Source organism: Phlebotomus papatasi, chromosome 3 (genome assembly GCF_024763615.1).
Source record: "Phlebotomus papatasi isolate M1 chromosome 3, Ppap_2.1, whole genome shotgun sequence".
NCBI classification, from domain to species: Eukaryota; Metazoa; Arthropoda; class Insecta; order Diptera; family Psychodidae; genus Phlebotomus; species Phlebotomus papatasi.
This window is the reverse complement of record NC_077224.1, coordinates 72,403,185-72,464,132: the sequence shown is the minus strand read 5'-3', so window position 1 is coordinate 72,464,132 and position 60,948 is coordinate 72,403,185. Positions and strand designations below refer to the sequence as shown.

The window sequence follows — 60,948 nt, the reverse complement described above, 5'->3', positions numbered from 1 at the left end:
ACTTGGGCACCACCAAACACGGGGTAGCACCAAACACTGCGATTTTTTAATCAGATATTCGACTTCTGAGGACAAGGCCTATAAGAATTTTTAGGCACTATAGGGATGGTTGTCCATTGAAGAAATGGTCGAGATAGTCCAAGTAGTTTGGAAATAAAAAATTAGTGTTTGGTGCTACCCCGTGTTTGGTGGTTCCCGAGTTTCCCCTAGTTAATTTAAATATGGCACATATTAGTTTAGTAAATAAGTTTAAAAAAAATTAGAAGCCTGAAACTGCCCCACTCTGCTTTATTAAAAGTAAAGTGGCGCACTTTTAAGGTGCTTATAAGCTTCTACAGGAATTGCAACACTTAATTCTCTCATTATAAGGCTTTTAAAGGTGCAGTTAAAGACTTGTCAAAGTCTTGGTTCTACAAGGCCACTATTTTGATTTTTGAGTAGCCAACACATTAAGATCAAAAGCATTTTATTTAAGGTACTTCTCCCTGTTAAACAACATAGTACATTGCAGTGGTACAACATCCTTTATGCGTGATATTTCGTTCTCCCGCAATGTCCTCGACTCTCGCGAGAGTCTTGCAGGTAGTACAGCTGATTACTGCGCAAACTCCTGAGCTCTCTTGCTCCTTTTTCCAGGAAATTTTCAGGCAGCCCATCCTCACTGGATATTCCTAAGGACACTCTCGAAATTTGAGCTACTGCACAAAATCCTCACCCCTTTTTTTCTTCTCTGTGTTGGCAAAACTATAGAGGCAATTTACACTTGACTGAGCATTCTTCAGCCTCTTTTTCTGACCACTTCTCTTTTGTATCTCATCTTCTGTATGTTCCCGGATTTCGCAAAACAACCTCCAAGGCACACCAAAAGGGATTAATAAAATCCAATTCAATGGGCAAAAGAATGCTATTAGCGGTCAAGGTCAATTCAGAGGAGTGTCTGCTACAGCTGGAAGCTGGATGGCGTTTTAGAGTTTGGATTTGCAGTGTCTTCAGGGAGCGGGCGTTTGTTTTGGGCGGGAAAATTGGCGACCTTAAGGGGAATCGGGTTTCTGGATAAATAGCTCAAGGTTGTTACATCTTCCGGTGATTTCATTTTTTTTTTGTGTGCATTGAAGCCAAGAGAAAAGGGATCCACCCTGTTTCAGGAGCATTTCCCTCGGATTTCAGGAGCGCATGCGTTGCGGAAAAGCACGTTTTCCCTTCGGGTTGTTCTAGTTGTCTTCCTCTGAATTTACTTGACCATCTCTCTTCCACTGTCAGTCGGATTGTGACTTTTCCGTGGGAAATCCATCTTCATTGCGTTGCTTGACTTCTCGAGAGTGTCACTTGAGCACGTCCCTGCTGAGGACCCCATTTTCACCTCGTACTGGAGTTCAGGGGGGTTTTCTTATTGGGAAAATTGGGGCTTTTTGGGAAGTACTGCAATTCCGTGAAATATCTCGGTCACTCCCGTGGGAAACAGTGTCTGAGTTGGGCGTGTAAAAATAGACCAAGTGAGCCTCCCATGTGTCGGATTTTTCACAAATTCAACGCAGTTTTCCCTGAACAGTGAGCTCGTGAAAATTGTGCCATGATCAGTGCTGAGATTTAACATTAGCCAACAAGGAACTTTGCTGAGTTAGGAAGTAATCAAGAAGGAGGAGGCTTGGGATTGTCCTTCCGGATGTGCAATGTGAAGGATTGTAGGAAGTGCGGGAAAAAATGGGTGTGAAGTGTTTTCCACGGATTCATTGTGCGACTTTTCTGGCAATTTTGCCCCTTCTTAGTCTCATGCACAGCACAGGGATTCTAGCTACTCCAGAAGGTGATAAGTAAGTGTCAAAGATGTCCCAGATGTTCATCATCCTGGCCACGAAAATTGCTTTGTGACACGGAAAATCTCACTCCCAAAATGCCTAAAAATATCCCTAAAAAGCACCTTAAGGTGTGAGTAACATCGGTCATCTTCGTCTCCCACGAGATTTTTTCCAACATTTCCCAACCATTTGGTTTTCCACCATTAGACCGAGATAGTGAGCTAATTGGCATCAGCTAGTCTATCTTGTCGCATTCGTTGGCGTCCCGGTGTCCACCCGGCGTCCCCATAGCTCCTCACCAAAACCAGTACCAATGTCACTCACACACTTTTGCCACAATCATACAAAATATTTGCATTTGCGGAAAGAACAACATTTGGAAGCACACGGAATTTCACCTTTCTTCTGCGTCTCTCGTGCTCCATTCAAAAATAAACCAAGAATGGAGCAATTTCGCAGCACGTGGTTTTTTCTGCCGTTCTTTCATCTCTATTCTTTTTGTGGTGGACTATTGTAAACATTGCGAATATTATTGCGAGTAATTAAAAAATGCTGAAAATTCTGTTAACAGTTTCAATTGAATTGTGGTGAGAGACAATGTGTTAGATTTTTTTTAATGTATTTCATTGTGATGTAAAAAATTAATCCGGATTAACTTTCCGCTGTTAAGAATTCATCATTTCCATTGAAAAATCGTGGATTGGATCAGCAATAGGGCTATTTCCAATTAAGGGAAAGTGGGGCTACTTTGAGCTGTGGGACTAGATTGTTATGCGACTTTTTCGCATATTTCTAAATTAAGCTGGTCCTTACACTGAGTGAGAGGAATCCGAAAAAGTTAAAATAACATTCCGAAAATGCTAATTTTACCCTGCAATATTGATCCAAAATCGGTGTAAATATTACCCTTTTTAGGTGTATTAGGGGTTAAAGTTACCCTTTTCCATGTTAATTTTACCCTTAAAAAGGCGCAAAATTAACATTAAAAAATGTTGATATATTTTTACACCTAAAAAGTGTTAAAGTTTTGAGGAAAAAAAGTTAATCGCATCCTCTTTTTTTATCAGTGTACAATTATTTTATTTAGATTAATAATTGTTTTGTCTATCTAAATTACATCATGTTAAAACCCAATTTCCTTTAGAATTATGCGAAAAAATCGTATAACAATGTAGCCCCACGTCTCAAAGTAGCCCCACCTCCCCTGTGTAGGGCATACCTAAATAGAATCCGTCAGATTTATTTATTTTTGGTATTGGACGGAAAACTTGGACTCCTCATTAGACCCTGCATGATTTTCTCAATTTTCTTTTTCTACAACATTTCGAAACTTGTGGTTCTCTTCGTCAGGTATCCAAGTAGTAAGAAAAATCATTTAGGGGAAGGCTTTGAATCTTCGCACTCGCTGTAGCTTCGCACATATTTTCCCATATTCCGTTAATGACTGACCTATTTTTCAGGAAATGTGTGGCTAAAACATTTTGAAAAAACATTTCGCAATGTCTGGAAACATTTAATGAAAAAGATCTTTTCAAATCAATTTTCAAAAAGTTTTCTTAAGACAAAAAATCATACATTTTCTCTAAATTTATTTTCAAAGTAAAAAAAATTATTTAATTAAAGGGGTTATGTGGATTAAAATGGACAATAGACAGGATATTTTTCTCAAGATTTTAACTGCTCGGATACCAAGAGAGAGCAGTTTTTTTCCACACAATAAAAAATTATTGTATTCAAGTTTCTTGGTTTATAAAAGTACAATAGTCAAACTACCTATATTTTCTGAAATTTTCATTCGAAAATTTTAAAAATTCGGATTTGATTTTCGGAGATCTTTGTGAAAAGAAAATATATACTTTCCGGCCTTTCCGGTAAACAAAATTTCAGGAATAGGTTCATCTGCAATCCATAATCCAAATATTTCCTGTTGCTTATGAGTCAAACTAGTCCTGGAACTAAAAATTTTTGAAAAAAAAGTGAAATTTAAATTTTTGGGAGAATTTCAAGCAAAAAAAATGCCATTTTTGACGTATTTCACACCACGTTTCATGTTGTAAAATAAGTTGTGATCAAGTAAACACAAATTTTTTCGTGTAAGGACTGGTTTAACCCTTTAAGGACGATTGGGTCACCGGTGACCCAAAAATGAAATTCTTCCTATGGTCTTTTAAAGCTACGTTTTGCTCTAAAAAGTCAGAAAAACCGATTTTTTCTGACTTCCGATTTTAAACCTTCTCGTCCTTAAAGGGTTAACTCATAAGCCAACAGAAGATATTTGGTTTTTGGATTTCAGATAAACCAATTCCGAGAAATCTTGTCCACTGAATAGTACGTCTTTTTTTTTTTCAAGAAATACACCTAAAATGAGGGCAGCGTAATGGCTGAAATTTTAAAATTTATTTTATGAAAATTTTAGATAGTTTAAATGTTATACTTTTACAGGCTTAAGAGCTTGTATTAAATAATTTTTCATTATGCTGTAGAGAAAATTTAATATTTTTAGTTTTCTAGACCCGCGTAACCCCTTAACCCTTTAACGACGAGACACTTTTTCCGGACTGAAAATCAACAATAAAAATTAAACTGAGAAACATAATCAATGATAAGTCTTACATCTAATCTTGGAAAGTCCAACAAAGTCTGATTTGGTGTATTTTGTGCTTTTATGGACGATAGGGACAAAAATAGCCCAAAAATGAAAAGTATTTCGTTGCCAATAGGTTTTGCTTAAAAAAATTGGTAGTATAAAAAATAAATAACATCAATTATGAATTTGAGAATTTAAAAATTCGCCATTTTTGAGCTTAAATATTTACTACATAGAAAATAGCTAGAGACTTGCAAAAAATATTCTAGATTCATCCAACCTTCTACTTTGCAAAAACGTACAAACATAAAAAAAAATAACTTTGGGTAGTCAGGAAAAATTATTTTCTTTATGGGACAACGGTGTTCCAATCGTCCTTAAACGGTTAAGCTTTTAAACACATAAAAGTACAATATTTAAGCATTATTATCTGGAATTTCCTTTTTTGAGATTTAGAAAAATCGGTTATTGAAACCTAATTTTCTGAGACTTTTTGAAAAAATATTATATTGCGGTAATCAATATTACGGTATTACTCAGACTAAATTCATTATAAGTCAAAACAAAAAATATTTCTCGTTAGAAGCAGAGTTAAACTATAATACTTTACGTAGGAATTTTGAAAAATAAAGAAATTTGTTCTTTTGTCAGAATTTTATAGAAAAATTTTTAATTTTCGATATATTTTACACGACCGACGTTTTGACTTGTAAAATAAGTTGTGATAAAGGAAAAATATAATCCTTCATTTCAGAACTGCGAGAATTTTAACTTTTCTGATGAAAGGAAATATTTGTTATTTTTTTTTTTTATTTTAACCTAATTTACTCTGACTACGGTAAAGTATTTTTTTAAGAAGTTTCAGAAAATTAGATTTGAGCCCAACGATTTAATTTAAAAAAAAACTGAAAATTTCAGAAAATATAGTTTTATTGCACTATGCAACAAATTCACAACTTTTTTTGTTAACGGAGATCTCACATGGTACGTTTGATAGAGTCAAGTCCCCTGATTAAGAATCTGGTCTTGGTTTTGCTCCTATACGTAACAATTTTTTTTTATTAATACTTTTATATTTTTTCTGCTTTGCCTTATATTATTTGTTATATCTCAGGTTCTAGTGAACGGAACTTGAAAAGTGTGGGTGCGTTGGAAAGCTCATTAGTCGAGCTTCAATTTTGATAATTACAAAAAACCTTGTAAAACCACTCCTTCGGGGTGTAAAATTGAAGTTTCTCTAAAAATTACCAAAAAAATGGTCCTAAAGTGAGGTTTTAAAAATTTGTATAAAATAAACTAAACAAAATATTAAAAATCCAATGATACCAGGTGATAGGCCACACTTAGAACTACAATTTTGTTCATCTGAGACATCGCGCTCCGATCACTCTAAATGCCTCATTTGTTGGTTTTTGTCATTTTCCAAAAATATGAAGTACATATTTTAAAGCAAATTTCCTAAAGATTTCTGAGAAAACATCTTTTAAAACTTGTGTGAAACATACATAACTGTTGAGATCCTTCTTTAATTCGGTCGGGGGGACCATTAACATGATTTTCATTTACATTTCCAATCAACCCTCATTAAAAAGCTCTCAATTTTCCTTTAAGTATTAAATTTTTGTTTTTATTTATTTCCATCCATCCATCTAATACTATTTCTAGTAGAGGTTAATTTTAAATAAAAGTATGATCTAAAGTCATTGAAATGCATTTACGAAATATTTGCTGATGCGTTTTCTACCAATCATAAAAAAGCATTCCAAAAGGAGTTTAGGGGTTTCTTCACGTGGCTGAATGTTGATTGGGGATGTTAAAGAAAATCATGTTAATGGTCCCCCGATCGAATTAAAGAAGGATCTCAACAGTTATGTATGTTTCACACAAGTTTTAAAAGATGTTTTCTCAGAAATCTTTAGGAAATTTGCTTTAAAATATGTACTTCATATTTTTGGAAAATGACAAAAACCAACAAATGAGGCATTTAGAGTGATCGGAGCGCGATGTCTCAGATGAACAAAATTGTAGTTCTAAGTGTGGCCTATCACCTGGTACCATTGGATTTTTAATATTTTGTTTAGTTTATTTTATACAAATTTTTAAAACCTCACTTTAGGACCATTTTTTTGGTAATTTTTAGAGAAACTTCAATTTTACACCCCGAAGGAGTGGTTTTACAAGGTTTTTTGTAATTATCAAAATTGAAGCTCGACTAATGAGCTTTCCAACGCACCCACACTTTTCAAGTTCCGTTCACTAGAACCTGAGATATAACGAATAATATAAGGCAAAGCAGAAAAAATATAAAAGTATTAATAAAAAAAAATTGTTACGTATAGGAGCAAAACCAAGACCAGATTCTTAATCAGGGGACTTGACTCTATCAAACGTACCATGTGAGATCTCCGTTAAAAAAACCGTGTTGCATAGTGTTGTTGTACTTTTACATACTTAGGAATTTTAATTAAATATTTTATTTATAAAGTTGAAAAAAGTCAAATAAACAAGTCACCGAAGAAGATCGGTGCTGCGCCGAAAACTCTGACAAAAATCATTGTTGTTTGTTCTCCGAAAAGATTAAAATCCTTGACACACCTATGCGGCGGGGAAGAATGTTATTATCCCATTACACCATTAATATTTTCATTAAAAATATTTTAGTAAAAACGCTCAAAATTTCATCAGTATTGACTTTCAATATACCCTTCTCGAATCCCTCAACCTTTTGAAAATTAAAAGGTCATCGGTAATCCAAAAAAATAAGCTTGCTGCCACCTAATGTTTATATTTTCCTCTAAATCGCTTAGAAAAAATGATATTTAATCTAACCCTCAATTTTTGATTCCCTCGTTGTGAAAGGGTTAAAATTCTTTGCTTTGAAGAGGAAGTTCAGCCTATCTATTAAACTCATCAGTCTCTTTTATATTTGGACATATAAAAATTTTGAAAAATTTTCCTCAAAAGTTGAATTTTGACGAAGTTGGATACAGCTTACGTACACACCTATACGGATGTGCGGGACTCCGGTGTCCCAAAAACAAAAGCATTTTTGTTTTAACTATAGAAGGTTATTTTTTCCTCTATATAGTCCGAAAAAATAGTTTTTATTTTTGGGACACGCACCGGTGTCCTATTCGTCTTTAATGGCTGCAAACACTAGAAGCAATTTTCGTCAAAAAATTGCCTTTTCGTTTTTTAAAACTGATATTTCTGCCTATAAGGATAGGGGAAATTTGGGAAATTTTCTTTAAAAGAGCATTTAAAAAAATTTCTCATAATGTGTAGACGCCATAAAGGGTTAAAATTGCACAATATTAACAAAATTTCTTACAATCTGTAGATTTTATTAGAGAATACCGAATGTAAAATTTTCCCTTGCCTACCAAAAATAAAACTTTAAAAGTTTAGTCCTGGACTTGCCCTGTAACTTCGGAAAAGTAACATTTTCTGCTTCTCAGCCTTGATAAATCCATTCTAAATGGACAGTTTTCCTTGATAGGGAAAAAACCTTTACAAAAAGAAATTAAGTCACATATTGGCAAACATATGCAATATGTTCCTTTCCAAAAAACTTTATTATTTGCATAGTTTGAACGAGAAGTTTAAAAGTATCTTATAAATCTGGCAAAAGTTCGACTAGATTCTCTTAAAATATAATGTTGAGATATCAAACCTTGCAGTGAATATCTATACTTCTGCAATGGAAAATAACTAGATAGATGTGAAGAATATATTTTTATGTGTTATCCATATGTCCTCAAGGGATTGCTGTATACCTGAGATCCTGCCAAATCGAGAAATAATTCTTTTATTTCTTTTTCGTTATAGAATGAGTAATTCAGTGCAATTGCTGTCTACTTTAGAATCTTAGTACGACTAATTAAAATATTTTGTAAAACGTTCCTATGGCATTAGAAAGGTTTTATTTTGGAAAGCAATTGATTTTGTATTATTGAGATTTGTTTAAACTATATAAGAAACCTTATTCGATTAAATATATTTTATAGAATTATTAACTTAATTTAATGTTCATAACGTTCATAATAGTTAATACTTTGAAGTAATCTTGAGTATAAAAATTAATGCAAGTGGGATCTCAAAAGGGCGATGACTCTAAATTATAGCTATCATTTTATACAAAACTTTTAAAACTATCTCATCAGTTTCCTCCAAACAGCTTTGGATGTAATTTCGTTTAATTTTATTAAATTACATGAATTATTAGATTAGGGTAAGTGTGCCAAATTTCGGCCAGCTTGCAATTCCGGTCACTTTTTGTGTTCCTCGAATTTCCATGAATTTTTAATTTTTACAGAACAGACTATAGAGATTATACAATGTTAAAGAATAACAAAAAATGTATCTTCGACAAACGAGATGACGTGAAAAACATATTGGTAGATTTCCTGAAGGGCAAGGAACTATGAGAATGAAGGTGGCCGAAATAGGACACCAAAGCTATGTCTACATTTTTATTCATTTTTAAGAACGATTTTAGAGTAAATAAAGACGATAAACTGTCTACAAGCTTCCAAGAAACATACTCCTTAAGAAGAAGGAATAAAAAACGAATTTGTATTAACTATATTACATTTAAAATTTGAGACTTTGGCGCTTGCATGCACTTTGCTGAAATTTGGCACACATCCCTGTGCATTTTTTAATATAAGTTTTTTTGAACGTGAATATCCTTAACTTACTTATGCAGAAAATCAACGCATGAAAACCATTTCCTTATGGTTTACTCTTTAACCTTGAAACTTGCTTTCTTAGAATCATCTTCGGTAGAGCTTACCAAATTCTCATCATGAACAATGAAGTAAGTAGGGCAGAATTTGTTCCACTTCCTCAACATATAACACATAATCCTCTCATTGTTATTTCGATCTCTTGAACTCTTGAAAGCACGAACCACAGGAAAACTTTCGCCCAACCCTCAAAATTGCTTCAAAGCAGAAGCTAAAGAAAGAGCAAGTGTTTGAATTTGGCAAAAGATGTTTGGGTTTTCTATTGATAAATATAATGTGTTTACAACTTCTGTCTTTCAGTGTCGAACAATGGGCAAAGAAGTTTGGAGATGAATTATGGGAGCTTGGCCAGAAGATGACGAAATCGCCGGAAATTCAAGCGGTATTTGCTGCTATTATTTCATTGTTTTTTTTTTCAAATAATTCTTAATAAAATTTGTTGTTCTTTTTGTTTCAGAAATACAAAGCCTACAATGCACGAGTTGAGGAAAAGAACGGTTCAAGTCTCATTGACTCAATTGTGGAAAATGTAGGAAGGATGTTTATCCGGAAGATGGATGCTGTTAAGTGCATTCTGCACGTTGCTGAGGAAGTTTCTGAACAATTTGAATTCAATGAGACCTATCCAGGGAACTTTAGTTACTACTCAAGCAAGTACAGCGATATCCATGGACATGAGCGAACTGAAGAATTGCCAGAATCCATTCTGAATAACTTTTTTATGTATCGAGAAATGTTTCTGGATCAGGATACGCACTTCTACAACATTTCAGTAAATACAACTCATAGTTCGGTTCATGTGCCAACAAACGTATACGATCGATCTCCAAAAGTTATGGAAGCCCTACAGTGGTCAGAAGCTTTGGATGAGGTCTTCGTGCAGAACTATAATTCAGATCCTGCACTATCCTGGCAGTATTTTGGGTCCTATACTGGACTACTGAGGCACTATCCTGCCATGGAATGGGAAGGCGAGGATGTCGATGTCTACGACTGCCGAAGACGGTCCTGGTACATCGAAACAGCAACCTGTTCCAAGGATGTCGTTATCCTTCTGGACAATTCAGGATCCATGACAGGATTCAGGAACTACATCGCTCAACTTACGGTTAAGAGTGTCCTGGAGACATTCAGCAACAATGACTTCATCAATATCTACAACTATTCGAATGGAGTTCAAGAACTAGTACCTTGCTTTAATGATATGTTGGTTCAAGCTACTCCGGAAAATATAAAGGTAAGGACAAAAACCTTTGTGAAGAATAGTCAATGCTAAGATGCTCAATTCCAGGTCTTTAATGATGCAGTTCAAGGACTAGAACCAGAAGGATACGCCAATGTCTCCAAAGCCTTCATAAGAGCCTTTCAACTATTAGAGAAATACCGCGAAATCCGTCGATGCAATGAATCAACAACTGGATGCAATCAAGCTATCATGTTGATAACAGACGGAGTTCCAGGCAATCTAACAGAAGTGTTCAATGAATGGAATAGAGTAGAAGTTGCCAATGAGACTAAAACCCCTGTTAGGATATTCACATACCTTCTGGGCAAGGAAGTGACTAAAGTAAGAGAAATCCAATGGATGGCCTGCCTCAATCGTGGCTACTACTCCCACATTCAAACCTTGGATCAGGTTCAGGAAGAAGTCCTGAAGTATGTCACGGTTATAGCAACACCTCTGGTTCTACAAGGAGTCGAACATCCTCCTACTTGGACACATGCGTTCGCAGATAAAGCTGTATGATCTTTGAGAGTTTAGCTAGAATTTAGTTTAACTGCCTTCTTTCTTTTTCAGTACAAGCAAGAAGATGAGGATAGCCCTCCTAGGCTTATGATAGCCGTAGGAGTACCGGCCTTTGATCATGAGTTTGATCCCATACGGAACGTTACGAGAAGTATAAGTTTGCTTGGAGTAGCTGGGACTGATGTTCCTATAGAAGACATAGACAAGCTTACTTTGCCTTACAAGGTAAGCCTAGTTTTGCGTTAAAAAATCATTTCTAGAAATCTAATGATGACGTACTGATCTTTAATTCTTCAGCTTGGGGTAAATGGGTACTCCTTCATAATAAGCAACAACGGGTACGTTCTCCTACATCCAGACCTTAGGCCAACTTACAAGGGTATCCTGAAACGAAACTACAACAGCATAGACTTAACGGAAGTCGAACAATTTGACGATGGTCGGGAAGGTAGAGATCCTGGAGATGATCTACTAAAACTCAGGGAGAGTCTAGTTAACACAGAAAAGCATCAAATGCTGAAAATACCCGTGAGATTTCACTACGATAAAATGCGAAGGGTTTCTCAAGAATTTCAGGACTACTATTTCGCTCCTTTGGCTAATACGCCATTCTCGCTTGGTTTGGCTCTTCCTCACGACTACGGAAATACCTGGATTAAAGTGGGAAATGAGATCAAGCGAAACCAGATTACAGGAGTGAATATTTCGGATTTCTTCGTTGGGGAGAACTGGAAGGTTCATCCAGATTGGGTCTACTGCAAGTATCACTATCTGGAAGGGCATGAGTTTAAAACACCCGAAGATGAACTTAGGCACTTTCTGAAGAAACTCTATGATCCTCAATGGACCTGGTCTCAGCAGTATGAGCCCGATGTTGGCTTTGATTCAACAATGGGTGATTCAAATGAACGTAAGTTTAATCGAATTGATAGCTTGCAATCTCTACAACTTCTACTGATTTCAGCAAACTGCGGAAGGAAGACACTTAACGATGATGCCTACTACTGCAATAGAGAACTTGTACAACTTCTCGTCTTTGATGCTAAAGTTACCAACACTTCCTACCGCGAATGGCGCTTTGAGTCTGCTGAGGAGAAGGAACTAATTCAGAGGTATAATGCAACGCTGAGATTTGTGGCTACTATGAGTGGCCTTACTAGGTGGCAGTTCATCTTTGGCGAGGTTGAAGTCGATACAGATCGAGAATTTGGAGACTACCACACAACAGCTATAGAGGAGAGTTGGTACAAGAGCGCCATTCTTCAGCATAAAATAGATCCACAGAGTTTTGTCTACTCCGTCCCACATGCCAGTGATCCTGCTGAGGACTACGAACTCAAGGTAACTGCTTCACATGCGATTTTTCCAAGAGATGGAGGTATGGAAGCACCAGCAGCTGTTGTAGGCTTTCAGTTCTCACATGAACTCATGTACGAGCGTTTCATAGAACTGACTTCAAAGACTTATGTAAGTGCCAAACTGTACGGGTATCTAAAGGCCCAAAAGACTCAGGATGATCCACAAGAAAGGATTTACGCCAAACTGTCATACAAAGGGGCTTAGGATCATCGATTAGAGGTCCTTGACATAAATTTCCTTTACTTCCGAATTTTACAAGCGTAATATTCTTGAGGATCAGCCTGAGTCTCTTTGGGTCCTAACTTTCTAATCTAACCATCTAATCAATTTCCAAAGTGCAACGACTGCATGAAGAGCTGCGAGTCGGACGAGCAGGACTGCTACGTAATTGACAATAATGGGTATGTGATTTTGTCAGAAACGCAAAATGATACTGGTAGATTCTTCGGAGAACTCGAGGGAGCCGTTATGGAATCCATGGTTGAGGCTGGGATATTTAAGAGCATTACAGTGTACGATTGGCAGGCTCTGTGCTTTGAGGATCGTGTTGTCTCGAACGACAGTAATTTTCTGATGTCCCCTCTGAAACTTTTGATCCTCGGCTTGGAATGGTTTCTAACTGAGTTCGTTTTGCATCTGTCCCGGTTACACCTTTGGCTGGTTGAGGGTGTACCATTGGAGGAAGTCTACGATGACTACGATACAGCCACACCACCTTACGACAAAGGTCCATCCCAAAAGAAACTCCGCAAAGGTCAGAGTCAGGAAGAAGAGGACTATTTCAATCGACCAAAGGAGATTAAGTATGAGACCTTTCACTATGCCTGCGATAAGCAGTCACAGCTCTACATCCTCAATCAAAGCATGTTCATTCAGGGGAATGGATTTTCGGGCGAAGGACCAAGAAACTGCTCCCGTCCATACTACATTAAACGCATCCCACATTCAAATCTCATTCTGGTCGTCGTTAACACAATGTACTCCAGTTGCTATCGTTTTCTAACAGCTGAGCCTCAGGTCATTTTGTACAATGTCTCCTTTCCTTGCCACAAGCTCGCCATGAACTACCTTCCTCGTCGACGACTGGAGGAATGCTTCACTGAGCATCCGGACGAAGAGGAGATGACCTACTGTGGCTCAGCTGCGGACCATTTACCGTCAATTGTGGCATTTCTCATCAGCCTCATCCTCCTCCTCTCCCTCCATTGAAGCCTTTGACTTTTAGACAACTTTTAATTGTAGGACTGCCTGGCACAATCCGGTCCCTCCCTCGAGCACAGGGTAAGACGCCAATACTCTAGGTGACTTTACTAGACAATGTGGTTGTAGAATTTATAGCAGAACAAATGTAACAGAATCAAATATTTTCGGTGTAGATAGTGAAAAATTTGCAACTTTTCCTTTTAAACTTTATTAAGGGGATTTTCATTAGCAATTTGTAAAACTTGTTTTTGATTTTGGTTGGACGGATTAAAAAGTTTACAAAATCAAAACGAAGATTGGCATTAAAAAGCATGATAATATTGAATTCTTGATTATCAGATGATTTATGATTCTGAGAAATAGTGTGATATTGTTTGTCTATCTGTCTGTCTTATTCGTTTTACTTTCCGGCTGTTGCCAGACTTAGAGGCCAAACGGTTGGAGATAGTGACTTTAGACCTTCGGCAACCCCTACGCCAAAGTTCCGATTATGGATATGGGTTATTGATATGCTCATCAATGTACCAAGGAGAACAATGTGAGTTGAACATTTGTTCTCCTAAATAAAGTCGGTTGGATCAGTAACTGTGTTAACTGCATTTGCTTGTGTCTGCATTCATTGTAAGCGACGCATCACTGCGTGGCGTTTCCTACGAATGGAAACACAAAGCATATGTAGCTTGCACCATTGTTAATCCAACCGATGATATGTAGATTCCTTTCAGGATCGCAAAATAAAGTAAAGTTGTAGATCATAAATTAGACCGATAGTCTATCTTTGCCTTTATCGGTACAAAAAATGAGATAACAAAGTGTGCAAGCATTGCTGAGTGCTCGAACTCACGAATAGGAACTCTCTGTGAATTATCTTTTCGCAAGGTTTTTAGATGCATATCGGCTTACTACCGATTAAATTTATTCACAAATTTAAAAGAAAAACACCATTCCGAAAAAGAAATTTGATTAAGAGCCTTAAGAGCACGTTTTTAAAAAAGTAAATTCGAGAGAAGTATAGAAAAGTGGATATACTTTCCGAACTTGCTGCTTGAAACCGATGATACCCATTTGAAAATTTCAAGACAAGTCAGGAAAATCGGTTGAGAAATAGGCAATTCAACGTGGTTTAATTTTGACCTTCGAAAATTCGATAACGAAATGTTTTCCGGTCATAAGTGACTATGGGCAAAATAATCACCTGTAGGGGAATTCTGTAATTTTCGTGGCATTGTCATGCGTGAGTTCGAAGTCTGACAATGCCATTCGAGCTTTATTTGTCATATCATATTTCGTCATAGCATAGTTCGAAAATGCAATTAATTGATTTTTTAATGAAATCTGTTTACTTGACAATTTTATAAAAATACAGTACGTCTTGGTTGATTTATTTAACAAAATTCATTGTCATTTGAATTGCCAGAAATCTCAAATACTTGACTTCTGACAATACCACGTGAGCTCAAATAGCAATGTCACGGCTATAGAATCGCGTTTTCGATAAAGCTCTCCGATTCGAGCCCAATTTGTCATATGGCATTGCCAGAGTGTTACAGAATTCCCTTCCTGGATTACCTTCAAAACACACACACGCAGACGCTTTGCCATTTTCCCAAAAGGTGGGGCTGTCGCACCTTGTATACAGTAGAGTCTTCTAAATTCGAACGCTCGGGGGATATTTTTGACATTTCTCACCTCTCAAATTCGAACGATTTTTTCAAAACCAACGAAATTTATGTGAGATTAAATTGTACTTTGAATCAAATTCCCGTACTTTCTTACAATTCTTAGTTGTAACATACTTCTTTTTCATTTTATACGATCATAATGTATGTAAACATTCAGGAAGAAGCACATAAATATTATTTTCATTCATTCAGAATACGAATTTTTCAACATAACCACACAATTGGCATTTTGAATCCAAACGTCGTTCGAATTTGAGAGATTCAGATTTGAGAGACTCTACTGTATATTACCACCAGGCATAATCTATACAAGGATACAAATTTTTGGTTTTAAGTTTTACTGCCGGTTTCCGCCTGACGCCAAGTTAGTAACCATGTCTGATTGGCTTTGGGGCTGTCCGTTGGCAAGTAAAATGCTCACTCTTCCGCACACGACTCTTTTGTGGCTATATATAACCGTCGTCATAAAACCTCATGCCCCGAAATATACTTCAGATCACCAAGACGTCCCCTCTTCCGTCAGTCTTTAACCGAAAATTTCGAGTGGAGTCTAGGGCTCACCTCGTGAAATTGGAAGTACGGAATACGATAGTATTAATTATTATTCTGAACCCTTAAAGCGCTCTTGACTACCATCAAAACTAGATTTTATTTTTCATTTTCGAACTTGTCTTGACTACCTTCAAAATATGTTCGAAAATAAAAAAAAATGTAGGAACCGTTTTCGAAATAAACAAAAAACATGATTTTGGTGGCTAGATAATATTCACTTATGGAGGGGTCACCGAAGACCGAAAGTCTCTTATATGGGCTTTAGACCTAAGACTAAGCCAAATGGCGTAACTCCACTGATTTGTAATCGATTACGATTTTTTGAAAAAATTGACTTAGGATTGGATTATCAAAGATATATAACCTTTGAGGCTCTCAAAAAGCGACGAAGTTGCTCGCTATTGGGGACTTTGAGGCTTTCTGGAACTGGGCTAAACCTCTAGTCTGAAGACCGCTTTACTGATTGTGCTTCACATCGGTGAGAAATTGAAGAAAAAAGTTGATTAAATAACTGCTTATCTTTTTGAGTTCGAGCAGTGAAAAACGGTCAAAACTTCTATATGTCTTAGACGTTGTTTAGGCTCGCATTTCCTCCATAATGACAAAATACCGTCGAACCATTTCTAATACCGGTTTTTAAGGCCATATGTTAAAAATTCCCTAAAGAAAGAATTTCTGAATCAACTTGACCGTACCGCTTCACTGGAAAGGTCTTGAAATTCCAGACAAGTATGAACGGGTTGCTACTGATTATGAACCGGTAATGAGCTGATAATGCGTTTTTATCCGTTTTATTTTACTTCTAAAATCTGAACTATAATCTGGATTTACAGTTTATCCTCTTAGTATCATCTGGTAAAATTTAGGAATCCTGAGATTTTCAGAAAAAATACTTTTCACTGTTTGTCTGAATTTACGGTGCCTGTTCTAGAGGTCAAACGTCTAGAAATAATGACTTGGGGTTATTGGATGTCCTGATGATTTGTTTGTTTTTTATGTGCAAATGATCCTTATTATTATTTCGTTGAACATATTGACATTAACTAGTACAATTTCCTGAATTATTTATTAATTTAATCACATTTTTCGGAGTTTATGCATAAATTCAGAAATAAATTTGCATTGAGAAAATTCCAAAAAAGAAAGATTACAAAACTAACACATAACACAAAGACATTTTATCTAAATGATTTACTTTTAAATTGAACATTTTGTATGGCGTAAGATTTCCATTTGTTCTAAAAGAAACAAAAAAACTTTTCTTTGCTAATTTTACGAATACACTTCTGTTTATTGAATAAGAGTTTTCATACCTCTTTTTTTTTCAAGCTATTGATCCGATCGTTCAACCCAGACTAATATTTCCTGCGTGTCTGATATCATAAATAATTTTTAATCAGCCTAATTATAATTTCTAAATAGTTACAAAATCCAAATTAAAATAAAAACCATTCGTAAACAATGTTGCCGATGAAAATCACCCTGAAGTTTTTTTGTATAACATTATAATCATCATTTCCTAAAGACACACACGTGACATTTTCTTTAAAAAAGAAACAGAACGTAGTAAATTAGTCGAAGAGAAAAAAAAACACACTTATATACGGGATTTTTAACATTTTACCTTATATATACATTTTAAATATATACCAGTGAAGAAAACAATTAAAAAAATTTTGTATAAATGTGATCCTACTTTTTAACATGAACTCTTAGAATTAAAAGAAAAAAATGACACACGCAATTTATTATGGTAAATTTGTTAAAAACAGAACATAAAGGAACAAAAAATATTTAATACAATAATTATATTATAGGCAAAAAAATCGTACACAGAATATTTATTGTGTAAAATTGTAATGGGATTAAATGTTGATAAAAAAATATTTGTTGTTTCATCAAATAATAAATTTTTGAATGAAAAAGTTTGGGTTTCTATTTCCGCTTGTCATTCTTCGGATTCAGCTCGGCATCATCTCATCTAAAAATAGCTGAAAATTCAGCTAAACTCTGCTAAATTTTAAGCGACTTCGCACTTAAAGCAGCTAATACTAAAATGTCCAACGTTTTCACGAAAATTCTGCTAAAAATGGAGTTTTTAAACTTTTCGTATTTGCTAGGCTGCTTAGATTAAACAACCAGAAATATCAGATCAATGTTGTCGATGACTCATAAAAAAAAAACTTGAAAATAATTCCCTGTTTTATTTGAGGTATTTTACAAGTGCAATAAATAATTCTTCAGTAAAATGGCTAAAATTGGCGGTAGGGTCAGGGACCCCTGCAAATGTCATCCGTCGTCCTTTATCCGATTTTCTCCGCTTCCTTCGGATTCTGGTTCAACTTTAAGCACCATTCCTCCGTCCTCTTGATCTGTCATTAGCGGAATTTGCGGAGTAAGGCTCCCCGTTGCCCAGAGGTAGAGGTCAAGGGTCCTCCCTGTGCATTCAGCTATAAACCGGACAAAGGGACGAACATCTCCCTCATTGGCCGTTTGCAGAGCATTGTAGTACTGCAGCCGTTGCTGCTTTGCAATAATTGCCGGAGGATAGCCAGCTCTCATGAGAATAGTATTCATCAGCAGTCTCGAAGTTCTACCATTACCATCGGCAAAAGGATGAATGTGAACTAGTTTGTAGTGAGCAAGGGCAGCTAACTTTACAGGATGGAGAGCTACAGTTTGTGGGGAATTCAGCCACTGCTCGAAGCGACTCATGAGGATTTGAAGGTCTCCAGGACCCGGAGGAATGTGTCCTCCAACGTAAACTTGAGTTGTGCGTAAAACTCCTCCTTCCACGGGATCCACATGACCCAGAACTCTCTTGTGGATCTCTAGAATGTCTTTAAGGCTGATAAAGTCGTTCCTGCGAGAACCAAATGCAAAATCGTTAGGGCCTTGACAGACCTGAGGATTAGCCGAGAGACGGCTTCGTGTAATTATATTACAAATAATGGTTAAGTCTTTCGTCTCCTTTGGGAATCTGGGTACCCATGGAAAAAAGATTTTTTTTTTTTGGATTATTTAGAATAGATAAAAATCCGATTCTTGTGGATGATCACAAACTATAAGGATGTCCAAATCTAGGATATTTTTTGCGGGATCCCAATTAACTCCTGAGCTAAGATATTCTTGGTCAAAAATCGTGAATTTTCGATTTTCTGCTTCCTTGCAGATATTGTAACTTTTTTGATATTTCTAGACCAGAATAAGGAAAAACCTCTCGAGGTCAATAAGTATGATAACTAACAATTACAGATTGCATAAATTTGAAAAATAATTTTTTTTTTAATTTTCAAAAACACTTGTTCAAACTTTTTGAGTACGCTCGTTCCCAAAAATCTAGAGGTCAAATGTAAGGTTATCCCGCCAATGCCGCCATTTGTTTTTTGACACCAACCTTGTAACAAAATTCCAAGCGGGAACGACAGTTTTGCCAATATGGCTGATAAGTTTGACATTTGACAGCGGAGGAGATTGTTTTCAGGGAAGTTTTTTTCTATTCTTCCTGATTTTGGTAAATTCTAATTCTCCAGTAGGGGAATTCTGTAATTTTTCGTGGCATTGTCACGCGTGAGTTCGAAACTTGACAATGCCATTCGAGCTTTTTTTGTCATATCATATGAGTTCGAAAATGCAATTCATTGAATTATTAATGAAATTCCTTTACTTGATGATTTTTTGAAAATACAGTACGTCTTGGTTGATTTGTTTAACAACATTAATTGTCATTTGAATTGCCAGAAATCTCAAATATGTGACTTCTGACAATGCCACGTGAGCTGAAATGGCAATGTCACGGCTACAGAATCGAATTTTCGAAAAAGCTCTCATAAGATTCGAACCCAATTTGTCATATGGCATTGCCAGAGCGTTACAGAATTTCCCTCCAGGAAGTGTCTTTTATGCTTTTGAGAAAGCTTAATGTGTTTGAAATAACATCGTGTTGAGAGAAATGTGTGTTAAAGTGCTATTGTGTAAAATATTTTGAGGAATCTGTTGGCAAGCAGGAGCTGGGTGTCCTTTTTAGCACTTCCTGGACATCCCACAAGATACTGGTCAATAATTCTTGTTTTAGTGATCAATATTGTAAAGGAGTCATTTGACACGCAAAAATAATTCACAAAATTGATATTATTGGCTTTTGGAAAATTGAAGTTTGTCTCCTTTTCGTTCTTTGGGGGACGAGAGTACCCATGAGTTTTCCAATTTCCCAGAGGCGGAGAAAATTCTTTCTCTACAAAAGTATCATATTTGACCACTAAGACTTACAATAAAGTGAGTTTTACTGAAATTCGTTCGCTGGATATGTTGTGGTCCGGAAAGAGTTAAATTCTTGTACGTTGTTGCTGTACTTTATAACTATCAAATTATTTAAAAAAAAAAAAAAAAAACTGAAATCATCGAGAACCCCTGACCGTGCTATTATAAGTGGTCAAAAATTGAAAAATATGACCGTCCTATCTTCGGTTTTAATTGAAGTTTTGGCCTAATTTTTTTCTGAAAGTTCCTCTCGATGAACACTTTCAGAAGGCTGGGTATCAAGAATACTTAGCCTATAAAATCTGCTACTAAAGGATCAGTTTGAACTACTAAATATGCTAAATAAAATACACAAAGGCTGATTCTCAAGAATATTCAGCCCGAAAAATTTGGCGGCGGTAAAATATTACCCGACGAAACTATTACAGTGAGAACATAGGATTAAAATTTACTTTACTAAAGTGCTCTTTAAATGTGGATTAGTGCTCTTTTAATGCTAGAAAGCATTTCGAGTGTAATTGTGATGCTCTTTTAATACAAAATAGAGAACCCTGACTTCTTTATAACTCCAATCTTCCCACATTTTAAAATTCCTATAATTTTACTCATTTTAATTCATCATCATCCGAATTGAGAGTGAAAATTAATCAAAAACCTATATGGAAAATGGTTTTTTCCTTAATTTCTCGAGTGTTTGACAGCTGTCATCCGGACTTTTGTCAGATCCGAACAGCGAAAGTGTTCCCTATTCGACAAACCGCAACGGTGGCGGCCTCCCAAATGGTCAGAAAACGTTAGTCGCCATGGAGAAATATTTCTTCAATTGCATTCGCTTTTTCAAACGCCCCCTCCGTAAAGAATTACCTAGAAGCGAACCCTGTTTCGAAGCGTTTTGAATAGTATTCAAACAGGAAAATTTCGTTGCTGGGATATTGGAATACTGAGTCGATATCCGATTCTCACAAATTCGGATGCACACAGAAAAATGGAAAATTCTTAAACAGAAACACCCAGGAATATAATTTCAAATCCCATCCAATGAATGCCAGTGCCCTAATTCTAAATCCTTGAACATTTTGTTTTAGTTGCAATTTGGAACTCCGTAGACATTTTGCATTTTACAGCTAATGCAGAACTTATGTTCCCGATCTCTTAGCTTGAAAGAGCTAGGGATTCTAGCCCATTTCTTTCGCTCAGAGCTTCTAAACTTAAACGCCTCGGGGATTCACATCCAATTTAAGTTCCCAGGATCTTATATATTCTTAAATTTAGAGTCAAAATTTTTCTGTGTGTGGTTTTTCATCAATCCTTTCAATACAATAAATTCGTGGCTTAAATAAGCCTCTAATTTGGCGTGATTTCTTCTAATTACACCTATTGTAATCCTCCAATTTTCTCAAAGTGTTCAGATCGAGCTGAAATTCACAGAGTATATATCGTCAGTTAAATCAGCATTTGTCGTAACTTCCTTTTGACAACTTTTCAGGAAACGAAATTTTCAATTCAGCATTATTTTTCTTAAAAATAAGCCCCGAATGCGATACTTTTGAGTCAAAATAATAAAAGTGGCACTAATAAACTGTAAGTTAACTCGAGAAAATCCTTATAAAATTATTTAAAAGCTGAAATATTGAGATATATGTTAGAAGAAACACAATAATATTAGGTGAGATTCTTAACAATTTCACCTACTATAATCCTAACAAAATTTCATGTCGTCCGATCGACCTCAAATTTGGCCAAAATGTGTTTCGCCACTTCCTGATTCCGAATATATATGTGGCTAAGTTACGTTCCCGGCCGGCCGTCCGGCCGGCCGCTCTTTGGAGCTTAATAGCTCCTAAACTAAAAAAGATATCGACTTGCGGTTTTCGGCAAAGGTTAAATATCGTATGAAAATTGCAACTTGGTGCATTGACCCCCCACCCCCCACCCCTCCTTCCACCATTTTGAAGACCACCCTTTTATTGTTTTCTCAATAGCTCCGCCCCTATGGCATCGAGCGGGCTCAAATTTTAGTATGTTATAGCTGGGCCTTAGAGCTTTCCATCAGTACCAAACTTAAGGTCCCCCGACCCCCCTGACCCGAGCTATAAGGGTCCAAAAAAATTTTCTTAAAATGGCCATAACTCCGGTTCTAATTGTCAGAATTTAAAAAATGAGGGCTTTTTGGAAAGCTCTCGTGAAATGCCACTTCCCCTTCTAACATCGCAAGTTCATAAAACCACCGCTAGAAAATTTTAAAAAGAATTTAAAAAGAAGATTTAAAAAGAAAATTTTTAAATCTTAAAAGTTAAATAACTCAAAAATTCCTTATGCAATCGGGCTGAAATTTTAGTATGTTGTAGCCGTTGATTATACCTATCAAACAAAAAAAACCTTAAGTCGATCCATAACCCCTGACCCGAGCTATAAGGGGTCAAAGTTCGAACATTGACCGGCCTCTATCTCCGGTTCTAATTAACATAGCGACCTAAATTTTACCTTTTTGGTTTCGTCTCGATGAGCACTTTCAGATGGAAGTTCGAAAAGTCACCACAGGTGGCGCTGTGATAGCGTCAAAATTCATCGAAATTCAAAGTCACTTTTCTCGAAAACGGCATTGTGCAAGTTAATGAAATTTTAGTATGTTGTGGTCCAGTCTAGGACGTTTCCAAAATGGTGCGTATGCGCGCTGTGCTTTCAATAGAACCGGAGATATGAGGGGTCAAAGTTCACGAAATTCAAAAAATCATATCTCCGGTTCTATGTGACCGATTTTGATGAATGAGGGCTTAAACGAAAGATCTCACCAAATGCTACAACTTTCTAGAATATTTGAACTTCGTGGGACCAACACCAGGGGCGCCACAGTCGAAAAACCAATTTCAATATCACATAACCTCAATTATCTCGACTGTCGCTGAACCGATTTTGATGATTACTTCAACATAATTGTAGAGCACATTTGTTTCTACATTTCGTCCATACATCATTTTCCACTCAGACTACGCTATCACTCCGATTTTTCCGTTTAAGTGTGAAAAAATTGATTTTTCCAATAATAACGCTTTGAAATCACTCAGATGCCAATTTGACTGCCTCTACTCCACCAAGACACTTAAAATAGGGGTTTAAATGGAAAGTCCCGCAAAATACAACAATTCTTTGATATAGTTGAAGTTCAACAAATGACTACTTGGGGAACTCTGGATGAAAAAACGAGTTAAGAAACAAAAAACCTCGCTTATCTTGGCTTCTGAGTAATCGATGAGTTCAAGTTCTACGGCAAAATTATAGAGAACATTCTGGTCTACATTTCACCCATATAACACTTTTCTGTCAGTTCATCCAAATCCTTGATATTTTGGTTGAAATACAAAATTTGTATAATTTCACGAATTTGATTCAAGATAACTGAATGGCGTCTCCCAACTTCAGCTCTAAATCGAATTTGCATGCACTCCGAGTTAGCTCACGTTAAGAATCTCACCTACATAAGCCGGTTAGGATTATCTGTCCCTTTTATCGTAACTTCCATCGTTTATAAAGCCGTAACTTCCAATGTATGGAGATTCTGGAAGTTACGACAATTTTCAAAAATGTATAATATAAATTTTAATTACTCTAATGATAATAATCGCCTTTATTCGACTAAACTAATCAATTAAACTCTTATCCCGATCCCTAAAAGCTTTTATTTCATAAGTTTTATTGAATAAATTTTGTGTGCCACGTCGCTTGTTTTGTTTTTAATTAATGACAAATGGGCAGGGATTTTTCTCACTTTTTTTCTCGCAAATATTGAATTAAAATGATTTCATGTTACACTATTCTCACTGTTTTTGGATATTTGGAAGAGTTTGTGAACGTTTTATTGAGAAATATACCATTTTTGCTGCAAATTACAAGCCACGCAAACGAGCAAAATAAGTTACGGCAAATGCTGATTACTGAAAATTTTGTATGGAAATTTGTCGTAACTTCCCCAAAAATGGAAGTTACGACAAATTCTGATAAATTTTTCTTAATTAAGGGCACTTACGATAATTTTTGTATAAAATAATTTTTATTGGGCTTATAAGTTTCTTTTTCTCAAGTTCGTTTAATAAACAAAATTACGCTGATTCCAAATATGTATATATCTCAAAATCTCAAAAATGAAGTTACGATAAATGCTGATTTAACTGACGAATATTTTGAACATCCCTGAAGCCAAAAATCATACGCCGACCGATTTTTTTCGCGGTTTTTCGCTGACAGAGGCTTTAAAGAGATGTAAAGGTGAGGCCTCTATCTCTCAGAGTTTCCGAGATAATCGACTTTAAAGATTTTCAGACACTTTTATGCATTTCCCATCCAATTTTCCTCATTACCGAAAAAAGTTACATACAGTTTAAGGATTATTAAACGAAATTTGCATTATTTATGTATAAATATCGTTCGACTTTGCCACAATCCAAATTTGCAATGAAGAAATCGGACCTGTATAAGCTGAGCCAGTGATAAGCCTAGATCAGAGACCCCAGAGATATACTTGTGCAATCCAATTATTTATTCCCAAAATTCAATTCCCGTTCGAATTTGCACGCATTTCGAGTTGCAAGAACTCCGAGGTGGTCTGTAAATAATGTCCGCTACCATAAGCTTATCTGGGCTTATCACTCTGGTTTACAGTTTCAAAAGAATTCATTCTTAGAGTGAAATATTATTGAATAGGGATATTATAGGGATGAATAGTAGCAACAAAATGAGCCACCTTGTGAGCCTCTTGTTTCTTAGCCCATCTGTCTCATCTGCCCTGCCTATGACTTCCCTTTCTCTCCCTGTAAGTGAGATCGTGCTCATAAAATTTTATATTGAATTTTGTTATGAATTATATTTGTACTAAATTTTCGGCTTATGCGGTCTGTGAACCAAGGTTTCTGCCGTTTACTTGGGGAGACCGGTTGTGAAGTCGGTCGGCAGCCTCAATCTGAGATTTGATGATGGAATAAACATATTATTATTATTATTATTATTATTATTTTGTATGTGGAAAGAGTTGTTGGTTTCTTAAGAGTGATTCCATCTCTTCGACGAACTCCGGGAACCCACTTCCGACGTTTGTGTATTGAAAAAATTGTATAGGACTGATTCCCATAAGGTGACCCATAATGATGAATATCCTGGATTTTGGTGCCGTATATTCCCAGGTTATAGAAACGGCTCCTATGTAGTTTTTTCAGTGTGTGTAGTCAATCCCACCACCCGAAAGCCCTGTTCCCTGTTGATCTCACCTATTCACAAGGCTCGCATTGATGAACTTTAGAGCAGAGTCCAGCCCAAGAATCTCATTGTGCTCATCGATACTCTTCCCAGCCACAGCCATCCTTGTCTCCAGGATTGTTCGGGTCTGAGACAGCGACATGGTGTTACCCTCGATTCCCACGGAATGGTAAATGTGCTGGAAGTAGGCTTCTTTCTTGGCTCTGCGGAGAGCTGCACTGGACTCGTGAATTTGGGATAGAGCATCTCTTTTCTTGTCTAGCTCCGTCAGGATCTCCTGGTCCAGACTGTCTACGATATTCGCCGTTCTCCTTCGATTTTGCAGAGCTGCATCGTGCTTAGGATTTACAATCAAGGCTTGGAAGTACATCTGATCAGCTTTAACCACGTCCCTCTGCGAGTGTTCCAGAAATTCTCCGTACTTTGTGAGGATTTCTGGATGCTTGGGAGCCAGTGCTATTGCATGCTCAAAGAGTTTGAGGGCTTTGTCTTCCTTTCCATCCCTCTTGAACTCTTCAGCAATCTTCACGATGGACAGTGCCTCATTCTTCTGCCCAACGACATCTGCAGTTTCTGGGTGTTCTGACGAATCTAGGAACTTCCGAACTTGATAATCATCTCGAACTTGCAGGAAATTTTCACTGGGTAGGCTGAATTTAGTCTTATCAACTCCTGAATAGTTTTTCGTGAAGAATATCACACAAATTGAGCAGAAGATGCCCATGAAGAAGATTGCAAAGTGAGTAAAGTGGTTCATTTTTCGTCTCCAATTTGATAGTTTTATCTCTTCGAGAAGACTCTTAGGCATGTTGGAAAAACGCGGGCGTGTCACGAACTAAGACTCAACAACATTCCTTCAACTAATCACTTGTTATCACGGATTATTAAGAATTTTCAAAGACTGACGTGGTTTTACTCGAAGTTGTGTATTTCACAAAGTGAACTTGACATTTCTAGAATCAAAGCAACCCGAAGAAGCCCGAATTCCTCTGAGTATGAGAATACCATTTCGGAGACTTTGGAGATTTCGAATATTTCGAATTCAAATTGAAAAATCCGTTGGCCTTAGACATAATTTGAAATCACGCAGAGAACTAAGAAATGCAGTTAAAAAGAGCAAAAGAACGAAAGGAATCCTTTACAAAAATTCTGACATTCAACCTCAGGAAACAAAAGACCAGTACAAAATTCAATAAATAATTAAGAAAGTTGAAGAAGAAATCCTCGAAGCAGGAAATTTATCCAATTTCCCGCTGCTCAGTTGGTCTTAAGTGAGCACCAATTTGTGTTGAAGAATCCTCGTAGAAATTGAGAATAATTATAAGGGGGTGGATTGAAGGGGGGAAAAAAAGAACAACATCCTCTCATTATTAATGCAACTGCTGGAGTAAGATTTCTTTCTTAAGCTACCCAAGGCATACAAGTTTTTGAATGAATAAAAGACCCTTGCAAGTTTAATTAACTTGTAAGTAAGTTGGTGAAGGATTTCGATTGCCACCCCCGTACAATTTGCACCTGGACTTTCCACCACAAACCCAGGTAGACTCCCCAGAGGTCATCGGAGTGACATCGGGGAGAAAGTTTTTCCTTCCTGTTGCAATTTCACGGACAAATTTTACCTTGTGCTGGATATAAGTACACATAGAGAGTTAGATTCCCCGAGGAAATGGTTTCTCACTTGATTGTTGTGCCATTAATTAGATTTTTGCTATCCACTGGACAAGGAGGGATGAGGTGTACCTTGGCAGACTCAGATGATGCGCCACAGAAAGTTCGTCATTGGACTGAAATTATTTTTCTATCTGTTCATGATTGAGGTGAACAAATTGGCAATCACACTTTCTACTTTCTTCCAGCCTGTGGGGATTACAGAGAATTCATTAAACTTTTAATAAATGAATTTACATAGAATTTTTTTTGTAATATTTCAAGTTACTGAAATTTCTTAAAGACTGATATTTCAGCCCTTTGCCCGAGAACAAAAATACAAATTAAAATATTAAAAAATATAAACAAATTATATAGAAAATAATAACTAAATAAAGAATATATTATACATATTAAGAAATTAATTTTAAGTAATTTTTCCCAAATTGTGTACAAATCTTTCTAGAATAAGTTTGAGAGACGACTACACTCATGAGTGGGTCCCCTGTTTTTCAAAAGTTTTTTTTATTTTATATTCTTTTAAAGGAGATTAAATGTATAGGGTCAAAGGAAAACCTCTTCGATAGGGAACCCCTATTGGCACTTTTGTCAAAATGTGGCAATTTATTTAATGTATCTGATAAAATTTATAAGTAATATGATGTTTTCTCATTAATCTACGTATTTCGTTAAATATTATATAAATGTTCAAATTTTGTATTCCAATCCAAATGGTACAGAGTAAGGGGTCAATAAGTCCTAGCACGAGTTCTTAAAGTGTCAATAGGTGTTCATTTTACCCTAAGTAAGCAAAAACTATTAAAATGAAATAAATAAATTTGAAATAATATTTTGAATATCTTAAATATCGAATCTATGATATTTAATTTTGGTCAGTCGTTTGTTTCTTCTTAAGAACAGTAGTTTCCAGCGCATAAAAAATTCTCAGAGGAGTAAAATTTTCTGGAACCGGTGAAATTTTCTGAGAACAGTAAAATTTTGCTTGGAGAATTAAATTCTTTTTTTTTGGCCAGGGGCTAACAACCTCCCATAAAAGTATTTATAGAAGCCTTCGATAGCACGGACTTCTCAACGGTGACCTATTCTACGTTTCTGGACCGAGGTGACGGAGAATCGCCAGGACTGAAGGACCTTGGTGCGAGAGAAGCGTTCCCTTAAAGGAGCGTTACAGCCACCTAGGGTAAGCGTGCCAAATTTCGGCAGAGTTGCATGCAAGCGCAAAAGTCTCAAATTTAAAATATAATAACTTTAATATAAATTGAATTTTTTATTTCTCCTTAAGAAGTGTTGCTTGAAACCTTGTAGGCAGTTTATCGTCTTCATTTTCTGTAAAATCATTCTTAATACATTTTCGAATGATTAAAAATGTATACACCCAAATAGCAATTTGGAGTAAGATTACCGTTGGATGTATGTATTCTGGATTCCAAAAACGGGTCCTATGACGGTCGTCAGAGAGTCGAATGACGGAAAGTGGGGAATAATATGACGGTAATTACGGAAGTCATTTGGCGTTATAATAACTCTGAGATTACCCGCCTACGACTAAAATATGACGCCGACTTCCAGTGTACCAACAAAAATTCTTCTCCTCACTGGATATATTTGAGGGGAAATTTCACTTGTCAAATGGCAAATAGAACTATTCAGAGCTGTGAATTCGCAAAGTAATTGATATTTTCGCGTGTTTTCTCAACAATATAATAGTGTACATTGGGAGGAAAAGCTCCTTCAGTAGAGATGTGTGTTGTGATTCGAAAAGTACAGTGCCGACAGAAGTTAAGTGAAAATTAGGCAATTTTTTGCATGATAAACACACAAACATTTTTTTTGCAAAATGAAATTTTGTGATTTAGGAGTTTGCTCCAGTCTCTGGAGTATCCTGTGATTAAAATTTTGTGTCGAAAAGACCTATTTAGTGAAAATTTTAAAAGATTTTTTTGTGTTGTTGACATCCAATGGGAAAATTTTCGACATGTCGGATGGCTCATTCAGAATAGGCGAACGGCAAAAATCTTCGCAAATGTGTGTAGTGAATTAGGAAAAAATAGAGAAATTTACATAGAACGTAGTAGAAAACGATGGAAAATGTGAAGAATTGTTGAGAAAATATTGTCTACAGTCGTAATGCAATACAAAGTTGTGAAGTGCACTAAACGTTTTCATTCAAAGTGTGTACGTCGATTTCGTACCTATGCGCTAGAGAAGGACGCGAAATGCATTGTTTTTGGCGCGTCATTTTTTGTACGGAAAAATACCGTCATTTGGAGTCGCTTTTGTTACTGCATGGTAGAGTAAATTTTAGAACCGTAAAATAACTGTTATATTACTAATTCAATCTTAAGTAATGCTGTGACCAAAATTCGACGCGAATATGACAAATTCTTAAGATTCCAATTAGGAGTAATTTTTTTGACCATTTATTAACCAGTCATTTTTGAGTCAGAGTAATTTTTTACGGATTGGGCATAGCTTTCGTTGTCTATTTCGGCCACCTTCATTCTAATCAGGAGCATGACATTTCCTATGTTTTCCATATGTTTCTAGCGTGTCGAAAAAACTTCTGGGTTTATTATTAAACCAACTTAATACTAAATGGGCAACCGAAAACTACAAATTGGAAACCTACGTAGTTTTGGAGATATCTTGTGAAATGTGTACGAAAACAGGGAAAAATGTACACTAAAACCGGTCACATTATTCAGAGCTAATGTCATCCCCTTGATTCTAATAATTCCTTGCCCTTGTCTTTTTTCACGTCTTATCGTTTATCAAAGCAACATTTTTTGTTATTTTATTGCATTGCATAATCTCTAGAGTATGCAAAAACTAAAAATTCATGGAAATTCGAGGAACAAAAAATGTGGCCGGGTGGCCGGAATTGCAAGCTGACCGAAATTTGGGACACTTACCCTAAGTAAATATGTTGGTGCGCTGTAAAATTTTCTGAGAACAGTAAAATGTTCTGCGAAAATTCAAATTTTCTAAGAACGGTAGAAATTTCTTGCGAATAGTCAAATTTTCTGTGAACAGTAAAATCTCTTGCGAACAATAAAATTTACAGCGAAGAGTAAAATTTCCTTTGAACAGTAAAGTGTTCTGTGAACATTAAACTGTTCTGTGAACAATAAAGTATTCTGTGAACAATAAAATGTCTGCAAACAATAAAGCTTTCTACGGAAATTATGGAGATGTGCGAATAATAAAATTCTCTGTGAGCGGAATTTTTTTAGTAAATAGTAAAATTTTCTGGGAACATTAAAACTTCTTGAGAACAGTAAGATTTTCTGAAAATAGTAAAACTTTACTTTCCTGCGAATAGTTACATTCTTTGCGAAGAGAAAATCTCTGGAGAAAAATTATTTTCCTTCTAACAGTTAATTCTTATGGTTTTGAGAACAGTAAAATTGTCTATGAACACAAATATTTCAGTATAAACAGTTTCAGTAAACAGTTTCAGTAAACAACAAGGCTTGAAGTTTAACCTTTTCTGACAATTCTTAAACACTGAAATGGTATAAAAGGATCTAAAGACGGCTTATACGTAAAAGCCAGTATCATAACACGATAAAATTCAATGAAGGTATTTAAGAGTTTAAATATAATTACCGATTAACATTTTTTGGAAGAAAAACAATCTCTTCGAAATCAGTTTATAAAACAGAAAATAATTTGTAATTACGGTCAAATTAACTCGTTTATGACTTGATTCAAGCCAAATTTAAGCAGAGGTGCGACTTAAGTGCTAGACAGATCTACAGCATAATCCGAGAGAGGACACAACGTAATTTCAATCAAAATAATGATGACACTACATTTCCATCAGTTTCCCACTGGTTCCTACTGAGGACTTACGAAATTTTTGTAAATCGCACATAACCCACTTCAAAAGTTCATAAAAGTTTGTAATTTTTCACAAACATCGTTCGTAACATAGACACATAATAAGCGTTTTTTGATCTTTTACAAATATATTTTCGTACATTTTCGTTTATGTGACAAAACTTTACGAACAAATTATGAAACTTTACGAATGTTTACGAACAAAATATTGTAAAAAAGTACAAACTTATACGAACGTTTTAGTGGGTTATACGGCTTACGCGAATTTCGTAAAGCCCCACCACCGGTAAGAATTCATACTCATTTACAAACGATTTTACAAAATATATTTCTGTGTAAATCGTTTTTTTTTCAACCGGAGGCAGCCGACATCTCGAAAGCCAAAATCCCGAACTTCAAAATCCCGAAATTCAAAACTCCGAATGTTAAGAATCTTAAAATGGATGAAATTATAAGGAAGATAGGGGGAGGTGGGGCTAGTTTGAGCTTTGGGACTAGATTGTTTTACGACTTTTTCGCTTATTTCTAAATGAAGCTGGGCCTTACAATTATTTTATGTAGATCCACAATTATTTAGTCTATCCAAATTGCATCATGTTAAAACCCAGTTTCTATTAGAAATATACAAGAAAATCGTATAGGGCCAATCCATCTCAAAACGACCGAAAAAATCGCAAATCGAGGGGTCATGGTCTTAGATGTTTTTGAATTTTACATATGTTAAAGTACACGATAAAATAATATACCCCTATTTTTTTTTCGTCCGAAAAAAAATTCTGGCCGGAGATACATGGCGTCAAAGATGGCGCCTCGCGCTTCATTCCTCAATTGCGATTTTTAGCAAATATTTTAAAATGCTCTATTTCGGGAACGGGTTGAGATTTTTTCTTACTCTTTTTTTTTATTTGAAAGATAATTTTATACTCTTTAAAACGATATACTTGATTTTGCATTATCTGCTTAAGTTTTTTTGTAACGGTCTTTTAAAAAAATTTTAAAAAAATTTAAAAATTAATTTTTCTCAAAAACCCCATTCTAAAAAAATTTCATTTTTTTACTGTTGATCAGTAACATTGAGTACTATATTCCCTGAAAAGGCAAGCTTCCACTTTTGCACTTACTTTTTTTTAAAAATATTTGAAAAATTACCATATTTTCAAAATAAAAAATAACCAGTTAAACTAAAAATTTTGAGTTCAACTTTTCAGGGAATATAGTACTCCACAATACTTATAAACAGCCAAAAAATCAAAATTTCTCGAAATCAAGTTTTTGAAAAAAATTTTTTTTTTGAGTTTTAAATAAAAATGTCTTTTATTGACAAAAATCAAATTTTAAGATACATTTGACACATGTGTCAATATGTAGATTTTTTTAAACGGAATTTCAAAAAAAAATTTTTTTTTTTAATTTTTTCAAAAATAATCCAAAAAAAATTCCAAAATTTTTTTTTTTGAAAAAGTAAAAGAAAACAGAAAAAACATAATTAGTACATGTGTTTAATATGATTTAAAGGCTTATTTTTGTCAATAAATGACATTTTTATTTCAAACTCAAAAAAAAATTTTTTTTCAAAAACTTGATTTCGAAAAATCTTGATTTTTTGGCTGTTTATAAGTATTGTGGAGTACTATATTCCCTGAAAAGTTGAACTCAAAATTTTGAGTTTAACTGGTTATTTTTAATTTTGAAAATATGGTAATTTTTCAAATATTTTTAAAAAAAAAGTAAGTGCAAAAGTGGAAGCTCGCCTTTTCAGGGAATATAGTACTCAATGTTACTGATCAACAGTAAAAAAATGAAATTTTTTTAGAATGGGGTTTTTGAGAAAAATTAATTTTTAAATTTTTTTAAAAATTTTTTAAAAGACCGTTACAAAAAAACTTAAGCAGATAATGAAAAATCAAGTATGTCGTTTTAAAGAGTATAAAATTATCTTTCAAATAAAAAAAAGAGTAAGAAAAAATCTCAACCCGTTCCCGAAATAGAGCATTTTAAAATATTTGCTAAAAATCGCAATTTAGGAATGAAGTGCGAGGCGCCATCTTTGACGCCATGTATCTCCGGCCAGGATTTTTTTTCGGACGAAAAAAAAAATAGGGGTATATTATTTTATCGTGTACTTTAACATATGTAAAATTCAGAAACATCTAAGACCATGAAGGGTACCCCTATGGTCGTCTTGAGATGGATTGGCCCTATAACAATCTAGCCCCATAGCTCAAAGTAGCCCCACCTCCCCCTAATGTGTTGAATAATTTCCCAAGATACAGAAAATTTCCCTTAGTTTTCAGGAAGCGCGAGTGCAATTGTGGGAGTAGGTTTAATTTGAATTTGCATTTTTAAGAATTCGAGATTTTGGTTTTCGGGATTACAGCCCATTCGGGATTCTTGCGTTCGGGATTTTGGATTTCGGGATTTTAGATTTCGGGATTTTAGCTTTCAGAATTTTGACCGGGACCCACAAGTTTGATCGAAATCGAAAAAAATTGGGATCATATTACTTAGAAACTTTGAAAATCTAACTATAAATTAAAAGGCCCTAGCAGTAGTTTTAACAAATTTGAGGTGTTTTAAAAAGTTATAGCATTGCACCCTTATTGTTCTAACTATAAAATTACCTGGCGAAATTTTAGTATTTTAGGCGGTAATTTATTAAATTTAAATTTTACGTACTTCATTTTGTGAAGATGCTTTCTCATTTTCTCTTCTAAAACTTCTTAAGGACGTCTGCGTCTTAAGTTTCAGGCGGCGTCAAAACTTAGAACGTAGTTTCGGAAGGTATAAAGATCACGCAAACTTTTCTTGTGATATGTAAATTTCCTAAATAGCATTCTTTTCACAAAACGGATCCTTTTCCCGAAAAAGAAGTCGGAGTGTGATTGAACACCTTGAGATTGATATTAAATTGACAAAGTAGATGGATTACAGGTGAAAAAAGTTAGTAAGGTGTATGGTGATGTCGATGATTTGGTGCTTTTCCCACGCATAGAAAAAAAAACTTTTTGCACTTTCCCATTTGAAAAGAAGGTTTAACGACAGAAAAGGGTGTTTTTGAAGGGTATTTTTCTCAATTTCCCCTAATCATCCACTTGTCAATTTCCTCCTAGCCCAGAAATCCAACAAAAGTGTTGAATTACACGCAAAACTCACACTCCGAAAAGATATGACTTATACACAATATACCGCACGAGTCAAAATTCCGCGACACATTGCAATGGCAAATGTTTGGAATTAATGCAAAATTTGCACACATTGCATTATTCCAGGATTCGATGGTGGACAAACACCAAAATCTACCCGCCCCAAAATCCCATTTTCCCTTTTTCACAACGAAAATAATATATTCCCTTTTCAATTTCCTCCATGCAACCACATTCCATCCCTGAGCACGGCTCACATTTCACGACCCCCGCCGCGACCTCGGGCCATGTCATAGAGATGAATGCTCTCCGATGGAAACTCTCCCATATAGACTCCCTCCTGGGCTTTGTCCCCAAGCCGTTGAATTGCCAAAGTAGGGAGACGTATGAGATATGTGAGAATCCTCACGATTATACATTTATTTTTGCTTTTCCTATAAGCTTTGGCGTTGTCACCCCATGAAGAACTCAATTTTTTTTTCTACAAGGATAAAACATGACGAAGGATTAATAAATAAAATAGGGACAACTGAAGGAATTTTCGTTGGAAAATTTAGAAGTGGATTAAAAATGGATTTAGAACTAGTTTTAAAGTTACCGTAAATTATGTTCAAATTCAATAGTCAGCGGATCTGTCTAAATTTCTATCCAGAGCATCTGTAAATTGAAAATGATAAGAATGCGAAAGAAATTAAAAAAAAACGGAATATAAGTGAGGGGGGTCATCGAAGATCGATTGCGATATCTCCTAGATTTAAATAGTTTATTTTTTGGAAGGTGTCGGTAATGATTTCGAAAACCAAAAAAAAAAACTGTGTTGTGTTGTCATAAGACATGAAATATTTTTAATTTAGAGGTTTTTCGAAATCATTTTGTGACACTGTAGTTTTTTACGAGGAATTCATTATTTTCAATATTTTTTAGGGGGAACTGGGGTAGTTGTAAACACTGTGATTTTTTCATTAATTTTAGGACTCCAGAGGATAATACCCATAAGCATTCATAGATACCATAGGGATATATGTCCACAGATGAATTGGTCTATAAAATCCTAATACTTTAAAAATAAAAGTCATTTTTCCCGAAAATATTGATATTTCGATTATTTTGGTCATTTGGATTTCCACTTGGAAATTAAAAACTGTGTAAAATAATCGAAATGTTGCAATACCAGTTCTTTCCTACATATTTTAGAATTATATTAATGCATTTACTAGAGAAATTGAGATTCTCATTATTTTAAAAGAATTAATAATTGGTTAGAAAACAGAATTTGGGGTAGATGTAAACAGGTAATTTCCCCGTAATTGTAGATATCGCGAGTATAGAATGAATGGCAAAATTTTTGTCTTCTTCTTCTTCGTTTCATTCGTTTGACTGCTGCATCTCAAGGTGGGAAATTTTTCGTTGTGTTCAATAAGAAGTCACATGATGTCAAAATATGGGGAAAATCCATTGAAAAATGTCTTTAATTTGCATGCTTTTAGTTTTTTTTGCTATTTTAATTATTCCTTGCAAAAAGTGTAGTGATTTTTTGAAAAATAAACAGTCTTTATATATCTCTTAAGTAATTAAAATAATTGGAAGTGGTGCTAAGTTAATTTCAAGGGTGGAAATAAGGGTGTTTACATCTTCCCCAGAAAGTGTTTACTTCTACCCCAGGTATTTTTTTAAAAGAGAAAAATGCACAGTGGCACAAATTTTATTTTTATGGAAAACTCAATTGTTTTCCAGCATCCGCATTACCCTCGATAAATTGCCTATACCCAACGGTAAAACATGAGCAAAGAAATATTTTCCAAAAAATCACTGTGTGCTTGGAAAGTCACCTCAAATTCGCATCTATTGAAAATTTTTACATGTGTCCCAGTCTCCCCTAATGAATTTGATCCATTACAAAATTATATTCTAATAGCTAGTCCGATGTTACAAATTTTGTAAAAAGAGTCATGGGTCAACTCCATTAAGAACTTCGAAAAAATATTGAGTTCTCGGAAGCTTCAGTCGTCCGAAAGTAGCGCGTTTTCCCCTAAAGACAGAGGCCACAATTAATTCTGCCACCCTATGATTTCAAAGGCACTAGCCCAAGATATATTCACATAAACAAATTTAAATTGAAGTTGATTTTCTTTAATTTTTTATTTGTCCGTAAGTTTGTTACTGCACCACAGGCCAAACAGTTAGACATACGGATTTCGAATCTTCGATGACCATACGCCCCATATGTGTTTATTATCTATTATGTGTACTTTCTTCTTTCACTACCCTCTTTCCTACCGAAATTATATTTTAATGGTTTAATGATTTTACTCGGTTTTGGATCAAATTTAAAAATTGTTTTACCGTACGTTTTGTTCATATAGGGTAAGTGTGCCAAATTTCGGCATAGTTGCATGCAAGCGTCAAAGTCTCAAGTTTGAAAAGTAATATTTTAAGTACAAATTGATTTTTTTTAATTCTTTCTTCTGAAAGAATGTTGCTTGGAACCTTGTAAAGAGTTTACCGTCTTTATTTACTCTATAATCAATCTTTATACATTTTAAAATGAATAAAAATATAGACATAGCTTTGGTGCTCTATTTCGGCCACCGTCATTCTCATAGTTCCATGCCCTTCGGGAATTCTTCCAGTATATTTTTCACGTCATCTCGTTTGTCGAATCCACATTTTTTGTTATTCTTTTGCATTGTATAATCTCTAGAGTACGTAAAATCTAAAAGTTCATGGAAATTTGAGGAGCAAAAAAGGTGGCCGAAATTGCAAGCTGGCCGGAATTTGGCACACTTACCCTAAGTCAATGATCTCAATTAAGTAAGACTTTTCACTGACTTTTTAATGTTTAATTTTTATGTTTTCTAAAACTATTGCACAAGCAATAATAATCATGATTGGTTAAATGTAAAAGGTCAAATTACGTCCTGGATAGTGTGTACCTCTTCACCGATTCACTATTATGGAATGGTTTACTAAATTAATGTAATTTGTAGTAAACCGGTATGTACTCATACGTTTACAGTCAATTCACTTACAAAAACTATTTTATCCCTTAAGATAAGGGCTAAAAAACATCAACGAGATCTATCAGAATAAGAATACAGGCCTAACTAAGTAAGTTTAGGAAGTCCCATGTGGGTAATAACTAGTGAGTACAGACCAATTATTTTGGTAAATAATGTGTATTCCCGTTTTGGTGAATATGCGAGTGTTTTCACTATTTTTTCCTAAATTTCGAATTTTACTACAGTAATGGAAAACGTGCTTTCTAACAGCAAAATATGTCATTCGTTTCGTGGATGAATTCGACCAATTAAAAATAAAACATCCCAGGAGAAATTTCCCTACTGATTCAGGAATATTTCATCAAAAAAAGCTGTGGAAATTTCCCAAGAAAAACCACAAGGTATTCTTAATGAATTTTCAGTCTTGGAAAATTCTTTAGTTTCTTAGGGAATTTCCAGAGATTTCCTAGGGGACATTTCTATAGATTATTTCCTCTAACATTTCTTGGGATTTATCCCAGAAATGTCAATGTTTCTGTAGTAAATTTTCCCCTTAATATCTAAAAGAATTCCCTTCTTAGAAATTAAAAGGGAATAACTGAAGAAATTACTTTTCTGGAATGTGGAAATTTCCCAACGAGATCATAGAAAATTCCGTTCGATTTTTTGTAATTCTAATTCTCAGGAAATTTCCAAAGAATTCCTTGAGAGTTTTCCATTGATTGTTTCCTCTGAAATTCCTTAGGATTTTCAACAGAAATTTCGTTATTCATGAATGGAATTTTGTCCTAAAAATCCCCGAAGATTCTACAAATAGGAATACGGATGAAATCACTGGAGAAATTACCTAGTTTAGATTTAGAAATTTCCTATGGAGATCGCAGATATTTCCCAAGCGGATTTTGAGTTTTGGAAAAATCGGAAACATCCTAGAGAACTTTTGATGATTTCTTGTGAAAATTTCCTTAGGTGATTTCCAAAAGAATTCCCTAGATTTTCCTACGGAACATTTTTTGTTGACTTCGAGTATTTCCCTTAGTTTTCTCTAAACATTTTCTACAATCGCAATTCCAGTGGAATCAGTAGAGCAATGTCTTTAGTAAACTATAGATATTTCTTGAGGTCACCGATGATTTGCATAGGAATGCTCCCTTAGTTTTTCATAATTTTCTTAAGTTTTCTTTTGGATGTTTGGACTGGCATGGTTAATGTATGATTGAAGATTTTCCGGTGATCGCCAGTGGGAACGAAGTCACCTCAAGATTAAAAACACTTTTTTGATCTTCCCCAGAGCTTTCGGTCCGGATATGGACCTTCTTCAGTGACTATAAGGGAATTTTTTATTCATTTTAAAAAAGCTCTGAAGAAGATTAAAAAGGTGTTTATAATCTTGAGGTGACTTCATTCCCAATGGCGATCACCGGAAAATCTTCAATAATTTCTGAAGTTTCCTCAAGACTTCTTGGGGAAATTTTGAGGAAACTAGCTGGAAACTCCGTGATCGGCTGATTGGAAACCAAAGTGAACCATAAATTACAGATCTGTTTAGTCCTCCTCTAAATACAATTATGTACTTTAAAAGCAGTATTCAGACTAAAGGTTTATCCCACTTCTAGATACTGCGACTTAAATCACAATAAGTTTTCCCAAATCTAAAAGATCGTTTGCCTTTAATAATCCAATTCCTTTTCAAATTTTTACAAAAATTCTGACTGATAAGCCGTATGGGCTAGGTCTTACGTATAAATCCCATATAAGTTTGTTCGGGTTTACGAAAGCTGTGATCCTAAACTGAAGGTCCTTATGTGCAAATTTCTATTAAAATATTTGCTCGTAAAAATTTTGTAAAATTTGGTTGATCTATGTGAAAAGGTAAAAATATTTTTTACCTTTTAAGATCGGCGCCAATATAGCAGATTAAGCAAAACTGATCGTAGCCGATTAGCCGATCAACCACTCACGGTGTTCTTGCCACTCCTACTTACACACCCCCTACTTTAGAGCTTTTATGAACATTAGTTTGATTGTACCAACTTCAGTTACAGCAATACCCTGTTGAGATTTTTGTAGTATCGTGAACAAATCAAAATGTGAAAAAAAATCCAGTATTCACAAAGTTTGGTATGAAAAAATAATTCAAAATTCCATCCACTCAATAAGACATCAAAACATAACTCATTTAGCGCTTTTTTGCAACACTATGAGAGTTGTGCAATAAAATTTCCGTCCCATTTTCCCACGCGAATGGGTATGAGGAATTTGATGGCAGTGGCATTAAATAAAATAAACTACGACCGGCAGTGAAATAAAAATGAACCCCGGACACATTAGCATCCCCATTTATCAAAAAAAAGGAGAGAATGAACCTTTTGGGGGTGGGTGCATGAAGACAGAGAAAAAAATAAAGAAAAAATGCGGGGGAAAGTCAAGAGGCCTCAATGCAAATAAATTGTTTCATTTACTTTTTATTCTGCAAAGCGACACTCCCCCTATTCTTGTGTCCGGCAATGAATTCAGGGCTTGAGTTTTGAAGATGAAGAACTTGGACCATTACTGTAGTTCTTCTTGGTATCCCCTTGTCTCTCTGCAAAAACTGGGAGTGTGTCTTGTTATTTTTCAGACTTTGCAATTTCTTTTTTTCATTGTCCATTCCTCCCTTTTCTTTTGTCGCTTCTATTTTGGTCCTGAAATGTCCTGCAGTGATATTCAGCGGAATTTGAAGTTCCTTTTCTTTGGCACTCCAACCAATTCATTTTCTTTCTTCAGGATTTTTGTAATATTCCTTATTTCCTGCTTTACGCAAAAATTTCCACTTTGCAGTTTTCTTTCTCTTCCGGTTCCTATTTTCTTTGCTTTTCCTCTGCACAAACAGTGAGATCAACAAAAGAAACTGTAAGGGTAAGGGGGATATAAGGGAATAAGAATGAAAATTGTGAACTTGAAGTTTGATAAACTGACTGAAGCCACAAGACAGATTGTCTTATTTTAGATGGAAGAAGGACATGGAATGGGAAGTTTAAAAAAAAAGTAGAAAGTTCTATCTGGAGAACAATGAATTTTCTCGCTGTGTAGACAATAAATTTATCTCAAATGTGATTCACATGAAAACTTCATACGAATCAACACCGGAATGCGGAACATTTTCCTCTCAGAGGCAAAAATTGTGCCTCTTTGGCACTTTTCTGACTGCATTTCCAGTATCAAATATCCGGAAAAACTGCCCTGCAAAAGTTATGCAGAAATAATTGGGTATATGTACTTGATGTCTGATTATTCTGATAGGGCTTTTGGATATAAGTTTTATTTGTATATAAGCCTTTGAGGAAACTCATCCATGAAGCTAAGATTTTTAATGGAAAAAAGAAAGTATAAATCATTTTGCACAAAAGGAGAATAGGCAAAAATGTATAGACGGTGGTCTATGTGACGCTATTTGTAGGTGGGATGAAAAACTGCCGAGACCCCGAACGATATTCTCCAAGAGTCCTTGTAAAACGTCTTTATCCTTTCGAAAAATGCTATTTTAGCATTGAATTACTCAAGATCACCTAAGAGAATCTTCATGAAATCCGGTATGGGGTTAGTGAACAATTTAAACTTTTAATCCATGCATACTACCCCCTTTCCCTACCCCATCATCCAGTAGCCCCCATACAAAATGAGAACTTTTTTCATCATAATTCCTCTCAGAAGAGAAGTCGACCCAATGTAACTCGGCATGGGATCAAGTTTTATGGAAGGCTGCTTAACCATGGATATATGCGTTTCCCCTAAGGTTCCCCCACCCCACTACTTCTAATAGCTTCCATACAAAATAAAGTCCTTTAGACCTATAGTGGCCCCCCGGTTTGAGGAGCTTGAATTGATCGCCCAGAGTTCGTGAGGCAGGGAGAAGCCTCTCTTCGGGTGAGATTTTGTCCTTGGGTCCTGAGGGTGTACGAGGACAGGCATTCTCTTCCGAGCCGAAGCTCTCTAGCGAACCTTCCCCTACGGTGAAGTCAGCGGTGAGGGCGGTTCTACATGATGGCACAAGAAAGTTTACCTTCAAATAATAACTTTCGTTCGATTCACATAAAAAAATTGTCATAATTCTGTTTTAATTTCCAGAATTACCATAAAATACACCAAAAAGCACCAAAAAGCAACTTTCGATGGACATCTCAACGGCTCTAAATTCTTTAGGAAAAAATCCCCAAGCACTTCTGTATAAAATTATTGACTTGTGGAACGATAATTTCTTCGTACTTTTTGTAGACTTTCTGCTGAAATTATTGCACTACACAGCATTTCATAGTTGAATTCATACTTTCAGTTAACTAACTTTTCACAATATTTTCTTCTAAAATTAATAATTTATATAAAGTAAAACAATTTTCCAATACGTTACACAGAGAGTGGACGGCCGATATGTCTTGCAGAGTATCCCTCTCTTTCAGCAGTACCTTCATTGTTTTTTATGAAAGTCCATATAGAAAAAATAAGTGGCTATCCTCCTGGTACCAAGAGGAAAACAACTCGCGAGTCTGGAACATCTACCAACGTGAATATTGCGAATATCGGCATTTTTTCGTGAATATTGCGAATATTTCATAAACATCGTGAATATCGCGAATAATTTCTGAATATTGCGAATGCGAATATCACGAATATTTCCTGAATCATGAATATTGCGAACATCGCGAATATTTTCTGAATATTGCGAATATCGCGAATATTTAGTGAAATATTCGAATATTTTCTTCTTCTCATGAAATTTCATGTTAGTTGAAACATGAAATTTCGGTCAGTTGTTTGCCCCTTGCCTGGTACTGACAGTATCCGCTCAATGAGCAGCCCACTCAGGCCGAAATCTATGAGTAACTCCTCACTCAGCTTTCCATTCGCTGATATATCGGTTGCTCACATGAATTTTAGCCGTAATGCGCAAATAGAACTTTAGGTGAACTCTTTGGAGAGGTTTTGCGATAATTCTGCATCACAACAATATCATAAGGATCAGTTGAATAGTTTCGAAACTTAACATCGATTACAATTCAGCTTTATTATTATTAATCGTATCGAGACACTTTATTTGTATTACAATGATGCTTGTGTTCAAACGATCTGCTGATCGTAGATAGCTCAGGAACACCTTCCTCTCACTCAGTATTGATGCTTATTCTATATTCCCGGAGATTTTGGGCAGAAGCGGTGCATTTATTACGTTTTCTCACATGACATGTGAAAATGTCTTTTTATTTAGACATTTAGAACTTTGCACCGGGCGAGACTCGAACTTACAACCCTATTAGTCAAGTCCGGGATCTATCCGCCCAAGAGCCGACGCTCTTTCCTATTGGGCCACTGAATTCAGCTGAATTGTCTTAATACGACACTTGCGAGGCAGTGCCATTTCCATATATTTGGTTAGCATTTTTTGTTCAAGAACTGCTGACTGGTAAAAATATTTTTGATGATAAATTTTGCAAAAATATGCTGAAAACGCTTCTCTTTTGGCTAACTGTCTTAGCTGGGTTTTCTCATTATTTGAAAATGTTGATGACTTGTAGAGTACTTTGCGGTCGGCTTGTGAAGTTATCTGTTTCGTTTTTTTTGTGAGGCTTCTCGAGACCTTTCCATTGAGTATTTATTGATCAAATTCGGTTGATAAATTTTTGGGATATAAGGATTAAAATTACTTTTACCGTATACCTTTATATCCATTTCGAGACTGTGCATATGCAGTCATTTCATATATTTTAAAACCAAGGCGCACATTTGTTATTAAAGATCGGTTTTCTTCTAGAAGATAGTTTTTGTGTTCTAGAATTTTCCGCACATAGTTTAATACATTATTGGTCCGGAACATAAGTTGTTACCTTTACTAATGCAATTCTTATCCAATGACATAGGTCTCATTGGTGGACGCACCATATACCACTTTTGCCCATTCTCCTTTACATTGCTCTTACTGAAATGTGGCCTACAACACATTTTATGCATGCAATATATTTGCGACATCTCACACAAACATTCCCATTCTTCTAACGTCTGTAACAAAAGTTGTAAATCAAATTTCTTTTAGCCACTTTTCAAAAGAAATAACAAAAATATAAATATTAAAACAAATTATAACAATTTGAAAATCTATCCAATATTTTTATAATAATTCGTGTTTACAGTTTTGAAATGATTAAAAAAAAAGCATGAAATATTGCTATTAAGTATTAAATAGATTATCTGTGATTTGTTTTCAATATTTTCAATCTACTAATTTCATACAACAACCATAAAACTGATTATTTTTCGATTTTTCTGTTGAGCTAATAAATTAACAAATATATGTTATTCAACACCAGGAAAAAAAAGTTCAAAGAACTGTGCACAAAGGAGACAAAATGTTGATTAATTTTTTTCGTTCACAGGAAGAGGAAGGGCTAATGAAAATTTCAAAACGGGAAATTGTGCAATTTTCCCGTCAAACTTTGCGATTAAAATCATACAAATTATCCCTAAAACCATTTAATGGCATAACTCAATCAATTTTATAAGCTTACAATGCCCTTTTTCATTAGTGTAACTTACGAAAAATTGTAAATTCCATGGATAAAGCCATCAATGGATTTTTCTCGATGATATTTTGTGTAACATCCGGACATTAAAATGAAACAACCACCGGATGAGTAATATTGGACAGTGGCATCAAGCTGATTTAGCTTGAAAAACTGTGAAAATATCTACATAAAATATAGAACGAAATGACTCTTCTGCCAACGTACAGTGTTTTTTTTTTGGTCACAGAAACAGCAAAATAAAAACATATTAAATTGAACAATAAAGGGGAAAACTGTACCAATTTTATATGAATTCATCAATGAGAAAATTCAAATTTCATTATAAAACCGATCACAATTGAATGCTGCAATGGATTTTTCACGGAGGAAGAGGAAGTTAAAAAACTGAATATTATGTATGCAACTCAATATCAAACAATGAAGTAATGGGCAAAAAACAAATCGAGATTTTTTTTTGTCCTAAAGAGAAAATGAATTTATTGGTTGTTTATTGATGTGCTAATTTTCCAACATAATTAATAAGGATTTGTGGCTTTCCAGAAATTCTAGGAATATTTTATTAAACTAATTCTTAATTTTGTCTATTCCTACTATGAAAGCCATAAACCTCTGGATTTATTTTGAACTTATGCTTACAATTTAAAGCAAAACTGTTTTAGTCGGTAAAAAATTAAATATCGTCAGGAAATATGAAACAGTCACTCTTATCAGTACCTGATTTGGAATTTTAAAGTTCTAAAAATAGGAAAATAGGTAATTTTATACACTTTTGTCCCATTTAAATACTTATTTAAAATTATACGCCAAAAATTTAATGAGCTATTGACCAGAACGCCTCATTCCAAATTATTATGTTGATTCGTAAATATTCTCTCCACATATCATAAATAGTCATTTCACCTGATTTAAGCTATGATTTACATTAGATTAATACAATTAAAGAATTATTTATACACGTATTGAATTTTTAAATGCCATGTTGAAATGAATATTTATTAATTCAATTTAATATCGGAAACCAATTTTGTTTACATTTAGTGAAGTTGGTAAAACGTAAAATATAAATCAATTTAATTATCGTGGTATTCCAGTTATATCTTAAATTTTTTAGGTGAATGGTTTTTAAATTTATTTTAATGCTATTGAATCTAATAAAAAAACTGCTCTCTCGTGGAGTTCGAGCAGTTAAAAAGGGGTGACAAAGTGTTCTATGCTGATTTAGATGCTATACCTCAAAAGTACTTTCGAATCATTTACCATTATCGGTTTTCAACTGATTTGAACCAATTTGTGTAAATTGAATCACTCAAATGACCCCCAAATTAGCTTATGATTCATGCAAGTCATTTTCGGATAAAAATGACTTATCAATACATAATATGGTTAATTACCAATTCATAAGAAATCACTTCAAACTTGCTAGAAATTCCAAAACCTTTATGGTATCTAAACTTATAGTCAAGTGTGCTAATCCGGGCGCTTCGCTATCTGGGTCATTTATGACTAATCCACTTTCCGTAATATTTTCCTTTATATAGTCGCTACAGTAACATAATATAACTATCCAAGTTTGAGAAAAAGCTAAAATAATATTTTTATCCTTTAAATAAGTGAGTGTAATCGACTCATTTCAATATTGTGCCAGCTGGGCTCTTCACTAAAAATTTTCTAGCAGTGACATTTTCGCTAATGACCGCTGGTTGATTGAAAACATTTATTGTTTTTTCCTTGTGAAAAAGTATTTTCAATCCAAAGGTTTAATTAAAAATGAATAAGCGAAAAGGCGATCCAGTTAGTGCATGCTGACTTATTTCAGTATTATCATTATTAGGTGAGATTCTTAACAATCTCACCTACTATAATCCTAACAAAATTTCATGTCGTCCGATCGACCTCAAACTTGGCCAAAATGTGTTTCGCCACTTCCTGATCACGAATATATGGGGGGCTAAGTTAAGTTCCCGGCCGGCCGCTCTTTGGAGCTTAATAGCTCCTAAACTAAAAGAGATATTGACTTGCGGTTTTCGGCAAAGGTTATATATCGCATGAAAATTGCAACTTGGTGCATTGACCCCCCACCCCCCACCCCTCCTTCTGCCATTTTGAAGACCCCCCTTTTTTTGTTTTCTAAATAGCTCCGCCCCTATGGCATCGATCGGGCTCAAATTTTAGAATGTTATAGCTGGGTCTTAGGGCTTTCCATCAATACTAAACTTAAGGTCCCCCGACCCCCCTGACCCGAGCTATAAGGGTCCAAAAAAAAATTCTTAAAATGGCCATAACTCCTGTTCTAATCGTCAGAATTTAAAAAATGAGGGCTTTTTGGAAAGCTCTCATGAAATGCCACTTCTCCTTCTAACATCGCAAGTTCATAAAACCACCGCTAGGGGCGCTATTATTAAAAGGAAAATTTTTAAATCTTAAAAGTTAAATAGCTCAAAAATTCCTTATGCAATCGGGCTGAAATTTTAGTATGTTGTAGCCGTTGATTATACCTATCAAACAAAAAAAAACCTTAAGTCGATCCATAACCCCTGACCCGAGCTATAAGGGGTCAAAGTTCGAACATTGACCGGCCTCTATCTCCGGTTCTAATTAACATAGCGGCCTAAATTTTACCTTTTTGGTTTCGTCTCGATGAGCACTTTCAGATGGAAGTTCAAAAAGTCATCATAGGTGGCGCTGCGATAGCGTCAAAATTCATCGAAATTCAAAATCATTTTTCTCAAAAACGGCATTGTGCAAGTTAATGAAATTTTAGTATGTTGTAGTCCAGTCTAAGACGTTTCCAAAATGGTGCAAATGTGCGCTGTGGTTAAAACAGAACCGGAGATATGAGGGGTCAAAGTTCACGAAATTCAAAAAATTATATCTCCAGTTCTATGTGACCGATTTTGATGAATGAGGGCTTAAACGAAAGATCTCACCAAATGCTACAACTTTCTAGAATATTTGAACTTCGTGGGACCAACATCAGGGGCGCCACAGTCGAAAAACCAATTTCAATATCACATAACCTCAATTATCTCGACTGTCGCTGAACCGATTTTGATGATTACTTCGACATAATTGTAGAGGACATTTGTCTCTACATTTCGTCCATACATCATTTTCCACTAAGACTACGCTATCACTCCGATTTTGCCGTTTAAGTGTGAAAAAATTGATTTTTCCCATAATAACGCTTTGAAATCACTCAGATGCCAATTTGACTGCCTCTACTCCACCAAGGCACTTAAAATAGGATTTTAAATAGAAAGTCCCACAAAAGACAACAATTCTTTGATATAGTTGAAGTTCAACAAATGACTACTTGGGGAACTCTGGATGAAAAAACGAGTTAAGAAACAAAAAACCTCGCTTATCTTGGCGTCTGAGTAATCGATGAGATCATGTTCTATGGGAAAATTATAGAGAACATTCTGGTCTACATTTCACCCATATAACACTTTTCTGTCAGTTCATCCAAATCCTTGATATTTTGGTTTAAATACAAAATTTGTATAATTTCACGAATTTTATTCAAGATAACTGAATGGCGTCTCCCAACTTCAGCTCTAAATCGAATTTGCATGCACTCCGAGTTAGCTCACGTTAAGAATCTCACCTACATAAGCCGGTTAGGATTATCTGTAACTTTTATAAATTTTTCTTTAATATTTTTGATAATTTTTTTTATATTATGTTTCTGAATGAAACAGTGAATAATTCTATGGATTTAGAAGAAGTAAAAAGAATTTCATTAGTCCGAAAACAAGCATTTAAGTAGCACTCTTCGGAAAACGATCCAGTTACCCTACCTTACTAAACTTAGGTGGATGAAACGTCTTTTTAAGGGACCGGGTCTTTCGCTCTAACTTCCTCCAGTCCTGGGTGGCGACTCTCCGTTACCTCCATCGAGCACTTCAACACCTTCAATTGTTTAAGGATATTGTTCACTACTTCGTTCCATTGCTTTCAGGGGCACCCTAATCTTCCTCCCTTCAGGCTTACTCATTAGTAGCTTTATGGGCATTCTTTCAGCTGGTATTCGCTAAATATGTTCCAGCCAGCTAATTTGGCGTGCTCTTATGGTGGCCATAATGTCTGCCTCCCCATATAGGACTTCCAGCTCATGGTTTTGCCCAGATACGGTACTCTCTCCACTAACTGATTCCCTCACTGGGCTAAAGATCCGTCTCAGAATTCGCCTTTCGAAAATCAATAGCGATTGCTCATCAGCTTGAGTCATTGATATCATCCTAATATGTAAACAATGGTCTCCACTCAACACACTAGAGTAATTTATATCCATATTGAAGCAAATTTGTTTGTATAGGAAAAATCATCAAAAATGGACACAAATTTCTTTAGTGTGTAGGGGCCATAAAGACTATCTATTCGGTTAAGAAATACCTCTTTCTAGAGCCTTTTGGACCTTCAATATTGAAAATCCGTTGTTAGGAATGATTTTGTCTTTTCGTATATAGGCGAAATTTTTATGTAGGTGACCTCTAAAACACAAAAAAGTAAAAGAAACTACGCGTTTTTGATAGGGGACACTGGGGCAAAAAGTCACAAATCGAAAAATTCAAAATTCAATATCTTTCAAGGTAAAAAAGATATCGGCTCAAATTTTTTTCTATAGATAGCCTCCATAGACCTTCTTTAATGTCGTAAGGGTCGTAAGTTTCTTAGAATTCGAACAAGGAATTTAGAAAATAAAAAAAATATCGAAATTTTTAGCCCTATTTTTGAAATATTGTCCTTGCAGAAGATAACAAATATTGCATACTTATTTTCCAAAATTGATGCACTGCTGAATATTTTTTAAATAATTTGGATTCATTGAAAACGAATCCGTTATCTATTTTAGAATTTCACAGAATTTCTTTTCTCCAGAAATCCTTTTATTAAAAATGGCCACTTGGGGTAAAAAGTAACAAAAGTTATACAGCAAAAGTAACAAAAAAAAAGCGAAGCAATTTCTGATGTCTCACGGTGAAAAGAAACGTCATTATCATGTCTCGCCGCTTGAAAACGGTGTTTTACAAAGGTGTAGATGAAAAATTTTCTATCAAAAATATGTCCTCTAGGTATTTTTTCAAATTTGCGGAAGCCCATAATGAAGCGAATCAAAATATGATTATACCTAATGTCTGGTACTATTTGCCCCAGCATTTTTGAGAATAGTCACAAAATTACCTTTTAGAAATTGGCTCGATAAACATATTTCGTTACAAAATAGAGAAAAATCACTTTCACACAGTTGTAGAGTGGTAAATTTCTTATAAAACTGCGCTAATTAGAAATTTTTGAAGCGCTCGAGTAGCTTGTTAAAAAATAAAATATCCGTTTTGTGACTTTTTGCCCCAGTCTCCCCTACTCAGAAAAAATGATTTTTAGCTATAGGGGAAAGCGCGCTACCTTCGGACGGGTCAAGCTTCGGCCAGTTCTATTTTTTCCTCTATGTTCCTTATGGATTTCACCCATAGTAATTTTCTGAAAATTTGAGGCATTGGACTAGCTATTAAAATATAATGTAATAGTGGGCCAAATTTGTTTATAACACATTAAAAAAAATGTTTTGTGCGAAACATAAATTGTCCGAAAGTAGCGCGCTTTCCCCTACAGCTAAACCTTAGGTACAAAACTCGTATAATAAAGATTTCAGAGTAAAATCCCATTCGATTTTATAAATAACAACCAATTGCACTGGTTTTTCTAAATTATTTCTAAATAATTTTATACAAATTAATCAATTCAATCTCATTCAATTTAGAGTTGATAAGGATTAGAGTGATTTCCTTTTAAAAATTTGTGTTCTGGTTCCAGAAAACCTAGATAAAAAAGAAAAATTACAAAAAAAGAGAATTGAATAAATTAACCTAATGCACTACTGAGCGTTACAAATGTAATCTCGAATTGTATCCTGGAGTAAGAGAGGTATAATAAATGTATAGGGGAAGTGCTTATAATTTTGGACAGTCTGCTTATAAGCATCGAAGTTCCAAGTTTGAAGTGCGATATTTTCTATTACTAATTGACATTTCTTGTTACTCTCTTTTCAGAAGGGTTGTTTAGAAACTTAGCAAGCTATTTATCGTCTTATTTTTATTAAAATTAGTTTTAATACGTTTAAAAATGAATTGATAAGTAGAGGTGACCTTGGCTCTTATTTTGGACAACTTGTTTATTAATTTGGACAACTTGGCTGTAAATTTGGACAGCTAATCCGCCTCAATAGGATGCCCATTGTTCTTCATTTCATGAACCAATCTTACCAAGTCCTCTTCCTGTTCATGTAAGGGAAACGTAGAATGTCACAGAAGCCCGGAAACTTTCCATATCATTCATTAAAGTGAGTTGACTTCGATACTCCAAGTACGTGCGGATTCGCTCATTCCCTGACCTTTCCGGGAGCCTTTCAAGGCATTTCTCACTACATCTCTTTCGTAGAGATGATGCTCCTTTGTTTCTCCAGGCATTTGTCCAACCTAGTCATCACGAAAGCTAAAACTTCACGAAATTTCGTGAGAAAAACACCTGTCCAAAATAAGAATCGTCACCTCACTGGTGAATGGCTTAAAAAATTTCCCATTTTTCACACGAAAAATATAATTCACAAGGCAAATCTCACTTCAGGTCAAATGTACAAATCATCAGTAACGTGAATCAACACAATATTCAATGAATATTCAATAATATCACTCAAAAACAGCGAACAAACTTTGTTAGTACTTCACCAAAACTAAATAAGACTGAAGTAAGCCACGAAGTTCTGTCATATTTCTCGTAAGAAATTGCTCACACTGAATTTTCAACAAAGCAATTTCAACTCAAATCATATTCAAAATTTAACGTATTTAGCGTCTAAATCTTCCAAAAAGAACAAATATTTAGATAGAATTCATTTTTCATCAAATATTGGAATAAAAATCCATCATTTTAATCAATTTATTTTTAGTGTCCAAATTTACCCTCAAAGTGTCCAAATTTAGAAACTGTCCAAAATTATGAGCACTTACCCTATATTGGTTCTGGTCGAAACGCTAAAATTCAAAAACCAAAATCCTTAATATTAAAATCTCGGATGCCAAAATCCGGAATTGTTAAAATGAAATTCTGTAATGGACGAACTTATACGGAGGGGAATATGGGGAATAATTTCCAAAAATACAGAACTCTGATGAAATCGTGGGAATAACTTGGGAATTGAAGAATTTGGGATATTGACTTTCGGTATTTTGGCTTTTTAGGATCTTAACCATTCCGGATTTATTTTACGAGCTTTTTGCCGAATTTCCGAAAATTATAATTGCTATAAGAGCAATTTATAAAATGGGTCAAGGACATTTAAACGTGTTTTTTTTTTGTTTGACCGAAGGCTTTGAAGTTCGAACCCCTGTACCGCATGCATTGCTAAAACTTAGTTAGTGACTTTCCCCTACAATAATGCTTAAGATATTGGAAAATTGTGCAAAAATCATCAAAAAGTCATTTTGAATATGCTGAAATCTGGATGGAACTTTATAATTTTCCAAAAGGATTTTGCACACCTGTCAATTTTACCTTTTTTCTGCCCATTCTGCCACCCTTTTAATATCAACACACTGTCAATTTGGGCTGGCTGAGGGCCATATAAAAATATATTAAGGAGAAATACACACATCCTGGTGTATTTTTTGGGGTAGAAGGTGGGGAGCTTCTTATTATGAAGAAAAGGAAATTACCCGGGAAACGACTTTCATTGCCAAAAATGTGCTCCAACAGCATCCACTGTGTGTTTCACACTAAAGTGATTTTGTGTGAGAAAACTGAAGCTCATCCCACACCTAAATCCCAGACATTATAATGTTGCAAAATTTAAGTGGAATGAGGCTGTGGAGGAGGGTGAAATAAAACGCTGAAAATTCCCTTAATCACTTTTCCACATCCATGGCAACTTCACTGGGATTTTCACGAGACTTCTCCGTCTCAGCAAAAACACCCACAATTTCTCTCGAAAAACAAGCATTGTGAATCGTTAGAGAATTTATTATATTAAATAACTGACGATTTGATAAGGAAAATGACGTGATGGTTATTGTTTCACTTGGAGCATCATCCCCAAAACAGCAAACCCCTTTTCGTGCTTTTGCCCAAAATGAGGCTGCATGGGTATTAAATTGGCAAGGATGGAAGGAAGAAAGGCAACAACGAGACAATTGTATTAAAATAATCATTTCATGCATATTTTCCCACCAATGAATTTAATTAATTTCCTAGCTTAAGCGATATTTTCACCCTAAATCTCCCCCATAGATATTTAGGGTGGGAAAATACCAAAGGGGAATAACTTGGAATTATTTTTGTGGGTGAAATCAATTTGATAAGTAAGTAAAATTACTTTTGAGGATTTTCTTGAATTCTTTGGTAAGACAGTAAATTGGTTTATTGCATTTTAATTACACTAATATTTTCCATGTCGTCCGCACCACATTTATTGCAAGCCGTTTCTAGATGACATTATGCATAGGCATGACCTTTCTTCTCTCATTTCCATCATGCTATCTCTCAATAAAAACTTTGTAATAGTTTTTTTTTTCATAACAAACTTTACTGTCTTCTCATTTGCATTTTAATTGTTTTTCTATTTTAAAATGCCAAAGCTCTATCCTTAGTTTCTGCTCAAAGAATATTTTATGCATTATTACTGGTGTTGTTTTTATTACAGAATCACGATTTTCTATAAATTTTTCTTTACAACTTGTGTAGTGTGAAAGCTTTCAAACTAAAATTACAGCGTCTCTGCTTTTAGGAATACTTAATTGGTGTAGTTTAACCCCTATAAAGTGATATAGTAACGCACTGTTTGCATGAGTCTAAAAAACTTCAATAAATGCAACTGGTACAGAAGCAGAACCATTTTTAAATAGGACATTCCACTTTTTGAGACAACACTATCGAGTTTTTAGAGGATTTAAAATAGAAGCAGTCAAAAATCAAACTATTACTAGACTATTATTATTAAACTGTTACTAGATCCATAAAGATAAAAATCCAGGGGGTAAACCGGACTTCTACTCACACAACGAGAGAAATCCGAAAAAGTTAAAATAACATTCCGGAAATGTTAATTTTACCCTGCAGTATTGATCCAAAATCGGTGTAAATATTACCTTTTTTAGGTGTATTAGGGGTTAAAGTTACCCTTTTTCATCTTAATTTTACCCTTAAAAAGGTGTAAATTAAACATTAAAAAATGTTGATATATTTTTACACCTAAAAAATGTTAAAGTTCTGAGGAAAAAGTTAATAGTACCCTCTTTTTTTCTCAGTGCAGTTGACTTTAGGTATCGATCAGCGCGATCCTGAAGACTGATCGCGGATAACCGCGAACTTGAAGAACCAATCGAGCGATCAGCGCGATTTTGAAGACTGATTGTGGCGATCAGTGTGGTCTTGGAGATTTCAGTGAGTTGTTGGAAAATTGTATGTATTTAAAAAGAAACTTTTAATAAAATACGGCTCTATTTTTTTATGCTCCAGCCACTGATGAAGGCTTGGAGTCCGAACCGAAAGCTCTGGAGATAGCTGATGTGTTTACTTGAGTGATTGTTAATTTCCCTGACGAATTCCGGAATGCCCCTGATTTTCTTGGAGCACCTTAATCACCCCCCTGTAAAAATTAGTAATGAAACTTGTAAGATAATTGAAAATTGTTACATTGTTATAGAATATCTCACAGATGTAGAGGAAGCGTGCTATATTTCGTAAAGAAATTTATAATTCCAGATATCTTTAAAAATTATTATTAATATAATTAAATGTTAAATAAAAATTTAAACATTGCTCTGTGTACAATATCGGACGCCTTATAAGAAAAAATCCAGCGTGTCTGCAATACCGGATGCTGAGTCTTTTGCCCATATCAATTTTCTCCAAGGATTTTTCCATAGCATTTCGTTCATAAATGTTACTAATTTTTGTTTCTGTCGCATTGTAAAATTCTTAAAAATTGAAAGAAACAATTAATTTTTGGAATTTTAAGAATATGAAGTGTCCGATATAAGAAAGAACTTTACTGGTAAAACGTTTCCAAAATATTCTGGTCCGTTGACTGAATAAAATGTTGTTTATAACATTTTCTTAATTTTATTCAGAATTTTGTACTCCAATTCTTTAAGTTTCAATTCTTGTACTTTAAGTATTAACTTATCTTAACTTTAAGAAGTCTTTAAGTATTAGACCATTCGAATGCATCTAAAGACTGATTCCAATACGTAATGCATGTCATTATTTTGAAATCGTACAATTATTTCAATCTTTTAGTCAAAAAGCAACAAATTTTACTATAAATTTCATGAAATAGAAATATCAACTCATCAATTAAATTAAATTTATTTATACTAGTCAATGCAATTAGTACAGACTGTCCTTTGCACAATTAGAGCCCCTAGCCTTAGATATATATTATTGGAAGATCTTCGATATAGAGAATGCGCGGTACGGGAAGATGATTAGGTTTTGAATGTAGTCAGCCTTTGAATATTGCATTTTTCTATATTCTTAACCTATTCTTTTACATCTTATTTAATATAGAATAGAATTTTTACTTCAAAAAAAGAAAAAAAAATATTGCAATATTCAAAAGCGACAAAATTGTAAAGCTAACCACCTTCTTCTATGTACAAATTCGAGGATTAATTCCTTATTCATTTTACTGCTCGAACTCAAAGAGAGAGCAGTTAATCGTCTTTTTTTCAACTTTTCGCTGTTCTGGAGTTTAAACGGTAAGAGATATCGACTTCCAGTCTGAGATGACCCCCAATTAAAAAAACTATATCTCTCGACGTTTTTTTCCCTCCCAACCCCCCCCCCCCCCATTGCCCTTCAAAAACCATGTTTTTTGGTTTTTTCTCAAAATTGGCCCAAGCTTTTTCAATGATTTTCGGATATGTTGTAGAGGTAGTCCAAGCGAACATTTCACCCAAACATACCTATGACCGGAAAATTCGCCATTTTGAATTATTGAATGTCAAAGGTCAAGCACTTTGGAAGGCTAATTTTTCTACCGATTTGGTTAAATTTGGATTTTTTGGAAGGGTATTGAAATTTCAAACCCGACTGCAACGGTCTTCATCGGTAATGAATCGGTTAAGTACCGATTTTTTGATTTTCAAATGCTTTTGTGATTTATGAATCACTTTGATCTCTAGTAGATCAGTAATACCAAAAGATCGTGCAAAAAAACTAATTCACTGTGAGCTCTATCTCGTGAGTTCGAGCATTCCGCAAAGCTGGGACGCTTTACCATCTCTTTTAAATACTTAAACATTCATTTTTCTTTAATTTGCAAGGATAAAATTGATGTTTGATTTTTAACTCAGATTTTGGAGTGGATTTTGAAAAATGTATCACTTTAAACATAAGAGATAAATTGTAAGATTTTCATTGAAAAATAAATAAAAGAAAGTTATCTGCTTTTGAAGGTTGACACAATCAAATGCAGAAAACTTTCCCTTATATAGTTTTTCAAAATTTTACGAAAATGTATTCCTTAAATTCTCTACAGACATACCCCTCCATTCTAAGATTAAAAACTTATTAATCAGAATAAAAGGATAATGGTTCTGGATAAATTCCAATTTTACCTCAAAATTTTCTATATTTCAAGATTGGAAAGCTCATCCTGTAGGCGAATGTTGTAATATTTTGGCAATGCCATAAATGACAAATTCCGTTCGAATACCAGAAGTAGGGGCCTCTCGACATTCATTTTTCCATAGGTTTTTACATAGAGGCACTGAAGACTAATGCCATTTTTTTCCTAAAGAGAATTGACTTATTAGTCTGATATGTCTCGAAATCGTGCATTAAAAGCTGTCTAAAAATACATATTTCATAATGTTTATCGAAATAATACATGAACTACGAACAAAGTTGTCTAAGTCGCGGTGCAATATCTGTAAAATTTTTACAAGGAAAAGTGAAAAATAGCTTCACTTTTTATTAGGCTTGATGTGCCCCTTCCCAGGAGAGCTTTTTCGAAAAAGTGATTCTGTAACCGTGACATTATCATGAGACAATGTCGGAAGACATGTATTTGACATTTTTGGCAATTCAAACGACAATGATTTTTAGAAAGCAAACAAACCAAGGCACACTGTATTTGTAAAATATCACTAAATATAAAGTAATATCCTTAAAGAATCAATAAGCATTTTCGAACTCATGCGATATGAGCAAAAAAACTCGATTGACATTGTCAGTTTTCGAACTAATGTGTGACCATACCACAAAAATTACAAAATTCCCCTACTGGTGAGCTTTAAACTTAAAAAAAAAGTTTTACGAATCAGGTTTTAGAAGGCGATTTCAAGTGTTTTCAAGATTTAACGATTAAAGATTTATTTCAGAATTAACGGAGTACTTATATCATTTTATGAGAGATGTAAGCTTTTCTACATACCCTAAGATCACTTAAAAAATGTTGGTTCCATAAAACGGCTTTCTTGTGCCGTAGATCATTATTTCGCCAATTTCAAGACTAGTATCTTTCTGGAATATTTTTGAAGTCAAGAAAAATGTGAAACAAAATTTCTCTTGAAAAAAATAATTGAAATATCACCCATTGATTGGGGCCATCAATTTTCTCCTGATAAACTCTGACCACTTTCATGCCTTTGGAAGCAGATTCTGAAATGGATTTTCTCAAAGTTCCTAACACCGGAAGAATTTCTCGTGTCATAAAATTGTAGTCTGTCGAGGAAATGATTGGGGTTTTCTTACTCCATCTGCTCGTGGCCTGAGATGGAGTGCTGAACATATGTGGGTGTGAATGTCTTTCACTTGACCGGGAATGTGCTAAGAAAAAAAAAATAAGCTAGTCACCCCACTTTGTAGTTATTTATCAACCGGAACCTATTTCACAGTGGATATCTCCCCGGACTTTCTCCACTGTGAAATATGCTCCGGAAAGTGTGTCTGATACTCAAAAGAATTGGAAGCTTATGATTTGTTGGACTTGTCCGGAATCCATTTACCAGCCCTGGTGAGGATGCCAAAAGAAAAGCTCCTCATGTATGGTAATTCCAAGTGGATTTTCCACTCAGTCCCAAGCCCATGAATCTCGTAAATTGTTCTTCTAGATGCCGGACACTCCAGTCACAATCCATCATTTTCACTCCCAAGGAGGAAAATTTACGTCCTTCTGTCTTACTTTCTCTGCCTCCATTCCTTTTTTGCTTTAAAGCTTCTTCGCAACTTCACACTGAATAATTCATTTTGATAAAAAGCAAATGCTTTAAAAAACTGCTGAAAATTCTAAATTTCAAAAGATTGCTTCATTGGCACACAATACCCAAGTAACACAACAAAAGAAAATAATCTAAATTATGTATTAATAATAAGAAACTCACAATCTATTGAAAAAGAATTTCGAATGATCAGAATAGTTGCAGGTCATAATTACGTAAGTTTACTGTAAAACTTACCATTTACCGTGCATAATGACACAATGACGATATTCTCACAGAAGCCCTAGATTCACAATAGATCTCAAAAAAATCAAAGCGATAATATCATCAAGTAATAATAACGTAGAGTTTACCATAAAACTATCCAAAGTAATAAGGTTACTTTCCTTTGTATTACGTTACGACATTTTGAACAATTTCGGGTTACAAAACGAGCAACAACTAACGATATTCATACATATATAAAAAGCAGAAGATTTCTTACATAATTGGAAACAAATCAGCATATGTACAATATCTTAGCGTAATAATGAAGTAAAATTTACTAAACAACTTACCTTTAATATTTTAAAGCTTTTCTTTGTATGATGGGGTTATAAGCAATCTTATAGAAAGTGGAATGTAAAGTTTATTATTAAAAGTAGAACGTCGTCCTTTCCATGTTAATGATACTTATTATCGTGACCAACCCCAAGTAATAAAATACGTCAGAAGAAAAACTTCCTTGTCTCATCTTGTAGAGCACTCTGAGAATAGTGCCATTTTTTTTCTTTTTCTTTTAGGAACACCCTAACCCTCTACAGCGCCTCACGCCGCTCTCGTCGTCCTGATCTTTTAGCCGCAATGCCGTTGTGAACGGGAAAGCCAGTCCGATGAACGGCGATCCTGCCGTCCTGGCCCCTACGGAAAAAATGCCGTACCAAGAGGCTAATTCTCCCCTACCGAAGGGCATAACGATTGACCGGGCTTGTGTTACCGCGCGTCGGCTAAGTAATAACGAAAAGTCGTTAAGTTTAACCCTTTAAGGACGATTGGGTCACCGGTGACCCAAAAATGAAATTTTTTCTACTGCCTTATAAAGCTACGTTTTGCTCTAAAAAGTCAGAAAAAGTTATTTTTTCTGATCCCCGATTTTAAACCTTCTCGTCCTTAAAGGGTTAAAGAGAAGCCCAAGTCTTCTAAATATCGCTGGCCCTAAGAACGCTAGTCTCATCTACAACAATACGTACCACATGCCTTATATCTCCTATTAAAATTCAGTGTCCAAAAATACTACATAATGTGAGAGAGTGAAAGAAAATCAGCAAAGAAATCCTTGGAGATTGAAAGAATTAAAAGTGCGATGAAAATAATAGAGTTAAGACTAGAAGGAAAACTTACGTTATTGTTTCAAATGCACACAGATGAAAATACTTCTATAAATTTGCGTTCCTATAACAAATGGGATTTGAAAATCCTCTCATAAAATTGTTTTATTAAATAATAAAAATATTACTTAATACAAAGTCGTGTAATTCATATAATTAATTAAAATTAGTAATATCTGTGTGGCAATATTCAAATAATTAGAAGAAATTTCCCAATATTTCAACGTGTAATGAATGATCTAAAGATATTTTGCTGATATATTGCTTTAATAACTGAATGATGATCCTCACCACATTTTCTGCAAGCAATATCCTATTGACATTTTTGACAAAAATAGACCATTTCCAGACAATTCCAACAAAACTTGCAGTTCCAAGATTGAAATTTGTCTAAAAATAAACATGAAATTTTAAGAAGTTTCAGTAGATAAATGCAGCACAATCTATATCCATCAATTTTCAATTGCAGACTATAGAAATGCACTTTGCCAAAATTGAATATCTATAAGATATAATTAAATACCATGGAATGGCAAACTTCTCGCTTGAGTTTAAGTAGCATATACACAATTTCACACGTTGAATGGCAATGAGTTTAAAGTACATTCTTAGACTATTGAATATTGAATTGGAATTTTCGATTGAATGAAAGAAAATGAACTGGAATTGGTTTAAATTTTCCCAGTCTGAGGAAATATTGGTGCAGTTTGTTCATTATCTGACTGATTGTGCAAATTATGTATATAAGTTGGCAAAATGTTCAATAAATATTTCAAAATCTTGTCATTCCACTCATGATTTCTATTTTCGCCGCATATCAACTTTGGGGAGGAAAAGCATTTGCGTTGAAAATGTTTGGAGTCAGAAGCAATTTAATGTACAGTCATCATCATTGCCACAAGAAGCTTCCTCGCAAATATTGCGCACTTTGGCATCCATTGTTGAGTTATTTTGCTAGCGGGTTTGGATGGCAAATCAAATTCCCATTAAATGCCATTTAATTTCATTTCAATACATCTATTCTCGCACTCACCCTTAAATTTACAGTTATGACACTTTGTGTGTATATTTTGGAACTTTCTGGTACGTTTATAGTGTGATGTTACAAAGTTTTTTGATAAATTGTCTCCATTGTGAGTAAAATATTTCACATGAGTCAATCATATTCTAAGCGGTTAGTCATATCATAGGGAAGGCTTTATAGGTTTTGAGGGTTTTGACTTGGACGTTGTACAACCCATCTAACACAGGGCTTACTAGAACTTTCGTTAGGTCACATTAAAACGTTAGGTCACGATACTAATTGTCATTGTAACTAAAATTTACCTCATTGCGATTTGATAAACAGACGTAATTTACGTGTAATCAATAGGTCATAAATACGTATTAGTCTTACACCTTTTAGCTCTTTTAGTGATTGAGTATATAAATTTAAAATGTCGTAATTTTGACGTTATTATTACCAACATTCCATGTGTTTGACTTTAAGATTTTTGAACTTTTAATTTATCTTTTTAATTTGTAATTTTATGGCAATGAGTGAATTAGGTAGTGAGTGACCTCTTGAAAGATTTCCCTCAGTATTACCTAATCTGTTCTTCGCGGTTGAAACAGATAACATCCATTCTTTACCCCTAAAATTCAATCGACTATCGAATTTTTACGTATTCTGAGTTGTAAGCACCCCGAGATGCAAGCATTTCGAGGTCAACTGTGAAGAATCTCAGATACAGCTTCTCTGGGCTTTTCATTGGCCAGTTTCTATTTTAAATACAAACTGGCATAAAGGACCACCAAAAGAAATGAAAGTTAATAAATATAACCGTGGTATCACACTAGCGAATTTCACATTAAAATTTTAATGTGATTCACATTAATTGTTGCTGATATGTGTCCTATTGTGCAATTTTCGTCAAGAGCTTTTAGAAATCGATTCATTTAGTGATAGAAAAGTGGACTCGAGTCACAAAAATTAGTTTAAATAGATTAAAATAGCATAAATACGATTGATAATTATTGATCAAATTAATGAGAATTGAGCAAAATTATGAGCAAAATTTGCTCATTAAATTCTTATAAGGTCTACTCTATTGCAGTCATTCGGGTAGTTTCTGCGCCACAATTTTCTAATAAATTTATTCGTGATTAAACTGTGATAAAAAGTAGTGCTAATACCTACTATTTATCGCGCACGAGATGGAGAAAGGAAAAAAGACCTTGAAAAAGATCGGTGCAGAGAATAAGTAAGAAAAAAAGCTAAACAAAAATGTGTTCGATCTACATTTTATATTCCTTCATAAACTTCTAGGATTTCGTGGTCAAATGAGATGGTGGCCGAATTAATTGAGGCTTGTGCATCAGGAAACCGTCATTTGGGACTACAACTGCCGGGAATACAAAAATAGAGGCAACCGATCTTATGGTTTTCAGGCCATTTGCGACAAATTGAGTCACCAATCGCCGGAACTCACACCTCAGTCGGGATTTGGGTGATATTGGCTCCCTCATTTTCGTAGTCTTCTTTGGAAAATAAAGCCCTACGATTTGAAGCAGCTCTTTAAATTCCTCCGAAGTCATCTGGAGAAAATTATTATGTTCAAAAAAATCGCCCAGAGAATTTCAACGACAGCATGTGAAGGTCGCGTTAGGAGCCAATCTCTCGCCCACAACCTCCTTCTTGTCGCTTAGCGGGTCCTTTTGCTCGACGCTATTACAGGAGGAAACCTTCCTCTTCTTCACTAAAATCGCACATTTTCTTTCAAACGATTGAAATGCTTTAAAAACAAAAACACTCATCTGACAACCCGTATGCCATCGTGACATTGAGCAATTCTAGCAATGTGTTCTAACTAAATCAGCGATTTCGAGTGGTTCTAGAAGTTTTAATGAGCAACTTTTCACTTTAACTATAATGTGAAATTTTCTAGTATGATAACTCCGTAACGTAAGAGACAGAGCCAGGTCAATTTAGTT

At 34.9% G+C, this 60,948-nt stretch overlaps 2 protein-coding genes across 2 annotated transcripts; one reads left to right on the top strand and one right to left on the bottom strand.

Moving 5' to 3' along the window:
• Nucleotides 1-936: 936 nt before the first annotated feature.
• Nucleotides 937-17,599, top strand: LOC129807295 (voltage-dependent calcium channel subunit alpha-2/delta-3). Its single transcript, XM_055856470.1, has 8 exons — nucleotides 937-1,811; nucleotides 9,432-9,513; nucleotides 9,589-10,368; nucleotides 10,423-10,872; nucleotides 10,930-11,103; nucleotides 11,176-11,788; nucleotides 11,843-12,345; nucleotides 12,574-17,599. Exons 1-8 carry the CDS (start codon nucleotides 1,702-1,704, stop codon nucleotides 13,444-13,446), a joined length of 3,585 nt encoding a protein of 1,194 aa, XP_055712445.1. The 5' UTR covers nucleotides 937-1,701; the 3' UTR covers nucleotides 13,447-17,599.
• A 259-nt stretch (nucleotides 17,600-17,858) lies between these two features.
• On the bottom strand, nucleotides 17,859-26,140 carry LOC129807298 (protein adenylyltransferase Fic). Its single transcript, XM_055856473.1, has 2 exons — nucleotides 25,193-26,140; nucleotides 17,859-18,537 (listed from the first exon to the last, which is right to left on the bottom strand). The coding sequence occupies exons 1-2, from the start codon at nucleotides 25,987-25,989 to the stop codon at nucleotides 17,964-17,966; spliced, it is 1,371 nt and encodes a 456-aa protein (XP_055712448.1). The 5' UTR covers nucleotides 25,990-26,140; the 3' UTR covers nucleotides 17,859-17,963.
• Between the last annotated feature and the right edge of the window lie 34,808 nt (nucleotides 26,141-60,948).

Bases quoted from the DNA above. Each gene is read 5' to 3' on its own strand.
- LOC129807298 (XM_055856473.1), bottom strand. From the start codon at position 25,989: ATGCCTAAGAGTCTTCTCGAAGAGATAAAACTATCAAATTGGAGACGA. The intron at 18,538-25,192 runs GTGAGATCAACA...TGGTTCTCGCAG, and splicing joins AATGCGAGCCTTGTGAATAG to GAACGACTTTATCAGCCTTA.
- LOC129807295 (XM_055856470.1), top strand. From the start codon at position 1,702: ATGGGTGTGAAGTGTTTTCCACGGATTCATTGTGCGACTTTTCTGGCA. The intron at 9,514-9,588 runs GTATTTGCTGCT...TTTTTGTTTCAG, and splicing joins AATCGCCGGAAATTCAAGCG to AAATACAAAGCCTACAATGC. The intron at 11,104-11,175 runs GTAAGCCTAGTT...TTAATTCTTCAG, and splicing joins AGCTTACTTTGCCTTACAAG to CTTGGGGTAAATGGGTACTC.